Genomic DNA, 60,948 nt, shown 5'->3' with positions numbered 1-60,948 from the left:
TCAGTTGGTAAATCATCTGCCTGCAGTGCAGAAGACCTGGGTTCGATTCCTGGGTTGGGAAGATCCCCTGGAGAAGGAAATGGCAACCCATTCCAGTATTCTTGCCTGGAGAATCCCATGGAAAGAGGAGCCTGACAGGCTACAGTCCATGGGATCGCAAGAGTCAGACATGACTTAGCGACTAAACCACCACCACCACACCCCCCTACCTACAAAGAAATGCTTTATTTCTATTTTATTTACCAAACACTTACTGAGGGCTTACTATGTTCCAGGCCTCTTCTAAATATCAAGTCTTTCAAACATGAGCTGTTCAGTTCTCATCATAAGCTGATGAGGTAGTTACCATAATTGCCTCCCTTTTGCAGATGGGGAAACTGAGGCACAGATATTCACCCAGTAAGTGACAGTTGAGATTCAAACCTAGGTCATCTGGCAACAAATGCCATGTATTTAACCACCAAGCTAGGTTTTGAGAGCAGGACGGGTTCTTTAGTCTTCTCTGCATGCCTGACAAACCTGGCCCTCAGGTCTTTTTCCTACAGTGTCAGACGATGCGGAAAATTTTCTTTGAATGAACTGAACCAGGTGAGTCTGACACTTGGTTCCTGACACTATGGGGGTCCAACTGGATCCAGTGGTTCTCAACTGGGGATGGTTTGTCTCCCTCCTTCTTGGGGATATTTGACAATTTCTGGAAGGATCTGTAGTGATCACAAGTGGGAAGAAGTGTGTGTATGTGATGTCAGCACGTAGTGGGTAGAGGCTAAACACTGTTAACACCCGGTAATGCACAGACCAGCCCCTGAGGCTCAGTTTTCTCCTCTCTATAGCAGACTCTGGTCAGGGGCAGCCAAGATAATGGCCAGGAAGGTAACTGCTATTGTGACCATTATGGGCTGGGGAGTGTGGGGCTTGGGGTAAATCCTGCAGGCCTGAGCCTGCCAGATCCTGCTCCTCCAGAAGGAGCTACTGTTTGTATTGTTGGGGGGAGGGGGACAGACCTTGCTCCTCCCATTCCTCCTTTTCAGAAAGAGGGAGAGATGGGTAGGGAGTCCCACAGGAGTCCCAGGCCTGCAGGTCTCCAGGAACAGTAGGCAGAAGAACCAAGGGGAGGGGAGGCACTCAAGGGTCAGCAGTGGACCCACACACACACAAAGACAGCACTTAGTCATGTCCGACTCTTGGTGATCCCATAAACTGTAGCCAGCCAGGCTCCTCTGTCCATAGGCTTCTCCAGGCAAGAATACTGGAGTGGGTTGCCATTTCCTTCTCCAGGGCAACTTACCGACCCAGGAATTGAACCCAGGTCTCCCACACTGCAGGCAGAAGCTTTACCAACTGAGTTACCCGGGAAGCCCCGGCAGTTCGCCCAGCCGCCTGCAAACTGGGCTCTGTCCCATTGGGGCCTGGAAGCCACTTCCTCAGACAGTAGCAATTATCGCAATCAAACAGTTGACACCAATTACGCACCAGGCCGGAGAGGCGACAGCGGCTGCGCACGGGCACCTCGGCTTTGCATATCTTAATGTGGACTGACAGATGCTGACCCTCAGGGCCACCAGGCTTGCCAGCTCTCAGCTGTTTCTGTGGCACCCATCTTGAGAGCCAGATGACTGCCAGGGCCCCGCTCCTTTGCAGCACAGAACTGACTGCATCTGGAAGGTGGAAAAATTCATGCCCCCAAGGTCCCTGGAATCTGCAGTGAAGGGAGCACGGGGTTGGGACTGAACCCAACCTTCCCAGGAGGGCTGAAGGTGCCCAGTGTCCTGGAGTGCAGGGTCCAGGCAGATGGGAAGTGCCTCGGGAAGTGCCCACCAGGTCGCTGCTGCCCCACTCAGGGAACCCACCAGGCACCGCCAAGGGGTCGCTCAGCTTCACACTGCGAGGTCTCACTTTTTGTGCCCCATTCCCAGGGAGAAGAGAGGAGGAGAGTCTTTTAGGAAGAAGAGCTCCCCTCAACGGAAGCTGGTCCTGGACACTTTCTTTTCTTTGGGGGTAGCAGGGAGGACAGGTGTTATGCAGTATTTTCCATGCTGTTCTGCCACTGGTAAAGAATCCGCCTGCAATGCGGGAGACCTGGGTTCAATCCCTGGGTTGGGAAGATCCCCTGGAGAAGGGAAAGGCTACCCACTCCAGTATTCTGGCCTGGAGAATTCCATGGACTATACAGTCCATGGAGTCACAAAGAGTCAAACAGGACTGAGCGACTTTCACTTTTGCTTTCACTTTCTGCTGGGAGCTAGGGGTACCAGCCATACACAAGGGGCTGGGCTGCTGGCAGCAGAAGCCCCAAACTCAGCCTGCACTGTGGGGGTGGGAGGATGGATAGGCCTGTGTTCATTACATGGTGTAGGGCAGTTAGGGACTCGTGGAGCTTCAGCTTTTCCTGACCTGTAAAGGCCTTCCAGTTTTAGGATCCCCCAAAGCAGGAGTTTCATCATAAGGGAAGTCAGGGTCAGGATTGGAACCTGAAGCGTTGATTTCACCAGGGCAGCACACTTTACCCGAACTTACTTCTGACTTCATCCTCCTCCCTCTTATACGGTGCAAATTCCTGTTTGTCTCCTGACCCTGGCTCCATCCCAGGAACCCCAGAAGATTACTAGGTGGCAAAGGAGAAACAAATCCAGTTCAGGGCTGGTGTTTCAAGTATAAAGCACAAGACTTCTGTCCACTGGCGCCTCTCAGCCTCCGCAAGGCTGGTTGTGCCCTGTGTACCTGAGGCGTGCTGTGCCATGAGGCCCTAAGACAGGAGGCTCCTGGCCATCTTGCATGTCTCCTCTTTGCCCCCAGGCCCTCCCTGGGCCCTATTTCCCCTAGCCATCAGGCCTCCCAGAAAGTCAAGGGCTGTGGTGGGAGGGGCGCCCTCCTGAGGAGGAAGACTTGCCCCGGGGGTAGGAGGCAGATCACCTTAAAAGAGCACTTTCCCAGGCAAGCTGTTTTCCTAATGTGCACCGAGGGGGTGCCCCCAGCCTCCCTCCAGATTTCCTAACACACCCCTTGGGCTTCCCATCGCCCTCTGGGGACTGCTAGCGCAATCTCTTAGACGCACTTCCATCCTATTTTCTGATCTTGTGAAGAGGAACTCTTCAGAAAACTGAGGATTCTTCCCTCTCGCAAAGGTGTTCACACCTCCCCACTGTTCAAAGGGAAAAACAGGATTAGGCAGGGGAGAGGGTCCCAGAAGAGCTGGGAGTAGGGCTGGGAGACGGGGGCCATGGAGCTCTGAGCGCCACCGATGGGCGAGCTCCCACTGGGCCCTTAGAGGGCGCCTCCTGCGCGCTCCCGGAGGGTTCGGCCCTTGGGCCGCCCATCCTTTGCCCCGTCACGAGGATGGAGTGGCGCCAAGGTAACTGCCTTATTTTCGAGACATGGCCTGGGGACTCCACTTGAGTCTCAGCGGCGTTCCTGGCTGGACGTCTGGACTGAAAGCGCAGTTTCCGCGTAGGTATCCTGAGGCGATCTCCGGCCTGCGGAGGGCTCCCTCCTGAATCCACCTCAGAGGCCCAGGGATTCGGATTCTAGGCCTTCAACTTGGGAGAAGCGAGAGCAGAGTCGTCGGCGCGAGAGCATCAAGGCTACGCCCTGAGGTCAGGGCAGCCGGGCGTGGCGGCGTCCCCTCCGGCCCTCGCCGCCACGTGCGCGTTCCGTCGGGCGGCCGCGTGAGTCACCGTCCCCGCCTCGTGTGGCGCCGGGCCCGGGAGGCCGAGGCAGACGCCGGGCCCGGGTGCCAAGCGGAAGAGGGTGAGATCCCGCCAGTGCGCCGGGCAGAGAGGAGCCCGCGCCCCTGTGCAGGGCAGGCCACCACCGCGCGCCCCACCGCGCCCGCCCCGCCAAGCCCGGCGACTTTAAACGCAGCGCGTGGCGGCGATTCCCGGGGCCTCCGCGAGGGCGGGCGACGCTCCTGACAAGGACCGGGGAGTGTTTATCTGGATACCGTGTCAGCAAGTGCATCGGCTTTAAAAGGCCAAGCGGGGTTCCTGGGGATTAACGATCAGACACTGGGAGCCCTGTTCTCTCTGTCCCCGCCCTCTTTCCCACCCCAGGAACAAGAAAAAGAAAAATCTGTTGGAAATGCACTTTCTCCCCCTGCTCCCCACCGCCCCCTCCTCCTTCTCCTTCTGCTTTCACCGACTTAAAAGAAAAATAAAATACATTCCAGGAACCAGGACGGCTGCGGAGCAAACTCAAACCAGAAAATGCTTAAAGATGTTTTAATGACTTAAACACAGGGCCGGTTTGTGTCTAAAAGTTTCCACATTAAAAAAAAAAGAAAAGCAAATTCAATATTAAATATCCTTCCACCTCCTCCTGGGCCCCTCCACCAGCCTCTCCGCCCCCTCCTCCTGGTTCCCCTGCCTTCTGGGGGCTCCTCGGCCCAGTTTTCCTCTGCATCTCTGCTTTCAGCTGTGGGCTATTAGCACCCGGTGTGAACAGAGACCAGGCCCCTCCATAAACTTTATATTCACATTCCAAAAACGAAAAAACAAGGAAAGGGGAGAAAAACAACACCCTAGGTACAGGCCCAAATGCTCCTTCGAGCAGAGGCCACCCCTCCCCCCGAGTTCAGGGCCAGAGGAACTGTTAACTAGCAGCTGACAGATTTTTACAGCGTGAATTAGACCCTCATTTGGCTCAGGATTAGCCCACATCTTCCATCTCATTATTGCTCTGCGTTGTTGGAGCCCCCTTTCTTGAAGCTGGGGAGTTGCAGATAGGTCTTTGGGGCCCTGATCAGATTTCTCACTCTCTGAGCTGGGGTGGGATGGGGTGAGGAGACAGGAAGGCACAGGTAACCGGTGAGACTTGGTGGCCAGCTGGAGGGCCTGCATGAGGAATTTGTCAGGTGAAGTGGACTAGACACCTGCCTTGTGATGGAGACGCGTTATGTGGTGGTAATGCGGGTGCGGGCTTAGAGACTGATCTTCTCATTATTCCAAAGGATCACAGACCTTGGGAGCAACAATAGTGATCGTAAGATTTACTGAGAACTTACTTTTCACTTTCATGCATTGGAGAAGGAAATGGCAGCCCACTCCAGTGTTCTTGCCTGGAGAATCCCAGGGACGGCGGAGCCTGGTGGGCTGCCGTCTATGGGGTCGCACAGAGTCGGACACGACTGAAACAACTTAGCAGCAGCAGCAGTGGCAGTACTATATGTCAAGCCCTCTATAGTCCCTTTGTATTTCATCTTCAAATTAATCCACGATGTGGGTACTATTGTTATTTACGCCCATTTTACAGATGAAGATGCTAAGCCTTAGAGAGGATAGGAAATTTACCTGAGGACCCAGCCAGTAAGTAGCAGAGGCAGAATTCAAACCTAGGACTAAATCTAGAGTCTGAGCCTTTAGGTCAAACTGTCTCTAATGCCAAGATCACAGTGGGTGCCGACTATGTAAACATCTATTTCCAAGCTCCTGGTTTTCATTTCACTCACTGAGTTTTAGGAACTTTAAGCCTGAATTCCTGTTGGTATAGATAGCTCTGACCATCTTCTGTTATCTGTTATTGGTGTTTAATTGCGAAGTCATGTGTGACTCTTTTGCGACCGACCCCATGGACTGTAGCCCACCAGGCTCTTCTGTCCATGGGATTCTCTGGACAAGAATACTGGAGTGGGTTGCCATTTCATCCTTAAAAGGGGATCAGGGGACGAACCTGAGTCTCTTGCTTGGCAAGCAAATTCTTTACCACTGATAACAGTAAGCCCCCTGTTATCTAGCGTGAGACAAAGACAACGATCCCCCACTTATCCTGGATCTACCTCCTGGATTCAAGAACTATTAGGATAGGAAACTGACCAGGCTTCTCTCCTTCTCTTCCTGGACCTGATGAAGGCCTTTACAGGGTGTCATTTTTCATGAGGTAGTTAGGCATTTTCCAAGAGGCCTGCGGAGAGAGAGGGGCATTCATGTCACCAGAATGGAGAAAGGCTGAAGAAGCTGGAGTCCTGGGCAGCTGCCCAGATGTGTGGCCTCTGAGAGCTTGACTGCAGAGGCAGCTCCAGCTGTTGCTGCTGCCTTCTCCTTCTTGTGAAGGTCAGTGCAGGGTGGGGAGAGGGGAGAGTGGTGGACCTGCTGGTGTCCAGACCCAAAGATGTGGTGATGCTTTGGTTTTCTTAGCTCGAGAGCTCTTCATGGGAAAGGCTGCTTTGTGGACAGCACTTACGACTCAAGGGTCAGCCCAGAGCAGGAAAACGTCTGGGAATTCTGGAACTGCTCAGAATCTTTTTTTTTTTTTAAGTGGAAATTTGAGGAAATTTTGAAGCATATGTAATACTTTGACTTTAAGTGCCCTTTACAAAGTTAAATCACTTTGTCAGTTTAGGAATGTAAAAATGCTTTATGTATAACTTGGTTTGCTCATAAAATATCTTCATTTGGGTGTATTTAGAAATGTGAGGCCAGAAAAGGAAAGTTGAAATTCGAGGAAAAACCTACAATCCCTTAACTTGGAGTGAGAAACCAAATAGAAACTTCTTTATAACATTTGCTTGTCTCCTCATGGGGTTAGGTACTTGTGTGGTTCTAAAGGTTGGGGGCCCCCATCTCTTTTTGGCCTCATCCCCTGGCCTATGGGATCTTAGTTCCCAGTACCCGTGACCCGTGGGCAGTGGAAGTGTCAAGTCTTAACCACTGGACCTCCAGAGAAGTCCCTAGTCTCCTTTTTTCCTTGTCTTCCTGATACCCTCTGACTTCTAATCTTTCTTCCCTGGAGCAGAGAGTCTCCTTGAAGTTTTCAAAAAGCTCCCAAACTCAGTTCATTCCAACCAACACTTATTAGGATCCTTTAGAGATAGTAGTGTGAGTTAGACCCAGTCTTTGCCCTTGGGTGCCAGATGCAGGCCACATCAGAAGAGGATACCAGCTGTTTATTGAGTACTTTCTATGTGCCAGGCACTATATTAAGTGAGACACACAGTTAAACCCAAGAGTTGAGTCTCATTACATCCATTTTACAAATGGGGAAACCGAGGCACAGATTAAGTAATTTTCTCAAGGTCAACTGGGATTTGAATCCAGGTCGTCTGAGCCCTTACCCATCCCTGTATCCCCAGGCCAGGAGGGCTCCCTGGAAGCTTAATGAGCACTGAAGAGAGCACGCTCCCTGTCCTTGGGCATCTCAAAAGGGCTCTTCGGGGAGATGACCCTGGGGTGGCTACAGAGGCAAAGGAAATGGGAAAGAACATTCTAGGCTGAAAGGATGGCAGAAAGAGGCATCCCAGTATAAACTCCAGTACTGAAGGCCAAGAGATATATGATTTTTGGAATTCCTAAGAATGTAAACAAAGCATGAAGTCAGAGCACACAGCGGGGGGCTGGAGAGACAGGTAGGAGGAGAGCCAGATCACAGCAAGCCTGTTTCGTGCTTGCAGTTAAGGGTATTTTCTGTAGCAGGTGAACAGCCATCCAAGGGTTTATGGCAGGGAATGATGCAAGAAATGTGCATTCTTGATAGAATTCTCTGGGGGAAGGAAACCTGGCATACAAAGGACTGGATACAAGTGAGACTGGAGGCGTGAACACCATCTGGGAAGGGCTTGACACTGGGGGTGGAGAAATGGCTTGAACCAGAATGATTTTTCCTATCATTTCTATTGTAGTCTGCCTTATTCCATTGTGTGTGTGTGTGCTCAGTTGCTCAGTCATGTCTGACTCTTTGTGACCCCATGGACTGTAGCTTGCCAGTGTCCTCTGTCCATGAAAATTTCCAGGCAAGAATAGTGGAATGGGTTGCCGTTTCCTACTTGTGAGGATCTTCTTGACTCAAGGATTGAACCTGCATCTCTTGCGTCTTCTTCATTGACAGGTGAATTCTTTACCACTGCGCCACCTGGAAAGCCCACCTTACTCCATTAGAGATTCTCAACTAGATCTCTGACTTCCTAAATTCTTTAAATTCTAAATTTTAAATCTAAATTCTTCTCAGAATGTTTCCTTATTTTCCACCCATTAATTGCTCACCACTAGGTAACCTGACCCAGTTCACATTACTCAGTTTCTTCTCTGAAAACTGGCCTGTTGATTACAGTGAGGTGACCATGTGGGTGGGTGGCTGAGTTCAGTCCTGATTCCACCTGTTACACGATCATTAATAGCAATCCCTTTCACTCTGTACTGTGCTCTTGTTTGAACTATGAATCATGTAGTCACCTTAGTTAAAGCACATACACACAAAAAAACAATTGGATCAAAGCCTTGAATCTAGATGGTATCAAATTGTGTGTAGGGTGATTAAAACAATCTTACTTGTTTCAGTGATAACTCCTTCCTGCCTTCTTTTTCTTCCTTCCTTTCGTTCCTGTCTCCCTCCCTCTGTTCCTTCTTTCTTTTTCTTTCTTTCCTTATTTCTTTGTTGTTGTTTCATACATAAAGAAAAAGAGGTTCAAGCGCATTAAATGAATTGCTGAAACCACACATGTGGTAAGAAGTAGAGGTTGGGGTTGGACTTGAACCTTCTGATGTCCGCTATACCACAGTTTCTCTTTTATGCTGCGATAGATTAAAGATGGCCGCATGCTCTTTGCAACCCTCTCATTCAAAGGTGGAGTCTAACCTCTTTCCTTGAACCGGGGTTGGCCTTAGTGATTTGTAAAACCAATAGAATGTGAGAAAAGTGACAAGGGTTGAGTGAGTGACAGAATTAGGTCCTGAGCCAAGGTGTCCTGACTCCAGGTTCAAAGCTTCCTTCCCTCTTGGCCTCCCCACATCTCACCTCCATCTTCCCCTTTGTCCTAGGGGCATCCTCTCAGCCCTTCCACTCACCACTGATGCCCTGCATCTCCATCTAGCATCAGATAGGAATGGGCAGAGGGATGTCGTCTTTTATCCGCACATAAAGATCTGAAAATGGAAAAAAGTTTAAGTTTCACAGCCCTGGAGAAAAAGAGACTCAGAGAGTGAATGCTGGGAAAACATGGGGGGAGGAGCGTGGTGTGAGAGGGAGACCCTGGAGGATATTTCAGTAGGTTAATAACCTAAGCTGTTGCCAAGTTGAAATTAGAAAGAGGAAGGTTCTGCCTCCTGAATGTGGAGGAGGGGGGCTAATCCTGTCCTTTGATAAATGGATGACATCCTAGCAAAATGAGATGCTCCGCCCCAGTGGCTGCAGGGGGACACTGGGCTGGGGAGGCAGGGGTGGGTAGGAAGCCTTGGGAGCCCCAGCAATGAGGTTAAGATGCAGAACTGTGAGGCACGGGGACATTAGCAATGAAATTGCAGTCACTTTGGCGGCTCTTTATTAAATAACTTGCAATAGCGATGATGGGCAGAGGTACTGGCTCAGTTTGAATTACTCACCTCCCTACCCCGGGCTTTCTGGGGACCTGTCCCTTCCCTCTGCCTTTCTGGGTCCTCTCTAATCAATTCCCCAGCTCTGCTCTGTCCCTTGTCACTCATTCCCTTTGGTTCAGACCTGGACTTGAATGACCTTTAGCAGCTACAGCTTTTACCGCCTCTGAATGGATGATGCTTTTGAGGCTCCCAGGGGGAACTCAGGGACTCTCCTCCCCTGCTCCCTTTCCAGTGTTCTCATCTCTGGATAGTGGCCTGGAGTGAAGAAATCACTTGCCTTTTGTACATTTAAGGAAGGCCCAGTGCTGCTTGGGTTTTCCCAAAGAGGGCTGACTTCCACCTCCTGGGAGCCCCTGGGTACAACTACTCCCAGCCCTCTGGGGATGTATTTTTTAAATCTCTTTTTCCCTAGACTTTTATACCTCTAAAATTCTCAGAGGTAGAAACTGTCCCCTGCAAGCTTAAAAAGAGCTCCATTCCTCCCAACTACAACAAATTCCCCCCAAACCTCTACCCTCAAGTCTTCCAAATGTTGGGGGAAAGGCCAGACATGATTTAGTGGGATGATTTTCCCCACTAAAAAATTTAGTGGGAGTTTAGGCAAAGCTCTTGAAACCTAACTCAAACGATGCAATGACAGTTTATTCCAATTCTCTCCATCTTTCATTGGGAAAAAAATGACTGAGATTTTTATACATGCTGGGTGAAATCCTAGGCAATGGGGATTTAGAAGAGAAAGGGGATGTGGCTTTGCTTTCTCAGATGGCTCAGTTTGGTGGAGGAGACTAATGATAATAATTACGAGTTTATTAGAGCTGTTACAAACCACTTCATATGTATCACAACCTATGAGTGTGTGTAATATATGTACCATTTACTTCTCACAACACTATGACACCACTATTACTTGAACTTGTTAGCTTTGAGGTGCATACGTGTGTGCTCAGTCCCTCATTCGTGTCTGACTCTTTGTGACCCCAGTCCTGCCAGGCTCCTCTATCCCTGGGATTCTCCAGGCAAGAATACTGGAGTAGGTTGCCATTTCCTCCTCCAGGGGATCTTTCTGACCCAGGGATCAACCCCACATCTCCTGCGGCTCCTGCATTGGCAGGTGGATACTTGACCACTGAGCCACCTGGTAAGCCCATTACTATTACTATCCCCCATTAAGTAGTGACAAAATGAGGTACGGAGTGGATTAGGAACTTGTTCAAGGTCACACAGCTAGTAATTGGCAGAACTAGGATTTGAACCCAAGCTGTTTGTCTCTAGCTCCAGAATTTATGCTCTTAAAAACTAAATTACAATTCAGTGTAATTACAATTCAGGGGAGGTGGTTAGTACTGGACAAGAATGAGATGTTAAAGATAATCCAGACAAACCCTCATATCAGCTGAGAAACTGAGGTTCTGAGAAGTTGAGTGACTTTCCCAACGTTAGGATTACTAAGTGGCTGTTGAACTCACATCACCCATTCTAATGAGTCTCTTTCCCTTCCTCCATCACTGCCTGGAGTCTGGGAGAGATGCACGCAGTGGGGGAAAGGCATTCCGGGTAGGAAGCCTGGCAGGAGCCAAGATGGAGGCCCGAGATTCCTGGCAGGTCTGGAAATAGCAAGTGGAGGGGGTGCGGCTGGAGCACCTGAACATGGGGGCAGGGAAGGATGAGGCTGGAAAGGGGGCAGGGTGGGAACGGGTTGGAAAGGGTCAGCATATTTTGCTAAGACAAAGAGGAGTTATGAAGGACGCCATGATCAAATGCTCTTCATTGACGTTCTCTCTGGCCATCGTGTGGAAGGAAATGAGAAGACATACAAAGAACTGACTTGGTGGAGGGCAGGGTGTCCCCAGGGGTGCTCTGGTGTGAACAGGACACTGCTAAGGTGGTTAAGACGAGCATGTAACAAGGACAAAAGGGGGGAAATATAAACTGCCTATAGGTTAGAGCCCTAACTTAAGGTTTTCATGAAGTTAAAAAGAAGCAAGTGTCAGGATGAGCTGAGAAGCCTTGGGCCAATGGGGTTTTGCTAATAGATAAGAGAGAGAGTGAGAGCCTTCAACTGGTATTTTGCATTTATCTTCATAAGGAGAAGACTCTGGATAGATGAGTGGAAGGTAAGTGGGAGTTAAGAGCTGCAGCCTAAGAAGGACTAAGAGACTGTGAGACAGCTCTTGGGTTCTCTAAGCAAATTCAAGTCCTCTGGGACAGACCCAGGGAAGGAGCTTGACCAAGGCACATCAGTGTCCCTGGGGCCACCAGGGAAGACTGGGATTCTGTACACCACTGAGCAGTTATCCAACACTAACCTCAGCTATGATTCCTGATGGGTTTCCTGAGGGTATGCTTGTGACAGTCTCCCTGGATTCCATCTTTATTGTTCAAGCAAGTTTTGTTTAAAAGGTACATATAGTTTCGTAAAAACAATACATGTGGATAGTTTAAAAAGTCAGAAAATGCTTAGAGGCCCAGACACAACCCAGCAGTCTCCTGCGCTTCACTCCCCACGCCGGTTACTTGCCAGACTCTCTAGAGGTGCTGTTCTCAAACTTTTTTTCTTTTTCCTCTTAGCTTTTCAACATGTTCTGGTATTTACTTTCCTAATTTAAAGTAGTATGCCTCAAAGGCTGTCCCTTGCTTCACTGATCTTAGGTTGTTTTGTGAACTTCTCCTCATGAACATTACTAGTCCTCTGTCCCCTTCAGAGCCGGCGGAAGACTACTGCTGAGTCTCCTTCCGATTAAGAGGGACATGTGACTATTTCTGGCCAATGAGACTGTAAGAGGAAGTGATGCCTATCACTCCTGAGGCAGGACAAGCTCATACATTCTTTAGGGTGCCATGTGTTCAGGTGGGGGTAGCTACACTTTGGTAGAACCACTAACTGAGTCCCTGAATGACCTTATGGAGCCCCCTGACAACCCATATGAGGAAGACATAAACTTCTGTTACGTTATGCCATTTAGATTTTGGGGTTGTTACTATAGAATAACTCTGTTCATCCTGACTAATATATGTCTTATGAGTTTAGCCCACTTACACTCTTTTGCCGAATCCTACTAATTACATCTCAATTTTCAACAAATTAAAAAAATTTTTTGAATTTATTTTTGGCTGTGGCAGGTCTTAGCTGCAGCATGCAGGATCTTTTGTTGTGGCGAACAGGCTTCTTTCTAGTCGTGGTGCACAGGATCTGTCGTTGCTGAGTGCTGGGTTAGTTGCCCCATGGCCTGTGTGCTCATAGTTCCCTAACCAGGGACTGAACTGAATCCACATCCCCTGCATTGGAAGGCAGATTCTTAACCTCTGGAGCACCAGGGACTTTTTGTAAGTCCAACAAAAAGCACCAACAAATTTTTTATAAGATATACCTTATTACATTTTTCTACTCTGCTGCTGCTGCTGCTAAGTCGCTTCAGTCGTGTCCGACTCTGTGTGACCCCATAGACAGCAGCCCACCAGGCTCCCCCGTCCCTGGGATTCTCCAGGCAAGAACACTGGAGTGGGGTGCCATTGCCTTCTCCAGTGCATGAAAGTGAAAAGTCAAAGTGAAGTCGCTCAGTCGTGTCCAACTCTTCACGACCCCATAGACTGCAGCCCACCAGACTCCTCCATCCATGGGATTTTCCAGGCAAGAGTACTGGAGTGGGGTGCCATCGCCTTCTCCATTTTTCTACTCTATCACACTGTAATTTATCAGATCCACTCTTCTGTTTTATTGGAGAGAGATCTCCTGGAGCCTTCCAAACTTCTGCTCCAATATGGAGTAAAGGCTCTCTAGATCAAGACAATTGTTATTCCCTGTTTTCTGGATTCTGTGTTGCCTTCTTTTTGGGTTTACTTTCTCTTCTTGGTGGAGCACATCCTCTGGTAGCTTTCTGGTAAAGGGTTATTGGAAGATGTACTTTTTGGACTGTGTGTGTCTGTAAATGTCTTTTTGCCATCCACATATTGAATACATGTTTGGTAAATTGTCTGGAGATGAAAGCCTTAGGTTGGAAGTAACCACGGCATAGTCACCAAAATCTTGGGCACACAGTTGGAGTGCATTCACCAGCCTCCTTTGCAAGAAAGTTCGGCCATGGTGTTAAATTCCCTCTCATGGAAATTAAAATTCCAGACCACAGGAAGACCTGTGTATGCTCTTCCATAATCTTCTCCTTTCTGGCAAGGTGGATAGAGGAGGTGAAAATGAAATTCTATGGGTTTGCAAAAACCAAGAGATGAAAAGAGTATCAGTTCCTGAATAACCACCTGGAGAACTGTCCTGCCCTGAACAACCACACAGGTATGTGATATGAGCTAAAAATAAACATCTATTGTGTTAAAAATCTATTACACCCATGAAATTTTAAGGTCTATTTGTTATGCAGTCTTATCTAATTAGTACAGAAATTGATTCTACGAGTGGGGTGATGCCATCCTAAAAACAAAACTAGTGTCTAGGGGTAGGTGTGAGGAAACAAATACAGCAGGATGGAGAGAAGGCGATATTGCTTATGCTGGGACAAAAGCACTTGATAAAACTGATACCAGAGATAATTTAACGTTCTACTGACATTGTACTTCCAGTGCGAGAGGTTAAAAACTACAGACCGGCTTTGTTGTCAGTTTTTTTACTTCACTTAGGTTGTCACCAAAGATGAGCTCAGGAAAGCATGTAGAGATTCACATTTGAAGAAACAGTTTCTGGATCTAATGAAGGAGCTGGTTAATAAGACTGAATAAGTCTTTAAGTCACAAAGACCATGAAGTCATCTCAGTTAAACAAAGGAGCTCAGCCCTGTAGTGGGATGAAGTTAAGGACATTGTCTCTCTAATAAGCCTCTTGCTACAGATGGCTTTACAGTAGCTGATATTAATTTGACAGCTAGAAATTGGCATAAGGACAAAGAGACAAAAAACAAACAAATAGATGCAAGAACCATGTCTAGGAAACCTTGGATGTGGTTACCGGCACATGTAACCAATGGGAAGCAAACAGATCAGAAATCTATCTGAAAGAAGAAATTTAATTCACACGGAAACCACAAACATAGCATAATTTTTTATTATTATTTAAAAATTTTGGCCACATGCTCCCTGACCAGGGACCAAACCCATGCTCCCTGCATTCGAAGGTGGAGTCTTAACTGGACCACCAGGGAAGTCCCCCCAAAATCTTTAAAACAACATAGGATCCCCAAGTTTCCACGAACAACACATGGGTGGTGAAAGCAGTGAGACCCCGAAAAAGGGAATCCTCCCAATGCCCACTTCAGGTGTGAACACAGGAAATAACGGAAAATTTCCCAGAGTGCAGATCAGGGGTAATGGAAGACAATGGTTAGTGTCCAAAAGAGAGAAGGTGCAGGCTCCCGAGAGGTAATCATCTCCATTGCCAAGGCTGTGGATCCCAGCAGTGTTCCACCATTGTGATGGACCAGGGAGTGTGAGTTTCACAATCTTAACCACAATTATCCTATATAATGGGTGTGTGCAGGGTTGGACGGTGGAGCACAGTTCCTAATTCTTTGGACCAAGAGAGATTCCGTCAGACTTGTTAGGAAAGACCACGTCGCCTAGAGGATGTGGACATGAAGTAGAATGCAGAGGCTGGGTGGGGCTTTGCTTTGACACCCTTGGAAGGGGGCTGAGTGCATTCTATGAGTGGCAAGAAGGCCATGCATGCCGCTGACTGTGGAAGAGACTCCTAGCTGGGCTCTCAGACTCGTTCTCTTCTTTCTGGGCACACAGATGGGGTTACAGTTCCCAGGACCCCTTGTTGGAAGGCAGAGCCACGTGGCTAAATTGTCTCCAGTGGAACATGAGTGGAAATGATGTGTGTCGATTTCAGGCTTGGTCTGTGCAGACTTATCCCGTGTGTGCAGCCTCGCATGCTCTTCCTTTCTACTGGTTGGCTATAGACAGAACATGAGGGCTGGACTTCCCCGGTGGTTCAGTGGTTAAGAATTCACCAGCCAGTGCAGGGGACACAAGTTCAATCCCTGCTCCAGGAAGATTCCACATGCCTCTGGGCCACTAAGCCTGTGCACCACAACTACTGAAGCCTGCATGCCCAGAGCCCGTGCTCTGCAACAAGAGAAGCCACTGCAGTGAGAAGCCCATATCCAAAACCAGAGAGTAGCCTCTGTTCACGGCAGCTAGGGAAAGCCTGCATGCAGCAACAAAGACCCAGTGTAGCCAGAAAAAGAAAAAAGAGTGCTCCAGAGCAAGCGTCCTAACCTGGGGTCCATGGACCCAAAAGTCAGGGTGGGGGGTCTATGAACTTGGATAAGGGAAGTATGTCTTTATTTTCCCTATCCTTGAACTGATATTTAGCATTTCGTTTTTATTACGGCTGTAGATGACAAACTCCAATAGTATTATCAGTGCTTATGATTTTGTCACCAGTAGAAATCACAGATAATTTCATATCACATTACAGTTCTTGCAGATATCTCAAAATATCATTATAGTCATCACTTGGAAATTACGGCACTGATTAGACCTGCCACGGGATTGCACGTAATTGCAGCCTTCCTGTTGACAGTCGTGTAACACAACTGGCCAGCGCTGAGCGGAGGAGGAGTTCAACCACCAAATAGTGAAGTCACAAGTTCTTATTGGTAAAGAGAGATTTGTGTTGCTTTCCAGGGGTCCCTGACTGCCATTGTTGGTCAATTAATATGTGAAGGGAGGTGAGTGGTTTTCATTGTTTTTTCTTTTTTAAAGGCTTGCAAAACCAGATGATTCAAATAAGAATTCTTCACTTTCCTTACTATCGGGAGGTATGCAGACCACAAATGTTGTCAGCCTTCCCATCAATAAGTCTTTAAAAAATAAATGCAACTTCATTTTCAAGTTTAAAAAAAATTTTTGGCCGTGCCACGCAGCATGTGGGATCTTAGTTCCCCAACCAGAGATCGAACCTGTGCACTCTGCATTGGAAATGAGGAGTCGTAACCACTGGGAAACCAGAGAAGTCCATAAACACAGCATTAAATCACCTGTGCTTTTAACTGTATTGTCTTATTAGCTAATGAATTAATATGGAAACATGTATTAATTATTACATCACAGATTGTCTTTTTGTATTTTGATAACTGTATGTCCATATAATTGGTTTGGTTTTTACTGCTATGAGCTGTGTTTTACAGATTAAAAAATATCCTGAGAAGGAGGCCCCAGGCTTCACCAGACAGCCAAAGGGGACCAGGGCACAAAAGAGTTTGGGAAGGGAGCCTGTGGTACAGTTGGGTCCCATGGGAGGGAGCCTGCCTATTGCCTGAACATCCATCCAGGACTATTATGTGAGCAAAAAATAAACTTGTGTTGTGTTAATTTTAGGATTTGTTAACAGGGCATATCCGACCTCAAGCAAAGACTCATCCATTGATTTGTCACTTGGGTTGTTTCCTCTAAGCAGTTCAGTGCCATACCAGTACTTGTTCTGTGTTCTCTGCTGTGTGTAATCCTCACTCCCACAAATTAAAAAAATGTTTTAACTTAATATTTTTGCTCTGAAATTTCACATGTGTGCCCTAGAATGGCTTCATTACTTTTGCCAGACCCTCAGTGGGCCTTTTTAAACCTGGCAACTCATCATATCTTTTAATCCGGGAAATTTTCTCTTAGGCAATGTACTGGTTAGCTATTGCCATGTAACTCATCACCCCCAAAACTTAGTAATCTAAAGTCATTACAATCATTTTATAACCTCTGATGGATCTGGGGAAAGTTCAGCTACATGGTTCTGTCTCAGGGGGTTGCAGTCTGATGGTGGTTGGAGCTGGAATAGTGAGGACTGGAGCAGCTGGGGTCTTACTGGGCATCCCTCTCTCTTCTCGTAGGCTGTGTGCTCTCTCCACATGGTCTAGCTTGGGCTTCCTTGCAGCATGGTGGCCCTGGGGCAATCAGATGGCTTCCATGGCAGCTCAAGGCTCCAGAACAATACTTCCAGCAGCAAAGTGGCAGGAGAATTACCTTTGATGACCTTGCTTTAGAATTCACACAGGCTGCCCTCCCCCATACTCCACTGGTAAATACAGTCAGGAAAACCTTTCAAGAGCCAAGGTTAAGAGAGCTAGACACCACCTCTTGATGGGGTATGGCAAAATTCTAGAAAAGTGTGTAAGACAGGATCTATTGCAGCCATCTTTAGAAAATACGAATATAACCTGCTGCCATTGCCTCTTCCTTTTAGTCCTTTCCATTAGATTTCTCCTAACAGTCAGTTTTGATCCTCTGGGCTAATCCTTTAATTTTCTTATCTATCCTCCGTTATTATCCCTTGTTTTATCTTTTTGTTCTACTTTCGAGGAGATTTCACTGGCTTTATCATCAACCTGACTTTTACATTTGGACTACCATTTTTATGTTTCTTTCTTTTTCAAAAAATTTATTTGGCTGCTCCAGGTCTTAGTTGCAACATGTGCAATCTAGTTCCCTGGCCAGAGACTGAACCCCAGCCTCCTGCATTGAAAGTGTGGAGTCTTAGCCACTGGACCACCAGGGTAGTCCTTCTTTTTTTTTTTTTTTTTAATAAATTCTGCATCCTGTTTTCATGTCATGGGTCTTCCATTATCTTTCTGAGGCTATAAATTATAATTTCTTTGAATCGTTCTGCTTTCTATAATTCCCTCTTTTTTAAAATGATTTCCTTTCTACCCTCCTCCTTTATTAATTTTTCCTTTAATGTTTGAATCTTTTCTCAGATACTTGTTTAATTTTGGATGTTTCTCATTGGAAGCCTTGGTGGGCTTATGGGCTCACATGTCTTGATCAGGTGGCCAGTGGCTGTTTTTACTGGAAGTCCCAGATCCACTGTTTGTTGGTCTTTTCTGTGGAGTCATTTGATTTGGCTAGAGAAGGCTTCTCTCATCTTCTGTGCAGGAGCTCAGCCACTGGTGTCCAGAGTTGAGTGGGAGGGTCAGTCTAGGGAGCTGTTCACCAGGTGGACTCTGGTTTGATTTTTCTTGGGTCTGCCATTTACAGAGGAAGTGGAGGACCACAGCTGCAGAACAGTTCACTCAGGACACTGTAGGTCCAAAGTGATGGCTTGGCACGTGAGCAGAGGTGTGGAGAGAGCAGGAGATATGAAGCAGGAAAAGCAGGCACCAGGTATGGGCTGGAGATGTATATTTGGAAGTTAATAAAGGTGGTGTTAGTGGTAAAGAACCCACCTGCCAATGCATGAGATGTAAGAGACAAATGTGGGTTCGATCTCTGGGTTGGAAAGATCCCCCGGAGTAGGAAATGGCAACCCACTCCAGTATTCTTGCCTGGAAAATTCCATGGACAAAGAAGCCTGGCAGGCTGCAGTCCATAGGGTTGCAAAGAGTGAGGCATGACTGAGCACAGCACAAGTTAAAGTGAAAATGTATGGATGGTATTCAAAACCATGAGATCACTATACTGAGTTGAATAGCATCTCCCCCTTGCCTGGCCCCATTTATGTCCACCATGAACTGTGAATGTGATCTTATCTTATTTACAAATAAGTTTTTGAACATTTAATGAAGTTAAGGTGAGGTCATTCTGGATTAGGAGAGGCCCAAATCCAATGACTGGTGTCCTTTTAAGAGGAGGAAAATCTGGACACAGACTTACAAGACGGAAGATGTCCATGTGAAGATGGGGGCAGAGACTGGAGTTTTGCTGTTTAAGCCAAGGATTGCAGGCAACCCCCAGAAGCCAGGAGAGACAAGGAGAGGGTCTTGCCTAGAGCCTTTGGAGGGAGCATGGTGCCTTGATAGACTTCTAGCTACCAGAGCTATGAGAAAATATACCTTTAAAAATTTTTTTTTAATTGGAAGATAATTACTTTACAGTATTGTGGTTTTTTTTTTTTTTTTTGCCGTGTATCAACATGAATCGGCCATAGGCATACATGTGTCCCCTCCCTTCTGAACCCCTCTCTTACCTCCCTCCCCACCCCATCTCTGCTTTTAAAGCCACAAGGTACTTTGTTAGTGCAGCCCAGGGTAACTAGTCCAATGACTAAGGATGTGTGTGTAGATTGTGGGCAGGGGGCTCCGAGGATGGAGCTCTGGGACACTGACTCTCTAGGAGGTCAGGAAGGAGAAAAGGTAGTGCAAGAGAGACTGAAAGGTCGCAGCCAGGGAGGGAGGAGGATGACTGGGAGCGCTTGATGTTCTAGAGCAAATGTGAAGAAAGTATTTCAAGAAGACAGGAAACCCCAGATGCTCCAGATACATTGATAACAATGAGGACTGAGAACTGATCATTGAATCTGGCCAAGAGGAGGTCACTGGAGACCTTGACTTGTCCAGTTTTGGTGGAATGATTGATGTGAACTAGAGGATGGAGAGAAGGAAGTGCAGGTAGCAAGTAGACAGTGACTACCATTGCCCTTGGTTTTATAGCCAGCAAAGAGAATTTGCTCACCTCATCCTTATAGCAACCCTATGAGCTGAGCGTCGTTGTTTATAGAAAGGGAACACAAGGCCCAGTGGTATTGGAGAATTTGTCCCAGCCCTTGCCAGACTGAGAGTGTAGAAACCCAGGTTTTCAGAAACAAAAAACCCAAGCTCTCTCCATGTTTCCAAGTGGCAATTGATCTGATAAATAACCCTGGAAAAGGATGGAGAAAAAAAACCCCAACAAACTAGCTCTTGCCTGTACCCTAATGGCTCCAAGCTGTCCTGGGAGACATTTCTTTGAAAAGACGCCCTTTCCCCAGTCCCTCAGCTGGGCCATACTCTCTCTTGGCCTCTCCCCATGTGCAGGGACCTATCCCCTCCTCCTTGGGTATCTCTGTCTGCAGCAGAGGAGGTGCACGGCTGGGGAACCTCAACCTGAGTGGCTAGTCTATTTCCTCCTCTTCACTCTGTGTCCTGAAGTAGAGGCTGAACACTTAAATGCCTCCTGGGGCTGGGTGCACAATGGACAGCAGTAAGGTGGGCCCTGGGCAGCACAAGAAGGCATGGTTGAGGCTTAAAGGTAAATGAGCATGAAGGCCCCACCTGAAAATGTTCAAATTCAAGTTTCAAACCCTGAGACTTCCTTGGTGGTCCAGCGGTAAAAAATCTACCTTCCAATACAGGGGGTGTGAATTCAGGGAACTAAGATGCCACATGCTGCAGGTCAGCTAAGCCTGTGTGCCCCAACTAGAGAAACCCGTGTGCCACAACAAAGACCGAGCACAGCCAAAAATAAAAAAACGGGAGCCTGCCAACTAGTGTGACCAGGTCTAAGTTTGATCCTGGGCCAGTGTGCGGACTCAGGTGCCTTAAGTGCCCCCATCAAACTTCCTCTCCCAGGATCTGGGGTCCATCCTTCTACCCAAAGGCTTCCTTCCCTGATGTAAATGGGTACCCAGGGTTCACCCGCATGACTGGGGCCTAAAGAACACCAGGCTCGAGGGCTGGGGAGGGACCATCACCCCACAGTCTCTGTCCAGACCTTTGCCGCTCGTGGGGCCTTCGTCTGCCTCCTGTCAGCGCGTCTTGCTGACTGTCAAGGCCTTGCTGGTGTTATGTGACCTCTTGGCTGGCTTCTGTCTGCCTCTCCAGAACCCCTTGGCCATCTTGGGAGGGTGATCTGTAGGGGCTGCCTCAATGGCCCCCTTGCCTCTGGCTTCCTGTTGGGTGGGAAGCATGACTGAGGTGTGAGGGAGTGGGGAGAGGTCACGGCAGGTGCTGCCCTGCCGTGCTCCCCACAGGGTTGGTTTGGGCTCCAACAACACTCACAGCTCTTCTCAAGGTGGTCTTCTGTTTTTGTTTATTTTTATTTGGCTGTGCCAGGTCTAAGTTGCGGCATGTGGGATCGAGTTCCCTGACCAGGGATTGAACCTGGGCTCCCTGCATTAGGAGCACAGAGTACTAGCCACTGGACTTCCCTGGTGGGAAGTCCAATGTGGCCTCTCTGTCTGACATTCCTTCTCCTTGCCTTTAAAAAGTGCCTACAGTTCTCTCCTTTTATAGCCTTGGATGCTGCACTATTCCTTGGGGTTTCCCTACATCTGTCCATACCTTTGTAAATGATAGTCCTTTTGTGCTGAGTTGAATCTTGTCCCACTCTCCTAGATTCATGTCTACCTAGAATCTCAGAAGGTGACTTCCTTTGGAAAGAGGGTCTTTGCAGATGCAATTAGTTAAGATCATACCAACTTGGGGTAGATTCTAGCTCCAAAAGCTGGTGTCCTTCCTTGTAAGAAGGCCATGTACAGACACCTAGAAGGAGGCCATGTGATGATGGAGGCAGCGAGTGGAGTGATGCAGCTGCAAGCCAAGGAATGCCAGGGACTGTCTGCAACCACCAGAAGATGCAAGAGAGGCATGTGACAGTTTTCTGTGAGTCTCCAGAAGGAACTAATCTTGCCAACACCTTGATTTCAGACTTCTGGCTTCCAAAACAGAAAGCGAAGGAAAATTCTGTAGTTCTAGCGTCCAGTTTGTGGTAATTTATTATAGAAGCCCTAGTAAACAAATACATCCTTTATCAAGCTTTCTTTCAATTCTCCGAACTTGAGTGCACCATCTGTTTCCTGTGAGCACCCTGCCTCTAGTTCACTTCATTTCCCAGAGGCTTTCCATTACTCTGAGGCTTCCCAGGTGGCTCAGCATAAAGAACCCACCTGCAATGCAGGAGATGCAGGTTCAATCCCTGGGTCGGGAAGATCCCCTGGAGAGGGAAATGGCAACACACTCCAGTATTCTTGGGCTTCCCAGGTAGCGCTAGTGGTAAAGAACCTGCCTGCCAGTGCAGGAGACGTAAGAGACATGGGTTTGATCCCTGGGTTGGGAAGATCCCCTAGAGAAGGAAATGGCAACCCACTCCAGTATTCTTGCCTGGAGAATGCCATGGACAGAGAAGCCTGGTGGGCTATGGTCCATGGGGTCTCAAAAGAATTGGACACGACTGAGCACGCATGTTCCATTACCCTCAGTGAGTCCCCAGTCCTCACCTAGGTACTTAAGAGCTTCCCCACTAGAGTTCCCTGCTGCTTCTTCACTCCTTTTATTGCCTGGTTCCCACAAATGTGAATCCAGGGATTTCCCTGTGGTCCAGTGGTTAAGACTGTGCTTCGGGGCTTCCCTTCCTCAGCGGTAAAGAATCCACCTGCAGGAGACACAGGTTCGATCCCTGATCTAGGAAGATCCCACAGGCCTCAGAGCAGCTAAGTCCATGTGCCCCAACTACTGAGCTTGCGCTCTAGAGACCAGGAGCCACAACTACTGAAGCCCACGTGCTGCGATTACTGAAACTGAGCACCCTGGAGTCTGTGCTCCGCAACAGGGGAAGCCACTGCAATGAGAAGCCCTCACACCGTGACTAGAGAGTAGCCCCTGCTCGCCACAACCAGAGAAAAGCCCATGCAGCAACAAAGACCCAGTACATCCAAAAATAAATAAATAAAATAATAATAAAAAAAAGACTGCGCTTCCACTGCAGGGGGTGTGGGTTTGATCCCTGGTTGAGGAACTAAGATCCTATGTGCTGAGTGGCACGGCCAAAAACAAACAAACAAACAAAATGTGAATCCATGGCCCAAGCCCAGCTGGTTTCTTGGCTCCTGACCCTGCTTTGCATTCATCCCCGTCACCTTTTCTGGGTTCCTCCACCCACATCTCATACATCCTTAAGGCAGACTCCAGCCTTTGTCCTCCAGCAGGGAGCTTTCAGGACTCCCCAGCCTGCAGAAACGGACCTTATTAGCTCTTGGTGCCATTACTCTTGCTTCAGGGTCCACACCAGTGGGGTCCACAGGGTGTCCTGTGTGCTTCTCCGCAACTAAACTGCAAGGCCCAGAGAGCCGCACGCCTTCCTGTGAGGTGCCCATGCAGGACACGTGATAATGTGTGTGCAGAATGAGCCTGAAGTGTTTCTGGAAAGGATGCTCCTACTGTACCGCCAGGGGAAGAGGCAGGACTTCCTGGCTCCCGGGGGAACCTGGGTCCACAGCCCTTACCAGCTGGAACCCTTCTGTGACATCACAGTAGGGACAGGGGCCCTGAGTGATGCACACCAAGCAGACTTCTGTGGACTCGGAAAGACACTTCAGAAGGTGGGAAAAGAGAATCCCCTTCTCTCCCCAGTTAGACCTTTCTATTTTCCAGTTCTAGACTGTACAATAGTGAATCTGACTGCTCCCCCTCCCAGAGGTGTGCGTGGGGAGAGAGGGTTTGGGGGTATTCTAATCCTCCAGCCTGGAGGCCCCACGCTGCTTCTCCCGGTCCTTCATCCTCACACCTCATTGAAACCTCCTCTGACTCATGGCTATTCTGAGCCCTCAGCCCGCTCCCCGCCAGCTCTCAATTCCTCCTCTTTTCAGAGAAAATGAAGAGATCCCCTGTGGTAGAGTCTGTCTCTAAGTCCTCGATCCTGCAGGAAGAGAACTTGCCCCAGAAAGAGGCTGAGTAAGTATTGTACTGAGGCAGGGAAGCACTGTCCTTGCATTAAAAAAAAAAAAATCTTTCTCTGAGTCTTTTCTCAACTGATCTGACATTTCCCCCTTTTAGGAAAGGCCAGCACCCCAGGGAGTTCGGATGGGAGGCAGAGCGCAGCCTGGGGGGTCGGCCCTGCCCCTCTGCGGCCCACGTCTCTGAGCCCTGCCTCTGCGGGTGCAGCCTGAGGACCAAGGCCATGCTGCACCCTCGGCCCTCTCCCGTCTCCCGCCCAGCCTCTCAGGCGCTCCCCAACTTGTCATCCGGAAGGAAGCCGCTGTCTTTTCTGGGGACTGCATTCAAGTCTCAGTCCTCCCAGAATTCTCTGAAGCCCCAGGTGAACGCCAAGTCCCAGCTGGCCTCTGGGGACAGGTCAAGAGCTTCCTGCAGTGCCACACCACCATGCAGGCTGGTACCCATGGGCATGTGGCCTCAGAGATTTCTTAACCCGCTCTCCAAGTCCTGGCCAGAGGAGCCCCTGCACACCTATATCCCACTGGAAGGGAGCCACTGCCTCAGCCTGGAAGCCCTGTCCCCAATGATGTCACCTGTGGAGGGTGACAAACCCCAGTCCTCTCCACCATTCTGTTTTAAATAAAAATACATTTAGCCAGTTATGGTCTTTCTCTTATAACTACTGAAAGCAGAGTAAGGATCTGTTTTAACTGAGAATATATTTTATCACTCTATTCCAAATTGGGCTTTCTAGGGTCCTGATTGGTGGGTCCATGACTGAAGGTCTTGATGGTCTTTCAGTTATGTCTGCCTGTAACCCTGTGTATGGGGGACACTGTGACCCTTGTATTTTTTTCTGTTGTGTCCAGTTTTGGTGGGCCATGGAGTCAGGTCCACCAGGGTTCAATTTCCATAAACACGATGATGGGATTTTTATTGGAATTGTATTGAATCTACAGATCTGTTTGGTGAGAACTGATATCATTAATCTTCATGAACAGGTTATATCACTTCATTTATTTAGGTCTTTAAATTCTCTCAACAATATTTTATAGTTTCAGTGTAGAGGCCTTATACAGTTTTCATTAGATTTATTCCTAGGCACTGGATGGTTTTGTTGCTGTTGAAAATTTTATTTTTTCATACAGGATTTTTCTAAGTATTGGTGATGGGTATTATAGGAATGGGAGGCCTCTTTAATACCCTTAATTTTTTAAATAACAGCTTTATTGAGATATAATTCACATACTGATGATCAACATGAGTGCTCAGTTATGTCTGACTCTTTGCAACCTCATGGACTGTAGTCCACCAGGCTCCTCTTTCTATGAGATTTACCAGGCAAGAATACTGGAATAGGTTACCATTTCCTCCTCCAGGGGATCTTCCTGACCCAGGGATCAAACCCATGTCCGCTGCATCTCCAGCACTGACAAGCGGATTCTTTACCACTGCGCTACTTGGGAAGTCCAATTCACATACTACACTCACCCATTTAAAAATGTACAATGGCTTTTAGTATATTCATAAATATGTGTAACCATCACAATCAATTTTAAAACATTTTATCACTTCAAAAAGAAGCCTTATTTTCTTTAGCTATTACTTGCCTATTGTACTGTTTTTATAGTATCATTTTCTTTTTCTTTTTTTTTTTTTTTTTGCTGCTGGTATAGATCTATCTAGGTATATCACTTGTATTCAGTGACTTCATGAAGTACACATATTCTTATAGTTTGTAGATTCTTCTGGATTTCTTATGTATGATGTCATCTATGAATAATAATATTTTGACCTTCCTCTTTCCAATCTTTCCCCTTTCCAAGTCTTATACGTCTAATATAATGTTGAACAGAACATTGTTGTGAATGGATATCTGTATCTTATACTGATCTGAAGGAGGAAACTTTCACTATTTCATCATTAAATAAGATGATTGCTCTAAGGTTTTGTTTGCAGACAGTCTTTATCAGATTAAGGATGTCCTCTGTAAATGCCGATCATAAATTGGTCATCTGATTTCCAATCCTGAATCTTCCACTTATTAGTCCCTCTATTCTGAGGAAACCACTGACCTTCTCTGGGACTCAGTTTCTCCATCTTAAATGGGGAAAAGAATTTCTACCTTAAAGCTTCTTGTGAAATTGGAAATATTTATGAAGAATAGCTAACCCAAGTAGGTGCTCAATTGAATGCATGGCATTGCATTATATACAGTTTTATTTATCCTCCTCCTCCCCACTCCACCCCCCTCCCCATGAAGTTTTGCTTTGCCTCTCTTGTCCAGTGCTGTATCCCTAGTGTTAAGAACAGTAGCTGGCATATAGGAATTGCTTGAAGAAAGAATTTTTGAACATGTTTGGTTGTGCTGGGTCTTTGATGCTTCCAGCTTTCTCTAGTTGCAGAGCTTGGGACTTCTCACCGCGGTGGCTTCTCTTGTGGAGCACAGGCTCTAGACGCATGGGCTTCAGTAGTTGTGGCTTGCTGCTTTTAGGGCACACAGGCTTAGCTGCTTCTCCGCATGTGGAATCTTCCCAGACCAGGGATTGAACCCCCGTCCTCTGCATTGGCAGGTAGATTCTTATCTACTGTACCACCAGGCAAGTCCAAGAAAGAAAAGTTTTGATTAATCAATGTCTATTTTCTCTTTTCTGAAACCCTATGGCTATAAAGCATAGTTTGAGAGCCCAGAATTATACTTATCCCTTAGAGAATCACATAATTCTCTTGGGCACTTCCAAAGTTCAGTCCCAACTCTCCTTCTGACTTTTAAAAAGTGTCGTATTTTCCACTTCTAGATTAATCAATTTCTGCAGTCCCTTCTCCGCTAACTTGTTGTACATCAACAATACAGCTCTATGGGCTTCCCTGGTGGTCCAGTGGTTGAGACATTACGCTTCCAGTGAAGGGGGCATGGGTTCGATACCTGGTCAGGGAACTAAGATCCCATATGCCATGCTGTGCAGTCAGATCAATCAATCATTAAAACCTTTGATTTAAAAAATAGAGCTCTGGGGTCAATTCCCAGCATACCAACCTGCGCTGCATGATGGTGGACAAGTCCCTCCCCCTTCTGACCCCTGAGACCTCAGAGGTTTCCTCCAATTGTGGTTCCAATGAGATGTGACACTCAGGGGCTTGCAAATCTCCTGAGAACCTGCTCTGCTTTATCCAAGTTTCTTGTAAGAGCAGCGAAGAAACTGGACGAGCCTTCTAAACAGTGAGGAAGTTCTGAAATCTGGGAGGTGGATGAGGAACTTGCAGCCTGAGGGATGAAGACTGGAGGGCACTTCTGGACACCCCCCAATACTGTCCAGCCCCAGTTTGTATCAGGACTTTCTTATTCCTGCTGGAATGCCTTCCCATTGCCAGTAAACCCTCTCTACCCTCCAGATTAGGATTTTCAACCTTGGCACCATTAACATTTTGGACCAGATAATTCTTTGTCATGAGGGCTGCCCTGTGTATGGGAGGATGTTTAGAAGCATCTCTGACCTCTACGCTCTAGGTACTAGGAGCACTGCCCACCTACCACACACACATTTTAGTGACTACTAAAAATATCTCTGCTGCTGCTGCTGCTGCTAAGTCGCTTCAGTCGTGTCCGACTCTGTGCGACTCATAGACAGCCAATGCCAAAAGATCTTTCTAAAGCCCCTCTTTTACCAACCTCTCCAAGTTCAAACTGTCTCTCCCACAGTAGGCCTTTCCTGTCTCCTCCAACTTACATTCATCCCCCTGTTCTCAGAACTCTGAACAGCGTGAGTCAGAGCTGTCTCCATCGCAGGGGAGAACAGTATCTAACATCTATGGAGCACTTATCCCATGCTGTTGCACAGACTATCTGGTAGAATCCTCACACCAGACCCAGATGTAGATTACATGTGTGGTCCTCTTCATCATTCAGATACGGGAGCCCAGAGAGATGAAGTCACTTGTCCAAGGTCACATAGGCAGTAAGTGGTGGATGTGGGATTCAAATTCAGGCTGTCTAACTCACCCGTTCATAAACCATTTACTCTATGCCACACGTCATTTCCTCATTTGTTTCCTATGTATTCATCTGCCTCTAAACTCAACTGCAAACCTTTTGAGGGTAGGGACTAAAATACACCTGTGTATTTTTCACAGGGCCAAGCATAGGGCAGGAGAACCAAATGAACTTTAGGGATTGATTTCCTGCCAGTATGGAATTTGAGGCATTAGAAGGCATGAGTATGTGGATAAGATCATGGATTGGGGAGAAGAAATGTTCAATATAAGGTTTAAATATTCATAATATTCATAAAATATTCAGAATATTCATAAAATGCACTGAACATAGTTGCACATCTCAATGAATTTTCACAAACTGAACACACTGTATGTAACCAGCTCCAGAATCAGATCATCATCAACGCAGACGTCTCCCTCATACTCCTTTCCACTTCATCCATTACTTCATCCTCTCTTGAACTAACTACCATCTTGCCTTATGGTAACAGAGATTCATTTCGCCTCTTTTTGTCCTTTTAATAAAGGGAACCAAGGAGTATGTGTCCTTTGGGTTTGGCTTCTTCTGCCCAGCATTGTGAGAACCATCCATGGTGTTTATATAGCAATAGTTTGTTCTTTCTCTTTTCTCGAGAGAGTTCCATTGTGTGAGTATACCAGTTTATTTACTGTTAATGAACATTTGGTAGTTTCCAGTTTGGAGCTATTGTGAGGAGCACTATATGAACATTAGTGGATCTATATCCTTTGGCAAACCCAGTATGCTTTTCTGTTGCAGCAATGCTTACCTATGGAAGTGCTGGGGCATAGGTACGGGTCATGCTTCGACTTTAGTGGATACTGAAAGGATCTCAAAGTTTTTGAATTTGGAGGCTCTTAAAGCACAATCGATGTGCCTCAGCCCCTGGGTGCTGTTTTGAAGAGATGGGAGGAGAAGAGTGGTATGGTCTACTTGGAATCTTCCAGAAGATCACACCTGTATAAGAACCTTCTTTTTAGGAAAATAAAACAGTCAGAGATGAAAGGGATCATTTAGATCTCAAGTCCAAGGCCTTCACTGTGCACAAGGAGAAACAGGCTCAGAGACAAGGGTTGACTGGTCTAAGGTGGTGTGGTTCTAGCCTGGTCTAGAAGCCAAGTGTTTGGATTCTAGATCCCCATTTTGCTGTTTGAGTACTTGAGGAGAGCTGCTCACCTGGGAGGTTGTGGGGTGGAACCAGATGCTCCATTGGACCCACCAGGATTCTATATGAAGCATGAGAATCGGGAGGAGGGGAACTGGGGATCTGTCTTGCTCCCTACATTTTCCTTGAGTCTGGGCTAAAGCCAAAGAAAACACAAGCCTGGCTGCTCCTCTCGCAAGGGGAAGTCAAAGTGAGAGGCTTTACAATTAGAGTCTGGAAAATCTTCCAGTTCGCTGCCCCCAGCTCCCCGACCAGGGAGAGGATGGGGTGAGGGGTGAGGGAGGGCCCTGCTGGCAGTAGGGACAGGAATTCCAGGGTCTGGAAACAAGACGGGCTTCTCCCTCAAGGGGCTCACAATATTCGGCAAAACCAGACAGCCTTTGGGCATAGAGCAAAACCCCACTTATTACCTACTGAAATTCCATCCACTAGGATCCTAGCGGGAGGCTTGAGCCCACCTCGAACGGAAGCAGCTAAGCCCACGAGACCACCAGCTGCAGCCTCGGTCCTTACCTGGTGTCCCTATCTGCAGCCCTCAGACTTTCGCATCCTGATCCTGGTCCCCGCTCCACGGTCCACATCCGCCCCGCCTGAAATTCACTTTCTATTTTCACGAAGCGGTTTAAGCTCGACCATCCCGAGGGAATAGAAGGTGTTCCCCTACCTTGCCCCAACTTCTCTTATCTCACACCTCCTTCCCAGGTCCAGAGGTCCACCAGGTAGATGAGACCTAAGAGAAGGATAAAAGAGAGGAGCTTGCTTCTCTGCAAACTCTTCTGCCACCCCCTCTTCCCTCCCCAACCATTTGCCTTCCCGCCCTGGCTCCCGCGCCGGGCTGGGGCGCCAACTAAATCTGATCAAAATGCAATTGCCAAGTCGTTAAGGTATTTGAATTAAAAAAAAAAAAGAAAAAAAAACTCCCGAGAAAGAAAGTATTTGATGGCTAATAATCTCATTTCAATATAATGGGACCTTCTTCTGCAGAGAGCAAGACAGGTTAAGAGATATAATTATGACTTTGCAAACTCTCTCCCAAGCGCGGGAGACGCGCTGACAGGTCTGCGCGCGGCTGCGCCCGACTCCGCTCGCTCAGAGGGTAGACGCTTTGTCTGCAGGGCCCGTTAAAGAGACACAGTCCTTTTTCTCCCCACCCCACCCCCTGCCTCGGCCTACATTGCAATTTAACTGTCAGCCGCGTCCTCACCCCAGGATCAGCTCTGAGTCCCACGCGAGGATCGGGGGTGGGGTGGAAGACCGGACTGGGGGAGGGGGAGAAGGAGAGCGAAGGGCCGAGTGTCAAACGCTGCCCCCAGGAACTCGGAGCTGGGCTTGCAAACCCGCTCCCTTAGTGGGCTCTTTAAGGTCGCGTCTATACTGTAGGGTCCGAGTGGAGCAATGGTTGGGCGGAGTGGTGGTGCTGGTGGCGGCGGTGGTAATTCAGGCCGCTCAGATTTATCTATCGCCCGTCTCCAAAGCAGCCCTTCTTGAAGCACCCCAAAGGAACGGATTCCTTCCTGGTAGAATCGCTCGGTTTCAGCTGGCGGAAAGGAACCGAATTAGGGAGATGGGGAGAAATGGCGTTGATGCTGTTCATAGCTACCTTTCCCCTACACTATAAACTTTTCCCCCTCCCCTTTACTATATTGGGAGGGGAAAAAATTAAAAAAAAACCCAACTCATTGGAAGCCCGGATAGGAAATCCTTGAAGAAAGATTTTCTCGGTGTCACATGTCGCCCCCTTCAAGAAAAATTGAGAGAGAAAATCTCTAATGCGGAGTCTACGTGTGTGCGGGGTGGGTATTGCGAGGAGGCAAAACGACAGGCTCAGCACCATTAGAGAGTTTGATTGCAGTTCGGGTCAAGAGACTAGGGGACAGTCGATGCCAGGAATTGGAGAGATGTTTGAACCGCGGCAGCCGATGAGCTTAGCGGCGCAGCGGTGCCAAGGGACCCTGGGCCCTTACTTGGAAAGGTGGGCGAGCGGCTGTGCGCGCGAGTGCGCACGTTCGTGAGCACTGCTCCGGGGAGAGTCCTGCGCTCCCAACCCGGCCAATAGTTGGAGCCGGAAAGCGAACGCAGGGAAAGAACGCACTCAACACAGACCGACAGACAGACACTCTTGTCCCGAGAGAAGGAGTCGGGGCTAAAGGGGACCGGAAGCCTGTGGAGTTCCCGGTCTTCGCTTGTCCCCGGCGCTCTCGAAGCAGACAGGAGACTGATTCTGGCTATTTCCCGCCGATCTCGGCTCCGCCCAGCTTTGCGCGGAAAGAATTCGAAGGAAGCGGGTGCGTCACCGCCCCTCCTCGGCACTCCGACCCCCTCGAACGGTGGCCTGGAGGACGCCGGCCACGTGGCCGCAAGGGGGTGAGGCTCCGGCGAACCCTGGGGCCACTTTGACGGGCGGGGCCGGCAGGCCTAGAGGCGCCGCGACCCCTCTTCTCCAACTGGTGAGGCCGTGGAACCGGGGTCCCAGGACTCCCTCTAGTCTTCGCGCCCGGCCCCGAGGACTGTTCGAGACGCCTTGTCGCACACCAGCCACGGCGAGTCCCTAGAGTCACTCGCGCAGCAGTAAAAATGAGGTTGGCACTGTCGCGTCCTGCGTGGACCGCACACCTGGCGCCGTATCCTCGAAGGGCGGTTTGTAAGCGAGAGGAGTCGTCCTCGCTCGCCCGACGGCTCCCCCTGGTGGTCCGGGTCGCAGGTTTCCCCAGAGGCAGAGGACTTGGGGGAGAACCAGGCCTCCGAGAAAGAGAGAAGCGATGCTCACCTGGTCGGCCTGGGCTGGGCGCCGGCCCCAGCATTTGCCGTCCCTCCGGTTTCGTCGGGCCCGGGGTGGCCATACCCTGCTGTAGCACCCTTAGCTTCTCCCGTCGCGCACCGCAGGATGGAGAGGGGGGCGTTTCTGGAAGCAGCACTCCCCACGCTGCTCCACTCACTAGGCAATACTTTGCTAGGCTGCTTTCTGACACCCCTGCCCATTTTCCTCTCGGTGTTTAATGATCCAATAGGACTGAGGCCTGGCGCGCTGCCGCCACAGGGGACCGTGGCTGCCGGGAGCCCACGCGGCCGCGCGGGACTCGGCTGGGATTCCCCGGGTGGCGGGTCGGGCTGGGGGCCGGAGCTGATGGCTCTGGGGGCGGAGGCAGTTCGGGGCGCCGAGGACGGCGGGCTGGGGTCCCGGCCCGGTGGGGGGCGCCGGGGAAGGCGGGCGCGGGCCGGGCACGCCGCCGGCGGGGTCAGGGGCGAAGGGGCAGGCGGAGGGCAGCGCGCGGGGAGCCGGCGCGGCGTCTCGGGTTACGCGGCCCAGCCCTCCCACCCGCAGCTCGGGCGCGGGGCCCCGGGCGGACTCGGGCCGTCCCCCGCTGTTTGCATTTCTCTGGCAGGCGGCGGGGCTTGGGTTGAAAGGAATCGCCTCCATTTGGAACGTTGTTTATTTTTCTTAACTAGCCAGCGCCGACAGACGACCCCGAAAGCACGGCGGCCGGACCCGGCCGAGCCCTCGCTGGGAAGGGGGTCAGGACCCGGGGGGCGGCCCGACGAGAGGGGAGGCGCAAGCCTCAGCCAGGGGAATGCGCCCGGGTCCCCTCCCGGCCGACTGGGGGGAAGGGTCGCGGAGGAGCCGAGAAAGACTTTCTTCTGTGTAGGAAAACCTGCTTTCTCCTGTCGCAATTACCTTCGCTTTGACCTTGCACCAGGCGGGGCGGGCGAAGTGGTTAAGCTTTCTGGCTTTGGGGTCCCGCCGCCTTGGGTTTCAGTTCCGCTTCCTTCATTTTTTTTTAGCTCCGTGACCTTGAGTTAGCCGTCTTTGTGACTCAGTTTCCCTAGTTCTCAAATGGTATAACGTAGTGCTTAGCGGTTTGGGATGTTGTAAGGACTAAATGAATTCCTTCACATAAACCCTTAGCGCTGGGCCTGGAACTTGTCAAGAGCTCAGGAGACGTTAGTCTCGTTCGTCGGGGCGGTGAACGGTGGTCGGTGCCCTGTCCAGGCGAGGGTGAGTGAAGGGTGGGGGGGGGGGGGGGGGGTTGCAGCCAGCAGACGTGAGGCCCACCGGGAAGAGGCTCGGGCTGGAGGCCCACGACTCTCGAGCTCCGGGGAGAGGTGCGGGCTGGGGAAGAGTTCTGAGCGTTTTGACATGAAATGAATAAAATGCAAATGATATTCAAAGCCAGATGCTAATGAGGATATATCCTTTGAGCGTCCACAGCCCCGGCAGTGCCCAGAACAGTGGCGGAGCTGGTGTGAACTCAGAGATGGTGTGAACTCAGAGATGGGCAGGGTCCTGCAGCCGGGGACTTTGTGTGTGTGTGTGTGTGTGTGTGTGTGTGTCGGCGCGCGCCTGCTCCGGAATGTGCGTAGCCGGCTCCGGGTGTGCTCGCGCCGTCATGAAAATGAGGTCAGGGAAGGTCGTTCCACTCTGCAGCATAAATCAAGGAGGAAAGGAGAATGGATGTGAGAGACAGTCCCCGGAGACCGCCTCGAGAGAGGCTGAGCGAGGGAAGCGGGAGGGGGAAAAGTTCTGCGGAGACTGGGCGAGAAGCGGGCCCAGGAGCTCGCCCTCCCCGCGCTTCCCGCCCCGAGGGTCCCTTCTCTGGAGCTGCGGCGCCGGGACTCAGGCGACATCGCGCCTTTAATACCCGTATCCTCCCCCCTCCCCAGGCTCCCAACACTTTTCCCTCGGTACCTCCCCCCCCCAACCCCCTCATTTAAATGTCCTCATCGAAGAGCTCTTTGTGTGGATGGTGAAGCTCCTTGCACCCAGCCTCTTCAGGAGCATGTCTGTGCCCCCGAGCACACGCCAGTTGCACTCGTAATCGCACACTTGTTACTCGCGCACAAGCGTCGGGGCTCCCCGGCGCGGGGAGGCGGGTGGTGGGGCGTCCTTCGGGGATCGGAATCCAACGCCTTGGAGCGGGCTGCTCTCCTCTGTCCGCGCCGAAGGATTCCGGCCCCGCGTTCTTTCTCCACGCACTCCGCTTCCCCGGTCTCGCTGACACTCACTACCGCGATCCTTCGGCCTCTCTGGCGCTCCGCTTTCCACCAGCCGCCAGGGGAGCGTGGTGCTCTAGGAAAGTGTTTTCCTGCGCGCTATCCTGTGACCCCCAACCCGGAATCTCCGGGGGCTCAGGCTGTCCTGGGCCGGAACGGAGGCACAGGTTCCAGGCGACCTGCCTCTCAGGGAAAGGGGGACCAGCCCGGTATGGGGAGAGGGGTAGAAAGGGGTATCTCTTCCTTCTTTCTTTGAACTCCAGGCCCAGAGGGCTGAAAGGAGGGCAGGGCACAGTGAAGAAGGACCACAGTTCCCAGCGCCTCTGTGGAGCCCGGGGAATTTGCTCTTCGCTGGTATGATGGATACCCCCAGCTCCAAGAACCGGAAGAAAGAGCATGGACTGGATGGCTCCCACACTCCGATCAGATTTTTTCCCCCATCACATCCTCCTTATGAAAATAACAACAACGATGCTTAAAGGCTGTATGGTAGGCAAAAAATCAGAACACAGTAATATACATTGAATTAAATTTACAGAGAGCTGTCACCATCAAGAGTCTTCCTTGAGCCTCCACGTTTTGTAGATTAATTAATTAGGTCATACAGTCATTCATCAAATATTTAGTGAGCTCCTACTAAGTGACAGAAGAACAGAATGCCAAGAGCCTGGCCCTCCCTGCACTTACATTCTCCTGGGACAGAAAGATAGTAAACATAAACTCAGACATATAATCCGCTGTTAGGCTGGGTAGCCCTGTGTGCTGTGAAGGAAAGATTAAGGTTAGGGGTTAGAAAGGTCCTCTCTGGGGAGAAGGCAGGGACCTGAGTGAAGTCGGGGAATGAGCCATGCCAGCCTCTGGAGGGAGAAGGTCCAGGCAGAGGGACTGGCCAGTGCAGAGATGGAGATGTGGAAAGTGCCTGCTTTGCAGCCTGACAGGGAGGGGAGAGGGAGGAGGTGAGATGGAAGGTTAGGCCTAGCTTTGTAGGCCTGGGAGGGGGGGTTGGGATTATATATACTAGGTGTGATTGGGAAGCCGTTTGAGAATTTTATTTAAAAAGGACCGACACAACTTGCGTTTTATAAAATAAAGATGGCATTTAATTACCTTATCCAAGTTCTCCAGGTGTGTGAGTTCCTTAACTCAGACCTCCAGCTTGTCTCAGTCCAACATGTCAAAGATACATGCCCAAGCGAGACTGCCCCAGAAGGAGCCAAAAGACATCTTGAACGGTACCCCCTTCCTCCCACCCATAACTTTTAGGAAGATGTCCAGAATGGGGCAGTGGCTAGGAGCTCTAAATCTGCCAGCTGGGTCAGATTTCTCAGCCTCGAAGGATTCCTGACTCCCCATCCCAGCTGTTGCCTCTGCTTTACCTACCCTGGGTATTTTCCGGGCTGTGGAGACTGTGAGGGCCACTCTGGAGCGAGAAGGGAAGACCCAGTCTCGCCGCGACGCTCGAATTCCGCTGCTCGGGCTGCAGAATTCTTTCTCCCCGGTGAGTGAGTCTCCCTGTGCTCACAGCCTGCACCGTGGTCCCACACCGCCTCCCGGTGGCCAATGAAGATACTGCAGCAGGAGTCGGTGTTGGGTGCAGAACAGTCCCAGAGACCGCAGAGGGCGCCGGAGCAGGCTTACTGCGGGTTTACCAGGGGCCAGGTGCCACGCAAGGCGCTTCACTTAATCTGTTTAACCATCAAAGTAACTTCGGGAGACAGAGTTACCATATCCCTAACTATACAGACGAGGAAACTGAGGACAAGAGAGGTAGTGTGCTTTGTCTGAACATGAAAGTGAAAGTCGTGTCTGACTCTTTGCGACCCCATGGACTATACAGTCCATGGAATTCTCCAGGCCAGAATACTGGAGTGGGTAGCCTTTCCCTTCTCCAGGCGATCTTCCCAACTCAGTGATCGAACCCAGGACTCCCGCATTGCGGGCAATTCTTTACCAGCTGAGCCCCAAGGGAAGCCCAAGAATATTGGAGTGGGTAGCCTATCTCTTCTCCAGCCGATCTTCCCGACCCAGGAATCGAATTGGGGTCTCCTGCATTGCAGGCAGATTCTTTACCAGTTGAGCTATCAGGGAAGCCCTGTCTGAGACCGTAGAGATAGTAAATTGCAGAGTGACTTAGTTTTGTGCTATCTCTGGGTGACAGGGTATGCTAAGAGACAAATACTGGCCTCCATCCTAGGGAGCTCGCCCTCCCTTTAGCCCTAAAGAATCAGCTAGAAAATGCCTTTAGCAGGTGCACTGAGCTTCCAAATCTGTGTCTGGGAATGTTCAGAGGTTTTCCCCTCTTTTCAGGTCTGAGCCCATTTCAGAGGGGTCCATGGTCGGCAGGTTGAGGCCAGATCAGGCACAGCTGCACAACTCTGTCCTGCCTGCTGCATGGTCAGGGGTCTCTGTCCCCTCTCTGAGACTCGGGCTGGTTGAGCACCCTTGTCCCTGACGGGGAAAAGCAAAGTGCTCTGAGTGGGTAGCTCGTAAACCATTGGCAGTACAGAGGAAGGGAAGGCAGGGGGTGACAATGCTGAGCCCACTCAGTGCTCCTTCTCTATCTTGAGTCCCAGGGTCAGGAGACCCCTGATTAACATCGAGGCCCCCTCTTCTCAGGGCTCTGGAACTGCTCAAGCTGGTTTTACACCTGCAGCCAGTGGGGAAAGGACGCCTGGGCAGAGAGAGTCTGCCACTCCAGAGGAAACGTGGGCGCCGTTCGCCATCTTCTGCTGCCCCCTAGTGGGCTAGGATATGGCTGCCACCTCCAGCCTCCTTCTCACTCGGCGGTTTAGCCTTCCCGTCTTCTCACTTTTCTTCCCAGGACCAGAAGCCAAACAGGTTTCCTAGGAAGGAGATGTGAAACTTCTGGGAAGGTTTGGCCACCCCGACCTGTGTCCACATAACATCAGGATTATTACCTCCCAACAAACGTTTAACAAGAGCCTATGGTGCAGTCTCCCCCAACCTCCTTCAGCCTCGGGAAGGGCTCACAGCTTAACAGAGAAGACAGTGCCCCAAATGACTCCTACAATCTTTATTATTATCAATATTTTTAGCTCTTAACTTTTAAACAATTGTAGATTCAAAGGAAGTTCAAAGATAGTGCAGAGAGGTCCTGAGTACCCTTCTAGGACATTAGTGGATTCTTACAACCATCACTGCAATCAAAATTCGTAACTATTCCAGCACAGCCAGAAGCCCCTCCCCTCCATGTACCCCTTTATAGCCACACCCACTCCTCCCTGTCTCGACATTCTTAAGCACTGACAACTGTTAATGTGTTTTCCATCTCTGTAATGTTCTCATTTGGAGAATGTTATGTATAAATAGAATAAAATATTATTTGAAATTTTGAGAGTTATAACTCAGAAAAGATATTGAGATCCAACTTATCTGTGCCACATATCAACGGTTCATTCCTTTTTATTGCTGAAAAATATTCCACGGTTGTTGTTGTCCTGGCTAAGTTGTATCTCATTCTTTGTGACCCCATGAACGGCAGCACGCCAGGCTTCTCTGTCCACCACTATCTCCCTGAGTTTCTTCAAACTCATGTCCACCGAGTCAGTGATGCCATCCAACCCTCTCATCCTCTGTCACCCCCTTCTCCTCTTGCCCTGAGTTTTTCCCAGCATCAGGGAAAATGAGTCTTTTCCAATGAGTCACCTCTTTGCATCAGGTGGCCAAAGTATTGGAGCTTCAACTTCAGCATCAGTCCTTCCGATGAATATTCAGGGTTGATTTCCTTTAGGATTGACTGGTTTGATCTTCTTGCAGTCAAGGGACTCTCCAGAGTCTTCTCCACCTTTCGGCCAAGATCAAGTGTAGTACTCCATGGAGATACACATAAACAGTTTGTTTAATCGTTCATCCATTGAGGAATATCTGGTTGTTTTCAGTTTCGGGTTTTTACAAATAAAACTGCTCTGGACGGTAACGTATAGGTTTTCTTGTAGACATAAATTTTTATGTCTCTGAGATAAATGCTCAAGAGCGCAATTGCTTATGGTTCCTTATCATAATTGTTTCTTAGGGCAAGTGTACATTCAGCTTTTAAAAGAAACTGTCAATTCTAGTTTATTTTGGCATCCTCTTAATGGAGGCTTTTGCAGAGCAAAAGTTTTTAGTTTTGGTGAAGTCTTTTTTTAATCAACTTTTTCTTTTATGTATTGGATTATGCTTTTGGTATCATGTGCAAGAACTCACTAAGCTCTATGTCCCAAAGGTTTTCCTCTGGGTTACCTTCTGAACTTCTATAGTTTTATGCCATGCATTTAACTCTATGCTCCATTTGGAGTTAATTTTTGTATAAGGTGTGAGGTTTAGATCAAAGTCTTCTTTTTGACTTATGGATATCCTGTTGCTCCAGGATCATTTGTTGAAAAGACTATACTTCCTCCATAGGACTACTTTTGCATGTTTGTCAAAGATCAGCTGGCATTTTTTCAGTGTTTTTCTGTCCCATGGGTTCTCTCCACGAATACTGCTCAGCTTTGATTACCGCAGATAAATAATTTACATAGATAGCTATATTTATGATTCCTCCCACTCTGTTCTTCCTTTCACAGTTGTTTTCATTCTTCTAGTTCCTTTGCCTTTCCATATAAATTTTGAAACAATCTTATCTCTATCTACGAAAAAATAATCTTGCTGAGATTTTGACAGGAATCGCATTAAACTTGTATATCAGTTTTGGGGAAAACTGATATTTTTACAGTGTAAGTCTTCCAGTCCACGAACACTCCATTTATTTAGATGTTTGCTTTCTTTAGTGTTTTGTAGCTTTCAGCATAGCAATCCCTGTATGTGTTTTGTTAGATTTATATATAAGTACTTTATCTTTAATGAGTGATTATAAATGGTGTTTTATTTTTAAAAATTATTTCCATGTATTTATTGCTGCTAAGTCACTTCAGTCGTGTCTGACTCTGTGCGACCCCATAGACGGCAGCCCACCAGACTCCCCCGTCCCTGGGATTCTCCAGGCAAGAACACTGGAGTGGGTTGCCATTTCCTTCTCCAATGCATGAAAGTGAAAAGTGAAAGTGAAGTCACTCAGTCGTGTCCGACTCTTCGTAACCCCATGGATTTCAGCCCACCAGGCTCCTCCGCCCATGGGATTTTCCAGGCGAGTACTGGAGTGGGGTGCCATTGCCTTCTCCATTTATTGCTAGTATATAGAAATACAATGCATTTGTGTGTATTGGTAGTTTGTCCCTTTGTATTGCTGAGTAGTGTTCCCTTTGTATGGAGGAATCACAGTTTATTTAGCCATTTGCCAGCTGGGTTACTTCCAGTTTTTGGCACTCATGCCAAAAGGGTGCTATGAGCATCACGTCTGTTTTGTTTCTGTTTTAAATGAATGTCAAGTCAGCCTACTTGCTGGGTTGTGTAGTGAGTGAGAAGTCATGGAATAGGTAGGCACGGAACAGGACTTTTTCAGTTGGTCGTGCTAAGCTCGCTGGATGATGAAGGGAACAGCTCATATGTGTAATTAAAGTGTTAGGGAGCCAGTGAGAACGCACCACATGAAAGATGAGTGTCTGGAGAGGACACTTGAGACTTCCTGCCACCAGCAGACTCGATCAGGACCAGACACATACAGCCTCCTGCTATGTCCCAGGGAAGGGGGTGGAGATGGTGAGGGGAGTGGTGAGGGAGAGGGGGTTGCAAGGCTGCTGCAGCCTCTGGCATCCTCACAATCTGTTCACTTCAACAGCCGTGGAAATGTTGCCATCTTCTACCCAAGTGCATTTCATTTTAAGAATATTCAAACAATGCAGGACATAGGGTGAGATGCAAACGTTCCCCTTCACTGGTACCCAGACTTCACTCCTGTCAGCATCAGGAGGCAGTCCTTGCACATTCTCTCCTGTTTCTACACACACACACACACACACACTCCTGAGTATCTATGGATATGTCTTTATCTTCGTTTAAATTTATGTTGACGAAGTACTATAATACGTATCACTCAGCAGCTTGACTTTTTTTGTACCTAAATATTTTGGTGATCTGACCTACGTGCAGATCTTTCCCACCCGCAGCATGGTGCTCTGTACTAGTGAGAAGCACCGCTTACCTAGTTCCTTCCCTATTCATGGCCAGTTGACTTACTTGTCAGTTTCACTATTATGTAAAATGTTGTGACAAATAGCCTTTTATTTACGTAGCTGTGCACACATGACTGTACTCTCTCATGTGGACCCCAGAAATGATTGAATTGCTTGCAGGAGGGGGTGCCTGTTTAATAGTTTGATAAATCTGGACAAATTGATTTCCTAAAAGGACGTGCTCATTTATATTCCCGCCAACAGCTTTTGACTATCAATTTTCTCAACCTTATCACTACTGGAAATGACCAATCTTTTAAAGTCTTATTAGTTTAATGGGTGGAAAAATGATCCCCTCTCCCAGATGCTTGACTTTGCATTTTCCCATTTGCTAATAAAATTGATCCTGTCTTCTGTATATGAATTTTCCATGGATGTTTCTTTGGATTGCAATTTCTGTCCTTTTCCATTTCTTCTATGGAGTTGTTGCCCTCGTTATAAAACCAAATTCAGCCCAGTAAATCTGAAGCTCTAATTAGGATTCATGAATCGGCAGCACACATCTAGAAGGGTGCTCTGAAGAGTTGCACAGAATAGAAGCTTTCTATAGCAAGAAGGGTGGGGGGCAAGGAAGCTTTTAGCAAAAGAAAATAAAAGGATTATTTTAAGGCCTGGACATCTTTTTGGAGGGGTGGGGGAAGGGTTTTATCATGCAGATGGCCTCTTCCTCCTCTGAGGGAGGGAGAAAGTCCATGTGGCAGATTAGCTCATGGTGCTGACCACAGAGTTCCAAGCTGGTTGATTAAGACTGTCCCTGGGGAGTGGAGACTACGGTTAGGTCAAGTGTTCGGTCTAGGCCTGTTGTCATGGGCTTTAGCAAAAGCGGCATCATTTTGGGCCTGTAGTTTTTCTCCTTAACACCCTTTACTGATTGATTTTATGAGTTCCCTATACATTCCGGATAGTTTTTTTTTTTAAATTTTTTTGAGTATAACATTATTTTTTTCTATCCTTTCACTTTTCTTCTTATTATTATTTAATGTTTTGGCCCTGCTGAACAGCATGTGGGATCTTGGTTCCCTGACTAGGGATGAAACTTGCTCCCCCTGCATTGGAAGTATGGAGACTTAACCCCTGGACTGCCAGTATCCCGTCACTTTTTAAAAACATCGTTTATAAATAGTATGTTTTACTATACGTGAGAAAAGTAGTGTTTTCTAAGTAGAAAATCTGTAAGGCTTTTCCTTTCTGGCTTCTCTGCGGGGAGCTGCTTGTGTGGAGAGCCAGTCCTTTGGGGAAAGGGTTAGGGATGTTTCTCCCAGAAGCCTGCTGCCCATGGAGACCCATTTCCTAAGGGAAGAAGTTCACCAGAGACACGGGGGATAATCATGAAGCTGTGGTGGCTGCAGGGAGCCCTGTGTTTCCTACCCGTGTGCCTGGGCTCACCTCTGGAACCAGTCAGGGGGACAGTGAAGCCAGACCCGGGCCGAGCGTGGGGGCACATAGCCTTGCTTTATACCTGGGCCTGATGACTGGCAGGTCACCGTGGTTTGCTGAGCCTCCCTCCTTTGCTCTGGGAACACAGAACCAAGAACTTCGCTCACTACCCGGTTCTCACTGCACCCTGAGAGGAATTCAGGATGAGAAACAGCTCAAAGGCACAATGAGCTTTGGATAAACGGGACCCGCCCCCCAACCCCCACCCCCACCCCCGCCTCCCGCAGAGAGTTAGATTCATTTCCCAGGAAGAATTCCAATGGCCCCAGATTCTTGCATCTTCACAGTCACAGGAAAGCACTAAAGTCATTAACTCGAGGTGTCTGCTCTCTGTGATGAGCAGGAATGTTTTACCAAGATATAAGCTTGATCGCTGCAGGAGACGCAGTTTCAATCTTTGGGTCAGGAAGATCCCCTGGAGAAGGAAATGGCAACCCACTCCAGGACTCTTGCCTGGGGAGTCCCATGGACAGAGGAGCCTGGCGGTCTACGGTTCATGGGGTCACAAAGAGTCAGACATCACTTTGTGACCAAACAACAGCAAAGCTTGACTTTGCACATGGCTTTGACTGGCCCAAAGTATCACATATACACTGGCTTCTTCCCTACCTCTTTGGAGCAGATTCCTCAGGGTTACTAAGCAGCTGTCTCCCAGGCTATAGTCCTCAGTAAGGGTTCCAGAATAAAACTTAAACTCATAACTCATAAGTTGCACATTTTTCCTTAAGGTTACAGCTCTTCTTCCTGGGGTGGGCAGGGTCCTACCCAGAGAAGCCCTTCCCATTCCCTCCGGCTTGGGTGTCTCTCCCCAGGAGTCTGGGATACAGGTCTCAGGTCCAGGGGGCCATCAGGTTGAGGGAGGGGAGTGCCACACTGGAAGCAAACCTCCTGGCTGGCCCTCTGGCTGCAGGGCCACTTCTCTCTGGCCCCCCCCCCCCCCCGCCCCCGCTTCCATCTCCCACCTTCTCTCACATTCTCCTCCTCAACCCTCCTCTTCTGAAGTTGAGGCCACCTGCAACCCGGGTGGAAGTGATGTTAGAGGAAGGGGTCCTCCCAGCCAAGCTGCCCCTTGGTGGGAGGGGGTGGAGGGGCTGCAGAACGATAGGGTTCCTGGGAAATGGGCCTGATTCATGAGGGCTCCCCCAGCACCTCTGAGAAGAACTGGGAAGGATTAAGGCCTCCTTGAGAAAGTGGGGGGCCTGGGGGTGATGGGCTCTAAGGGAACAGGGTAGGAAGGAAGAGGAGCCAGGAGAAGCCCCGTCCCCTGCTGGGTGCACAGAGCATCGATGGGGCCTGACCGGCCTCAACTCTGCCCCCCCGGGGCAGCCACAGGAAACGGAGGTGCTCTTGGCTCCCCCTTCCCCCTTCCTGGCCCCCAGTTTGGGTGAAGCAAAGGTGGGGTGGGCAGGCAGGGGAGACATTGAAAAGTTCCCAGACAAAACTATGGGGCATCTCGAGGCTGCCCACTCTCTCCACTCCCCACCACCCCCGCCCCCCATCACAGTGTCTCTCACGTCCTGGGTCCCTGGTTTTAGGTCTTGCCCACCTAAAGACAGTTGACAGGGTCTGAACATCATTTGGATCCTGGCCATACTCCTAAGCCCCACTGGACCTCATCACGCCCAGGTCTGACTGGTGAGTCAGTAATCTGTTTCCACCCCTGGGAGGTTTTATGGGTGCTGGGGTGGGGGACGGAAAGCTGGGAGCAAAGGAGGGGAATGTGCTGAGCAGCACTCCCCAGGGGGGCAGGGGTCCCCAGAGGGGCAGGGTCGGCTCAGGAGGAGGGCTGGGAGGAGGGAGAGGCAGCCTGGGTGCTGTGGGCACGGCTGTCCCTCAGCTTTCCCGCCGCCTGACTTGAGGCCGGTGAGATGCTGCTTAAAAAAATAAGTGGACAAAAGAATTTAAGATTTTTAGAATCAGGAAATCATTGACATTTATACATAGTTCACATAGAAAAGAGAAAAAAAAAAAAAACCCGCAAACCTGGTGCGGTAGGTGCAATTTGAGGTGTGGTTATTGAGGTCTGCTGGCCAGTGCCCAGTTCAGGGCTTCGCTGAGTCGGGGACACAGCTGGGACCGCGGCTGCGCTGCTGGCTGCATCTGCTATCATCTGATGACACCAGGCGGGACGCCCCAGGTGTGCCAGTCCTCAGGGCTGCCCAGGGGGTACAGATGAGGCTGAAATCCAACCAGGTTCTGCCTGAGTACCCCCCTAAGAAGGGGGTGAAGTTTTCTAATCCACAGGCCCCTCCCCACAGGAAGTGGGGACTCATCTGTCTAATTTCCAGAGAGGAGCAGGATCTGCCTGCCGCAGGCACTGTCGTTGGAGCTCGGGGTCCAGATATTCCACTCCATTTCTTTATTTTTAACTCACTGTATTTTTTATGAGGACATATTTAAAAATAAATTGCAGATATCCTGACACTCCACCTTTAAATAATTCAGTAGGCAACTCTAAAAAAAGAGCCTCTTGCTACATAGGAAATTAATATTATCACAGCCAATGCAATTAAAAACCATTTCTCAATAGCCTGCATTCCCCAGTTGGTTTTCAGATTTTCCCAGTAAATTCAGCACTCTAACCTTGAGCAGGAACCCATCTGACTGAGACCTCTGGCTTCTCTAGAACCCCCTACCTTGGATCCGGAGGGGAGCCTGGTCCCCAGAGGAGCTCAGAAAGAAGGCGGAGAACTGGAAAGAAGAAGTGGAAGACTGGGGTTTCTGAGGAAAAGACCTCAAACCCGTGAGCCCAAATTGGCCCCTGGACACCTGGCCTGCTGCCAGACTCTTAGAGGTGAGTGTCAATGGAGTGGTGGGTTCGGCACCTTCCTGGGACTGTGTACCCTCTCTTGCAAACTGTTAAAAGAAAAAAGAGGCATATTAAAATGTTTAAGAGTTTATTTGCGCAAAAATCAATTTGAATTGGGTAGCATCCAATCTAGCAGACGATGAAAGACTTTCACAGAGGAGTGGAAACAAGGAAGTTATACTGGCAGAAAAGCAGGTTGGTTACTGCAAAGCTGCTTTCCTCTGGCAGGGGTCTATCAGGCAGATTGCTTAAATAGGGCTCATTGGATGACTCCTGATTGATTAGGTTAAGATTTCGTTTCTGGGAGAGCTGAAAATACAGATTAAGTCTCACTTTGGTGACATGGGGCTTAGCATAAGTGACTCATTTGGGGCCTGTGTCTTGTTTTTAACTGACCTCATGTGAAGTCATGGCTGCTCTGACTTATCTTCATCCCACCCATTTTCCAGAGAAAGAAACAGAGGTTCAGAGAGGGGCAGTGACCTGCCCAAGCCCACACATGGCTGAGCTAAGAAACTAGCCTGGGTCTTGGGTCCAGGCCTTGATCACCCTGGGCCCTTCTACTCACTGGGCTCATGTACAGAGTCCTTCCCGGCTCCCAACAGCACCCAAGGGGCTGGAAGTCTTCTGGTTGGTTGGCCAACAAGAGAACTGAGAATCCGAAAGGGGGATGATGGGAAAACAGAGGGCAAAGTGAAGAAGGTGGCCCCTTCAAAGAGCTCAAAGGTGGGAATGCAGGGCAGAGTTTTAGAGCCTGGAGGAAACGTGTTGTTCAGTCTCCAGGTCATGTCCAGCACTTTGCAACTCCTCAGACTGTAGCACACCAGGAAATGTAGGCAGCGATATATCAATATATTCATATAATTTTATAATTTACAAGGCTCGTTCATTTGCATTACTTATTATAACCCTCACAACAACAGTATGGAGGTAATATTCCTTTCCCTATGGGTGAGGAGGGCTTCCCAGGTGGCACAGTGGTAAAGAATCTGCCTGCCAATGCAGGAGATGTAGGATCCCTGGGTGGGAAAGATCCCCTGGAGAAGGGAATGGCAACCCACTCCAGTATTGTTGCCTGGAAAATTCCCTGGACAGAGGAGCCTGGCAGGCTACAGTCCATGGAGCTGCAAAGAGTCGGACATGACTGAGCACACACATACCACACACGTGGGTGAGGAAAGAGGTCCAGAGCAGGCCTGCTGAAAGTGGCAGGTGGCTTTGGACTGGTGTCCGGGGCTCCTGAGTTCCGTCAGGATTTTCCACTGTGTGTCTCCCTGCAGTCAGAGCGGTGCTAGTGGTAAAGAACCCGCCTGCCAATGCAGGAGACAAGGAGAGGAGGGTCAGGAAGATGCCTTGGAGGAGGAAATGGCAACACAACCCACTCCAGTATTCTTGCCTGGAAAATTCCATGGTCAGAGGAGCCTGGCGGGCTATAGTCCATGGGGTCGAAAAGAGCTGAACATGACTGAGCACACACACAGACACACAGACACACAGACACACAGACACACACACACACACACACACACACACACACACAAACCCCTGCAGTCACAACAGGAAGCCAGGAGGAGGTCGAGGTTGGGGCAGATTGGCACACAAATGCAGAGGCAACCCCATCCCCTTCCCACCGTGTAGCAGGTTGACAGCCACAGCCTCCTGGCAAGAAGGAAGGCTGCCCCTGGCTGCTGCGGGTCAGAAAGAGGTGTCAACAAGGATGTATATGCTGTGGGCTCAGGTTGGTCCTCTTTCTCACCCTCATCCTTTCCTGTGTCCCGTCTGCTGTCCACGGAGAAGAGCCAACTTCCCGTAGTTCTGGAGTTCACCGTCTGCCCACACGTGATCGTCTGTCCCTCCGGCTGAGATCCGTCCCGAGTTGTCTGCTGTGTCACAGGCCAGTCCTCTCCTACATCTCACTCCCTCGGAAGCTCTGCATTCATTCTGTGTCCTCCAAGTGTCTGATGCTTATTGATGATCCTACTTATTAACAGTAATCCAGATAGCTTGGTAATGTGGATAGTATCAGTCCTGTTTTTAGCAGTGAGGAGACTGGAGGTGGACACCATAAGAACGGGGACAAGGTTCACTTAGCCAGGAGGTGAGGAGGAAAGGGGTCCTTGTCATGTGGTGGCAAAAATGTTGGCAGCATTGCCACCTTCAGTAATGTGAAAAGTGGGAAATGTGCCTGATGAACCGGGTGGTGTGGCCAAGATCTCCAGGCAAATCGTTAAGGGCGCTGCCTTGTTTCTCCCTGTGACTTATGCAATGTGAGCGAAAAGAGAGAAACTACAGGCAGTGCTATTAAATGTGAAGGGAGCTGGTACTTGATGGCTTTGGAAATTCCCAGCCTCTCCAGACAGTCAGTCAGTCAGTGAGTTCAGTCGCTCAGTCATGTCTGACTCTTTGTGACCCATGGACTGCAGCACACCAGGCCTCCCTGTCCATCACCAACTCCCAGAGCTTGCTCAAATTCATGTCTATCAAGTTGGTGAATTGGTCCATCCAACCATCTCATCCTCTGTCGTCCTCTTCTCCTCCTGCCCTCAGTCTTTCCCAGTATCAGGGTCTTTTCCAATGAGTGAGCTCTTTGCATCAGGTGGCCAAAGTATTGGAGTTTCAACTTCAACATCAGTCCTTCCAATGAATATTCAGGACTGATCTCCTTTAGAATGGACTGGTTGGATTTACTTGCAGTCCAAGGGACTCTCAAGAGTCTTCTCCAACACCACAGTTCAAAAGCATCAATTCTTCAGCACTCTGCTTTCTTTATAGTCCAAATCTCACATTCATACATGACTACTGGAAAAACCATAGCTTTGACTAGACAGACCTTTGTTGGCAAAGTAACACCTCTGCTTTTTCATATGCTGGCTAGGTTTATATAGCTTTTCTTTCAAGAAGCAAGCATCGTTTAATTTCATGGGTGCATTCACCATCTGCAGTGATTTTGGAGCCCAAGAAAGTAAGGTCTGTCATCACTGTTTCCATTGTTTCCCTCTCTAATTGCCATGAAGTGATGGGACCGGATGCCATGATGTTCAATTTTTGAATGTTGAGTTTTAAAGCCAGCTTTTTCACTCTTTCACTTTCATCAAGAGGCTCCTTAAATGATGCTAAAATCAAATCCAGAGCACTCTCAGGAAAATCTGGTCTAAAGATGAAACCAAGGGTGTGACTATAAATCCCTTGTGAAGACCTCAGAAAGATGAAAGATAGTGCCTCAGACCAAAGGACTTTAATGAGTTTAAGGGCTCTTGCCTCACAGATTCATTCAATCAAACATGAGGTCTCCTAAGAAGCTGAAACAGTCTGGACGGGTCTAAGAAGCTAAAAATAGAATTACCATATGACTCATCAATTCCACTTCTGGGTAAACATCTGAAAAAACAGAACCAAACCACGAATTTGACAAGATACATCACACCAATGTTCATAGCAGCAGTTTTTAGAGTTGCCAAGGTAAGGAAATGGCCTAAGCTTCTATCAACAGATAAACCGAGAAAGAAGATGTGATTAATACATACATACAAACATACAATGGAATACTACTTAGCCTTAAAAAGAAGGAATTTTGCTATTTACAACAGTATGGAGGGTTTGGAGGTATGGTTAGTAAAATAAGTCAGACAGAGAAAGAAAAATACTTTGTAACATCACTTATATGTGGAAGCTGAAAAATACAACAACCTAGTAAGTGTAACAAAAAAGAAGCATAATATATAGAGAACAAACCAGTGGCTACTGCTGGGGAGAGGGAAGGGTGGAGGGGCACCACAGGGGTAGGAGAGTAAGAGCTACAAATTATTCTGTACAAAATAAGCTACAAGGATACTGTATAAAATCGGGAATAGAGCCAATATTTCAAAGTAACTATCAACGGAGTATAACCTTAAAAAATTGTGAATCACTGTGTTGTATGCCTGTAACTTATATAAATTATATATCAACTATACTTCAATTTAAAATAGAGGGGGAAAAGCATTATGACTCAGCAGCAGAATCCCAAGGTATAGAAGAGATCCTGTCTTGAAGAGATTTGTGGGAGTGGCTTTTGCCTAATTGAGTGAATCCCAATAAGATACACAGGAGACCCACACTGTTTTTTTTTTTTTTTAAAGAGAAATGACATTCGCAAACACTGCCAGCTTGACTGAAAGGAACAAGGGGGCACAGAATTTTAAAAGGCGTTTGTAGCTCCCAAGGAGGGGCAGGAAGCAGGCTGAGAAAAGGGTATACTACACCTATAGTATTCCTTTGTTATACTACAAAGGAATAAGCATGGTTGCCTTTCATGGAAAGTGAAGGATGACTCAGAGGGCAGGACTGAGAGCCCGAAAAGAGAAGCCAAGAGCCATGGGGAATTATTGTCAGGTAGGAGCAGAGCAGAGTCCTCATGTAGGAATTTCCAACACTTGTCCAGCTGATTTTCAGCTTTTCTGGACTGGAAGAAACACAAACTGGAATCAAGATTGCCGGGAGAAATATCAATAACCTCAGGTATGCAGATGACACCACCCTTATGGCAGAAAGTGAAGAGGAACTCAAAAGCCTCTTGATGAAAGTGAAAGTGGAGAGTGAAAAAGTTGGCTTAAAGCTCAACATTCAGAAAACAAAGATCGCGGCATCCAGTCCCATCACTTCATGGGAAATAGATGTGGAAACAATGTCAGATTTTATTTTTCTGGGCTCCAAAATCACTGCAGATGGTGACTGCAGCCATGAAATTAAAAGACGCTTACTCCTTGGAAGGAAAGTTATGACCAACCTAGACAGCATATTCAAAAGCAGAGACATTACTTTGCCAACAAAGGTCCGTCTAGTCAAGGCTATGGTTTTTCCTGTGGTCATGTATGGATGTGAGAGTTGGACTGTGAAGAAGGCTGAGCGCCAAAGAATTGATGCTTTTGAACTGTGGTGTTGGAGAAGACTCTTGAGAGTCCCTTGGACTGCAAGGAGATCCAACCAGTCCATTCTGAAGATCAGCTCTGGGATTTCTTTGGAGAGAATGATGCTGAAGCTGAAACTCCAGTACTTTGGCCACCTCATGCGAAGAGTTGACTCATTGGAAAAGACTCTGATGCTGGGAGGGATTGGGGGAAGGAGGAGAAGGGGACGACAGAGGATGAGATGGCTGGATGGCATCACTGACCCGATGAACGTGAGTCTCAGTGAACTCCGGGAGTTGGTGATGGACAGGGAGGCCTGGCGTGCTGCAATCCATGGGGTCACAAAGAGTCGGACATGACTGAGTGACTGATCTGATCTGATCTGATGGATCTGTGGTTCCTTTTGCCTCCTATTTCCCATATATATATATATATATATATATATATACACTTTTTTTTTCTCTTTTGATGGCACTGCATCTTCTTTGTGGCTCGTAGTTTTTTTGCTGAAGCATGAGGGGCTTCTCTAGTTGCAGGGCGTGGGCTCTAAAGCATGAGGGCTCTCTAGTTGCAGTGAGCAGGTTTAGCTGCCCCACAGCATGTGGAATCTTAGTTCCCTGACCAGGGATCAAACCCACATCCTCTGCATTGGAAGGCAGATTCTTAACCACTGGATTACCAAGAAAGTCCTTTTTTCTAGGATCTCACTCTATTGAATAAGCACTTCTATCAGGGTTATCCCATGCCTGAAGCACCTTTGTCTGTTGGCTGTATGTCTGATAACTTATCTCTCTAGGTCACAGGTCTGCATATTCGGAACTGTACCTGAGGAGTTTCATCCACACCTGGGCCTGATTCAAATGGCAATTTCCTGGATCTCATTCTGATGAAATTTTTGATGGCCTTTTGAAGGCATGAGCATATTTTGCATGTGGGAGAAGCATAAATATCTTGTGGCCAGAGTATGCATTGTGGCAGTTTCTGAGCAGTCCACAGAATCTTTAATATACCTTTCTTCAAGAGATGGAGCCGAATTACTCTCCTTTTGAGTGTGGGCTGGACCCAGTGACCAGCTTCTAATGAACAGAATACAGCAGAAGTAGTGGTGTGTGACTTCAGAGATTAGGTTGTACAAGGCACTGGAAATTCATCTCCACCCTCTCCGGCATCGATCATTCTGGATAAGGTCCTTGGTCCTACATCCACGTGGGGAGCCGCCTGCCAAGTGGTCCTCCAGGGATGGCCAAGCTCTCAGGTGACTGCAGCTCATGCTGACACCCCGACTGCCACCACAGGAGAGAGTCTGAACCGGGAACACCCAGTTATGATGGACGTCCCCAGGGTGCTCTGTGAGTTAATACATGTGTCATTTGTTGTTTTAACTTTCTAAATTTGGGGGCAACTTATCATGCAGCCTCAAATGAGGTTGGAAGGAAACCACGAGTCTTTTTCCTTTTCATTAGAAGCCAATGGACGATTGCATTTCAAGAAGGAAGGAGAGGTGAGCTGTACCCACTGCTGCTTATTTGTCCGATATGATGATGTTTGAGCATTGGCCAGTGGATTTAGCAATGTGGAAGCTGCTGGAGACTGATGAGATGTTTCAGGGAGTGAGCCATGAAATTAAATGACACTTGCTCCTTGAAGAAAAGCTATGACCAACCTAGACAGCATATTAAAAAGCAGAGACATTACTTTGCCAACAAAGGTACGTCTAGTCAAAACTATGGTTTTTCCAGTGGTCATGTATGGATGTGAGAGTTGGACCATAAAGAAAGCTGAGTGCCAAAGGATTGATGCTTTTGAACTGTGATGTTGGAGAAGACTCTTAAGAGTCCCTTGGACTGTAAGTAAATCCAACCAGTTCATCCTTAAGGAAATCAGTCCTGAATATTCATTGGAAGGACTGATGCTGAAGCTGAAACTCCAATACTTTGGCCACCTGATGCAAAGAACTGACTCATTTGAAAAGACCCTGATGCTGGGAAAGATTGAAGGCGAGAGAAGAAGGGGATGACAGAGGATGAGATGGTTGGATGGCATCACTGATTCAATGGACATGAGTCTGAGTAAACTCCAGGAGTTGGTGATGGATAGGGAGGCCTAGCGTGCTGCAGTCCATGGGGTGGCAAAGAGTCTGACACAACTGAGTGACTGAGCTGAACTGAACTGAAACAAGTTGGAGTGGGTTCAAGAGAGAACAGAAAGACAAATACCATAGGCTGAGAGTGTATTCAGTCTTTACGAGGGAGTTGCTGGATTTTACTATGTCTGTAGCCCATTGTATCATAATTGTTACAACATGTGAGAGAAGGAGAAAAAATGTTGCAGAAGAGAGGGGAGAACTTCTGGAGTAATTTTTTTCCAGAAAGAGGGGATTTAGGGCTGATGTGGCTACATCACCTGAGATGCGAGCAGGAGAGTAACAGGAAGAAGAGCTTGTGTTGATGACTCTGGGCTTCAGAAGGCAGAGTGAGAAGACCTGGGGATTTGGGGACGGGGTTAGTTTAATGAATCTGTAAGGCCTTATGGAGACGTGATTCTGGGTGATGAGGAAGGACCAGGGAACCCTGGGCGTCTTGTCCTGACTGGAGGAGACGGATGGATGTAGGTGTGAAGAGGCTGGTCTGGGGGTCCCAGAGTTTTCACAGGAACAACTGGAGATCTGAGGTCTTGCTCACTCCTGCCCTTGGTGGTGGGTGGTGGGAGGGGTGGTTTGATGGAAAACCTGGGGTCCCTCTCTGCTCCTTCTAAGAAGGTGTGGAAGCTGTGTGAGGTAGGTGGCAGTAAATGGGTAAAAATTGCCTGAATCCATCCTGAAGGATAAAGAGAGAGCTCCATAAATGTTTTTTGTTGCTTTAATTTTTATTTATGCATTTATTAATTATTTGTTTGGGGGCTGAGCTGGGCTGGGTCTTCGTTGCTGTGTGTGGGCTTTTCTCGAGTTGCAGTGAGTGGAGGGCAAGCTTCAGTCCCACTTACGCCTCATGTTGATGGTTCCTTTCTGGAGCTAGACGCATGTTGCCATCTTTGAAAATTTGCAACGTGAAGGTTTGTATGTAGGGAACTCACTGTATTGATTTCCTATTGAGGCTTAAACAACCAACATCTATTGTTTACAGTTCTGGAGGCCAGGAAGTCCAAGATCAAAGCAGAGGGAAATTCCATGTCAGGGAGGGCTTCCTGGTTCGTAGAGGGTGGTCCACACGCTATGTCCCCACATGGCAGAAGGGGCAAGGGTGCTTTGTAGGGTCTCTTTTATAAGAGTGCCAATTCCATTCACGAGGGCTCCACTCTCAGGACCCAGTCACTCCCAAAGGCCCCACCTCCTAATACTATCAACTTGGGGGTTAGGATTTCAGTATACAAATTTTTGGTGGAGACATTCAGTCTAATCCACAAACCTCTGTAACACACTGTCAGAGTTTCTCAATATGGACAGGCTGCTGAGAAGTAGCAGAGGTTTCCAGAAAGTTCTGAGGAAAGACAGAGGCCAGTGAACACAAGACACCAAAGGGCACTTGGAAGAAACAGAAAGCACACAAGCTTGGGGGAAAAAAACCCCCAAACTTTCAAAGTGAAAAGTTTCCTATTGCCAGAGGAGAGAGGGCATCTCAAATAAAACAGGCATGCTGTGTAAGTGGTGCTGGTGGTAAAGAACCCGTCTGCCAATGCAGGAGACATAAGAGACTCGGGTTCGATCCCTGGGTCAGGAAGATCCAATGGAGGAGGGCATGTTAACCCACTCCAGTATTCTTGCCTGGAGAATCCCATGGACAGAGGAGCCTCACGGGCTAGAGTCCACCAGGTTGCAAAGAGTCAGACACGACTGAGCGACTAAGCACACACACAGACACACACAGACACACACAGACACACACACACACACACAGAGTGTTCCTCAGCTCTAGTCAGAGAGTGAGATGCGTGAGAAGGAAGCTTGGCTTTGAAGATGGAGGAAGGGAGCCATGAGCCAAGGAGTGTGGCAGACTCTAGAAGTCAGCAAGAAAACAGCACTGCAGTTGTACAGCTACAAGGAACTGAATTCTGCCCAAGAAGCTAATGAGCAATAAAATAATTTTCTCTAAGAGCCTCCAGAAAGGAACACTGCTGACTGGCTCTTTGATTTTAGTCCAGTGAGACCCATACTGAACTTCTGATCTACATAACTCAGGTCATAAACGTCTGTCATTTTAAGCCACTGTGTTTGTGGCAGTTTGTTGTTGCAGCAGTAGGTAACGATGGCACTCAGAGTGAGTGAGTTTTGTAATTATACTTGATGGTGCAGTACTAAAACCCAGTGAGTTATTTGTTAAGTTGTAGTGAAGCAAACATGAACTGTGAACTTCCTGATGTTCAAGCTGGTTTTAGAAAAGGCAGAGGAACCAGAAATCAAATTGCCAACATCCGCTGGATCATCGAAAAAGCAAGAGAGTTCTAGAAAAACATCTACTTCTGCTTTATTGACTATGCCAAAGCCTTTGACTGTGTGGATCACAATAAACTGTGGAAAATTCTGAAAGAGGTGGGAATACCATACCACATGACCTGCCTCTTGAGAAACCTATATGCAGGTCAGGAAGCAACAGTTAGAACTGGACATGGAACAACAGACTGATTCCAAATAGGAAAAGGAGTACGTCAAGGCTGTATATTGTCACCCTGCTCACTTAACTTCTATGTAGAGTACATTATGAGAAACGCTGGGCTGGAAGAAGCACAAGCTGGAATCAAGATTGCCAGGAGAAATATCAATAACCTCAGATATGCAGATGACACCACCCTTATGGCAGAAAGTGAAGAACTAAAGAGCCTCTTGATGAAAGTGAAAGAGCAGAGTGAAAAAGTTGGCTTAAAGCTCAACATTCAGAAAACTAAGATCATGGCATCTGGTCCCATCACCTCATGGCAAATAGATGGGGAAACAGTGGCTGACTTTATTTTTCTGGGCTCCAAAATCGCTGCAGATGGTGATTGCAGCCATGAAATTAAAAGACGCTTACTCCTTGGAAGGAAAGTTATGACCAACCTAGATAGCATATTCAAAAGCAGAGATATTACTTTGCCAACAAAGGTCTGTCTAGTCAAGGCTATGGTTTTTCTGGTGGTCATGTATGGATGTGAGAGTTGGACTATAAAGAAAGCTGAGAGCTGAAGAACTGATGCTTTTGAACTGTGGTGTTGGAGAAGACTCTTGAGAGTCCCTTGGACTGCAAGGAGATCCAACCAGTCCATCCTAAAGGAGATCAGTCCTGGGTGTTCATTGGAAGGACTGATGTTGAAGCTGAAACTCCAATAGTTTGGCCACGTGATGCGAAGAGCTGACTCATTTGAAAAGACCCTGATGCTGGGAAAGATTGAGGGCAGGAGGAGAAGGGGATGACAGAGGATGAGATGGTTGGATGGCATCACTGATTCAATGGACATGGGTTTGGGCAGATTCCGGGAGTTGGTGATGGACAGGGAGGCCTGGCGTGCTGCGGTTCATGGGGTCGCAAAGAGTCGGACACGACTGAGCACTGAACGGAACTGAATAAAGCAAATATATCATAAAACAAGTGGCATGTAAGACATGCAAAGAATAAAAACACAAGTTCAAAACATACTTATTTTTAAAAAAGCATATTGAATTAAAAAGCTCTTGAACACATAAATTCTAGTGTTTTGTGAGCTTCTTGTGAAGTAACACTTTCTGTTGCTAAGACTAAAAATCTGTCTGCAGTTGCTAAACATGACTGAAAGACTGAAACAGACAAGTTTGGTCCACAATACTGGGTTAATCCATGGCAAAGAAGGGAGCTTAAGCATCACTCTCCATTGATCTTTAGTTCCATGTATTCAGGAATTGGCTGTTATAGAAGACCAACTCTGAAAATAAATAAACCTAGCACAGTGTTTTTGGAGTAACTTGGAAAAGGCATACATATTGCCAACATATCTCTTCTTTCACTACAGGTGCAACTTGAACACAATGATATGAAGGAATTCTTTTATATTTACTTTAAGCTTCATTGCCTAAAACACAACTAACCCTGACCTGTATAAAACTATGAAGAGTTACATTGCTGACAAGTGGTTTGGGGTTTAAGTTTTATGTGGGAGTATGATCTGATGGCTGTGGCTGCTGTTAACAGGAAAACATCCTGGAATCAACATTCAGATTAAGGAGCTCTGGGCCACAGTGTAATGCAATGCACTGCTTCCTTCATCGAGAAAGTCTTGCTATGAAAAAAGCCATCAGCACAACTGAACAGGGTCTTTGCCAAAGTGGTAAAAACTGTGAATTGCATAAAGATGAGTGTTTGGCTCTGTTTGAGCATCTTTGAGAAGGCTTGTAAACCATGGGGACAGTGTGTGAAGTGTGTGTGTGTGTGTGTGTGTGTGTGCGCGCGCGCGTGCACACATGAGAGTCCCCAGGGCACGTGTTCGCTACAACGTCCCCAGGTGACCCAGCTAGGGGAGGGCAGCCTGGCTTCCATGCCTCGGTAATCAGGAGAAACCAAAAGGGAGCGAGGGGATCCCAGGGAAGGGGCTCACTTAGTGATACCCCCGGATAGAACTGCACGGACTTGGAGACAGAGCGGCCGGAAGCATGGTAGATGCGATACCAGTAGTGGCCCGAGTCTTCCTCCCTCAGACCAGTCATGGTGACTGGTGGTCTGTGTGCACAGGTTGGGAAAGAATTTCCAGACACAGAGTATTTCAGCAAGGAGTGAGTTTACCAAGAACAAAGAGCAGAGATAATGAGGGCGCTGCAAGCACAGCGGGTTGACCTCCTGACAGACCAGGGAGAGCAGACTGGATGCTGTTAGAACATTGGGTCGGCTCAAGGGAGCGCGGATGCTTTTTGTGGGTTAGTAGCCAATTTTTATAGAAAAAGGAAATTCCTGCCATAGGGTAAGCATTAGGTGGTTGATTAGGGTCCTATAGGGTGAGTACCAGGGTAGGCATTTTTACCTAATACACTGGCCAGTTTAGATCAGGGGGGCTCATAGCAACAGTTGCCATGGGGCTCAGTCAGTTCTGGAGATGATGCAGGGCTCAGCATCTGTGGCCTTGGTACTTGTGACCTTGGTATAGGGCTCCACATTGACAAGAAGCCGGAGCTCGGGTTGTCCCAGATGGAGAACCAAGAGCCCTGGGCACAGAGCTAGTGACCAGCCTGGTGCACACGAGCTTGGACGCCTTACACTAGCCCTTCGTCTCATAGGGCCTGGCCTTGTGTGGGTACTGGCACCTCACCAAGAGGGCCTGCCCTGATACTTTTTGAGGGTGCTGACCCTTTGAGAGCTCCCACTGGTGGAGAAAAGGCCACTGGTTAGGGCCACGTGGCCTACCCACAGCCCCCTGCCCATCCAGCCCCCTGCTCTGCATTCTCTCCTCTCCTCCCCTAGTTCCCTGCTCCCTCCTCTCCTGGGAAGAGCAGCGGCAGCAGCAATTGCGGGGCCGGGGGTCGGGGGTGGTCTCCGGGCCACATGGCCCTTCTCCAGCGTGCTAGCGGGAGGCAACACGTGGGGTCTCCGGGGAACTGGAAGCTGGGCTGGATTCTACTTGGCTCTTTCAGCGCCTCTGGGATGGACAGAATGAAAGAGATAAGGGCTGGCCTGGGGAGAGGGAGACGTGGGGGGTCAGATCCTGAGGGCAGAGGGAAGGGGGGCCCCTTGGCCGCAACCGTGGCTCTGAACCTAGAGGCTGAAGCCCGCTTAGCACGCAGCCCCCAGCCTCTGTAGAGGCTGCTCCTCTCCTCTGTACCCACCTGCCCCTTCCCCACCATGATCTGCCCCTGGGGGAGGAGCTGAGGAGGCCAGGAGGAAACTGGTCAGGTGATGGGCTGTGCCCTCTTTCTCTTCTTCCTCTCTCTGCACCCTGCGGGCTCCTGGTTCTACCCTCCTCTCTGGGGTGAGTCATGCTGAAGGCAGGTAACAGCCTCCACAGGCCCTCAGGGGACTGAGCAGGAGCTGTTAGCTCCACAGACCTCTTCATGCCTGGTCAGGGAAGGCCTGTCCTGTGGGTCAAGAAGGTTTTATGGGTGCTGAAGGGGACAGGAGAGAGGAGGCAGAGATTGAATTCCAGCAAGGAAGTACAGGGAGGGCCCCTGGCAAAGGAGCAGGAGAGGGAAGCTGAGAGTAAAGAGATCAGGAGTCCTCAGTGGGGCTGTGGGGAACAAGGATCAGTGGTCACAGATAAGGAGGGAAGGGAACACAGGAGCTGGGGGACTTGGCGTCATCTCTGCACCCTCACCTGTCTACCTGTGGACACCAGAGAAACATTGGTGTAACTGATACATAAAGACCCTAATATCTTTTCCTTTAGCAAGTGTTAGCACTTTTAAGATTTATTTATCCTAATTAATTAATTATTTTGACCATGCTGCACGGCTTGTGGGATCTTAGTTCCCAGACCAGGGATTGAAACTGGATCCTTGGCGTAAAAGTGCAGAGTCCTAACCACTGGACCACCAGGGAATTCCCTAGGATTTAATTATAAAAAGATGCAATTTAGGAACCTCCTTGGTGGTGCAGTGGTTAAGACTCTGTGCTCCCAACGCAAGGGGCCTGGTCCGGGAACTAGATCTCAGATGCTGCAACTAAAGCCCAGTGCAGCCAAATAAATAAAATGTCTTTGAAAATAAAATTTACAAAGAAAGAGAAAGAGAGACGAGAGACGGAGAGTTTGAGATTTATTAGGACCCTGGCCTGTGCTTCCCAGGTGGCTCAGAGGTAAAGAATCCACCTGCCTATGCGGGAGATTCAGGAGCCTCGGGTTCGATCCCTGGGTGGGGAAGATCCCCAGAGAAGGAAATGGCAACCCACTCCAGTATTCTTGAAAAATCTCATGCCCAGAGGAGCCAGCAGGCTGCAGTCCATAGGGTCGTAAAGAGTCAAGATAGCACTGACCAGACCAAGTACGCACCCACCCACCGGCTTGTGCTTTATGGACGTGTAATTTCAGTTGTGGCCACTAGGGGCTCTGCAGCCTAACACCTGTGCCGGGAACCCTGTACAGTTAATGACTGACCTGGGAATTGGAACCTATCAAGGGGACTTGGCTCTAAGTCCACTGCTTTGCCTCCCCCGCCTCTCCCCTGACTTCCGCTCCTCCTTTGTGCAGTGGCCTCCTCCTTGCAGTAGGAATGAGCTGAGACCGAGGATAAGAGCAAAGGGACAGACAAAAGATGCACACATTAGGAACTTGGCCTGTGAGGGCCCGTGGATCCACAGGTGGGAAAGCAGGATGGAGCTTCAGAGCGAGGAGAAACCAAGGAGCAGCGCCAGCCCTCTCACACAGTGCTACTTTCCGAAGCGTTTTCCTGTCCCCGCAATAGGTTTGCGATGGAAGTGTTGCTTTTCTCTCTCACACACGTCTGCCCAGAAACACCAGTGACCTGCTGAAAGTCGGACAGTGAGGGACGGATGGAACCAGACCAGGCCTCCTGACTTCCGACCGCACCTGACTCTCAGCTGAAGTCGGGCCCACAGACGGGACGGGAGACAGAATTCCATGGCACAGGAGTAGTAGCGCCCCCTCCAGGAACCTAATGACACGCCACACGGGGAGGCACCCTCCTGAGGGGAGGAAGGGGGACCTGGCTGATATAAAGGAGGGTCATCGTGTGTCAGGGTGTGTAGCCGCTCCTTCCCACGCAATATTCCCCTTGTCTGGCCACTGTGAACACTGGCAGGGCCACCCATCTGGTGTAAGAAAAAGGATCGAAATGCCTTCAGTTAGTCTATACTTCCAAGCCCACGAAATGGGTCAAATACTCTCACTATGCAATCTGGGATGACCCTGGCTCTGGCTTCACTAATGTCACCATGGCTGGGCTGAAAGAGGAGGATTCAGGAACTTACCAGGGTGAAGCCAAGGACTCCAAAGGTGGCGCCATTCCGTGCAAGAAAATCCTCCTGCAGGTTTGCCCAGGTGAGCTCTTTGCTGAGGGATGGGACCTTCCTGGGGTGTCCAGGGACATAAGGCCACTCAGGCCCTTTGCCAGCCTCCGTCACCCCAGATCCCAGCAGCTCCCTGCTCCCTCCCACACTGACTGTGGGCAGTTGGGTCCCCAGTCCCCAGACACAGGCTGACACTTGCATCTTTGGGTGTCCTGACTCAACAGCTAGAAGCTGCACCGGAGGCCCACTGGGGATCCACACAGTGACTCAGACACAAGCTCACCCTGCCTGGAGCTGGCCACCCCATGTGAGCAAGGAGGCCTGGGTGAGTCCTGGGGTCTAGGGTCTCCTGCAGGCTGTTTTGGCCCCGGGTCTGAGGATCAGAAGGAGCGGGGCCTTGGGGACGAGTGCCTGTGCTGTCTGCCTCCACAGGAGCTCCTGGCTCTCCCCTCCATTGCGACGAGCTCAGCGTCAGGCTCTCTCCCCAGCCCCGTCTCTCTCTTCCCACCAGCTCTGGGGAGGCTCCTTCCCCTGGGGCCCCAGTCAGCTCTAGCCTGAAGGACCCTGAGGGGCTGGCTCTTGCCCCTCCCCCTCTTCCTCTTAGGACTTTGGGGTCTGGCCACTCTCCTGGGGACCCTGGGTGGTCATCGCCTTCTCTGTGTTGTCATCAGTCGCATTTGCTGTTCTGGTGATATCCAGGCCAATCCCCGTCAGTGTCTCTGAGCACAGGTAGGTCTGGGGGTCTCATTGGAAGGGAAGGGTCTGGGAAGGGCTGGACAGGTGACTGTGTGGCCTCTGATTCAGGAAGGGGGAGACTGGGGGTGGGCGTAGAGGTCTGAATGGGGTCCCAGGTCTCATCTCAGAGCTGGGTTGGCAGGGGAGAAGGAGGGGTTAAACTTCACGTATGATGATGCTGGGAGATGGCTGTTAATACGTGTCAGGAGTGACAGGACTTCCGTGAGTGCTGGTTTCACACGTGAGGGACGTGAGGTCTGTCTTCAGTCACGTGGCTACTTCCGGGAGATTCTCGGCAGGCACCTCTGGGTAGTGCCCCTCCCCTTCTGTCTATTGCAGATCTAGGGTCTTCTGCAATAGGCAGATCTGGTACCCCAACTGGTCTGTTTGTACCTCTGGCCCCAGTGGCTCTCTGCTCTCACTCCAGCCCAGCCTCTCTGCCACCACCCCTCTTGGCAGGGTCATTCCTGTCTCCATGACCAACGGGCTCTGGTCCCTTCCTGGTCCCTTGGAAGCCTCTGACTCTCTTGGGGTGTCAGCTTCCCCCAGACTTAGGCTCAGAGCAGGTAATTCCCCACGAGTCAGAGGAACTGTAGGTATTGCTCCACGTCCTGGCGGCGTGAGCCCATGGCTCCTTGGCAGTGGTTCGGGTGGATCAGGTACAGAATTAGGCTCCAGTTCCACGAGGCCCAGGGCCTGGACTTGGGGAGTACCCAAGGCAGCGATCACCTCAGCCTGGGCCCTGCCAGCTTCTTCTCCCTCTTCTCTCCATGGATCCAAAGCTCTGTCTCCTCTGGCTTGGCTGCCCCCGGACACCTGGTCAACTTGCTGTGTGGCCACATCGTGGCCTGTGCTCTGGCCGTTGGGTAGGTGGGTGGGTTTGGCTTGGGCACAGAGGGCAGGGGCAGAAGGAGATGGTGACGGCTCTGCTGGGAAAGATGATAAGGGGGCGAGGCGGCAGGCACAGAGGTGAGGTTTCCAATCTATTCGAGGTTTCCAATCTATTTGATCCTGATTTGAACACCCTGAGGCTCTGCCCATCTCTGGCTACTTCTTGGCTTCTCATAAGCCACCAAGATCCTCTACCTCCAAACTCTCAGGTCTCTTGTCTAAACGTTGCCACACTCACACAGATGCACACTCATCTCGCATTCACTCATTCAATACGACATCTGTTGAGCTGGAGTCAGTCTCTTAAAAGAATGACTGGCACCTAGAGAGGCGGGGCAGGCTTGGGAAAGGAGTAGGACCAGGCAGTGTCTGTACTTCAC

At 49.0% G+C, this 60,948-nt stretch overlaps 1 protein-coding gene across 1 annotated transcript; it reads left to right on the top strand.

Moving 5' to 3' along the window:
• The first annotated feature begins 23,245 nt into the window (after window positions 1-23,245).
• LOC109576885 (uncharacterized) lies at window positions 23,246-24,292 on the top strand. The gene is made up of 3 exons (XM_019985527.2): window positions 23,246-23,307; window positions 23,575-23,659; window positions 23,762-24,292. The coding sequence occupies exons 2-3, from the start codon at window positions 23,580-23,582 to the stop codon at window positions 24,282-24,284; spliced, it is 603 nt and encodes a 200-aa protein (XP_019841086.2). The 5' UTR covers window positions 23,246-23,307; window positions 23,575-23,579; the 3' UTR covers window positions 24,285-24,292.
• Window positions 24,293-60,948: the final 36,656 nt, after the last annotated feature.

The sequence above is a fragment of the Bos indicus genome, chromosome 23, assembly GCF_029378745.1.
Source record: "Bos indicus isolate NIAB-ARS_2022 breed Sahiwal x Tharparkar chromosome 23, NIAB-ARS_B.indTharparkar_mat_pri_1.0, whole genome shotgun sequence".
NCBI classification, from domain to species: Eukaryota; Metazoa; Chordata; class Mammalia; order Artiodactyla; family Bovidae; genus Bos; species Bos indicus.
This window is presented reverse-complemented; position numbering and strand designations above follow the sequence as displayed.

Excerpts from the sequence above, each read along its gene's own strand:
- LOC109576885 (XM_019985527.2), top strand. The coding sequence starts at position 23,580 with ATGAAGAGATCCCCTGTGGTAGAGTCTGTCTCTAAGTCCTCGATCCTG. Across the intron at positions 23,660-23,761 it reads TTGCCCCAGAAAGAGGCTGA|GAAAGGCCAGCACCCCAGGG; the intron begins GTAAGTATTGTA and ends TCCCCCTTTTAG.